Raw genomic sequence first — 72,089 nt, forward strand, 5'->3', positions numbered from 1 at the left:
CCCCCAAAATTCCATGTTTGGACATGTTCCCGATACATGGAGATTACCTGCTAACAAGGCAGCATTGGTAGCTAAAAAATTAATCCAGCAAAAATGAAAAATATTCTCCCCACCAAGTACTGATGCCTGGCTCAGTGAGATGGCTGCCCTTGCAGCTAGCAAATGACTGGTATTCCGCACTAGGCAATGGCCGGAAAAATCAAAGCAATTTGCACTGACTTCTTAAAGGTCTGTGATTAACGTAGACCCGAAGATAGATACGTTGCTTCCCCTCCCTTTATCCTAACCCCCTTCATTTACATTGTGTGTTATGAGGAGTCTGAGATTTTGGAATATTTCTTAAATTAGGAAAAATTAATAACAATTATAAATGAAAAAGGGAAACTTAAAAATGAACAACTGATACTTGTTCTGAAATGTCAAACCGCCCAGTTCTGACATTCTCAAACTTTTTTTCCCATTTCCCCCCCCCTGCATGAAATTGATCTGACTTTTTAAAAACTGGTTTATTCAAAATGGCATTTTTGGATGGAAAACTGTCTCAACAATTTTTTTCCACCCAGCTCCACGGCTGGGCCACGTTGACAAGACAACAACTCAGGGAGTGTCAAGGGACACTAAAGTGGCAGCAAATCCTATTTATGGCATAAAGAAGCCTTTGTGTAAATGAGAATCAGACCCCTTATGCATTGACTTCACCTCTCATCTTGATGTTTAGTGTATTTCGTATCTGAAAGGCCTATCAGTTTGTGTCTTGTTTCACCTAACAAGAAAAGTTAACTTGCTGCATTGATCAGTGGATCTGCCACATGCCTTGATTCAAGGAGACATGGCTTCTCTGCCACTGTTCTGATGGCTGACCCTGGGCAGATCAATTCCCCTTCCCAGGCCTCAGTTTCCCCATCTGTGAAATTAGCATTCATGGACATATAATCAGTATATTTAAATGTATGGAATAAAATTATTGTACACTGTGTAAGTACAACTAGTAAAGTGCTGGAGGTGTATTTTTCAGTCACCCTGGCTCCTCACACACACAGGACAAGACAAAAAGGGAGGTTTCCTGTGGGGTTGCATTCACATTCACACTGTTTTAACAAGCGACATGGGGTTAATTCCCCAGGAGGTCAATTTAGTGATCACAATCAGCAGTCTGGGAGGAGACCCGTCTAGCAGCAGGAGACTGTGTGAGGCTGCGCTCCCATATAAACCCTGTAAGAATCTACCCCAGGAAGTGCTGAGGTTCTGTGTAAGCCACACAAGCAAGAGCATCAAGCAAGAGCGGCTCAGGCCAGTAGCAAAAATGAGGTGTCTTTGTTGAGCGAAGGAGAGTGCGTGAGACAGTGAGGACAGCGGGTGCCCTTGAGGGAGAGGTCACCACTGGATGCTGAGGATTAAAGGTAAATTGGATCATTCCGATTGACCTCCTGATGTCTCCTCCAACCTTAATCTTCTACAATTCTGTGATTCCTGGGACAAGTGCTGGGGGGTTCAGTTAAGAAGGAAAAGTCGGCAGGAAGGAGAGTGGCCAGAGCAGTCACTCAGGCCCGCCCTGTAACTGTGCACTTACTGTTCTGTGTTACTGCCTGTTCCCTCCTCAACATGTCTCATCACAGCTCCTAATGCCGCTGAGCTGAGACCCCACATAGCACGACTGTGGGGGACGGCATCACAGCATCAATCTGCGGTTCATGGACTCCAGGGGGTCAGCAGACTACATCTAAGGGATCTGTGAAAGGTTGTTGTTACCACAGAAAGTGGTTTTTAGCCCATGTTCTGCAGATCCCTGAGGGATTTGCCAACTATGTCTAATATTTCCATGGGGGTCCCACACCTCCATTCAAAATGTTTAGAGGTTCACAAATAAAAAACAGTGCTCTAGGCCATAGAACTCCCCGAAAGTAATTCCTGTGTGACTTTGGGGCACCAGAGATCATTTCCCTGCTCCATTACGAATTCCTGTGTGACCTTAGCAACTCACTTATGGCCAAAGTTTCAAAGATGTTTAACTACCTAAAGCAGCATATACACAGCTAATTGGATTATCAAAATAATCTAAGTTGTTTAGGCACCTAAGTCCCATTGACTTCAATGCAACTCTAGTACCTAGCCTGCTCGGAGGCTTTTGAAAATCCAATAAGCAATTACCTGCATCTTTAGTGCCTACATGCATTTAAACATTTGACCCTCTGCGTAAAACAGGCATAATGTCATTTTCCTACTTCCCAGGAGATGCTGTGAGGCTAAGTATATTATAGAACATGAGATGCTTTGATTATGGGGTCCAAATGAGGACGTAAGAATAGCATACACATTGTTGCACTAGCTGAGTTAAAAATGTACAAGAGATACAAGCTTTCATAGTACTGGACAGGAGGCCAACAATTAATTGCCTGGCCAAACAATTCCCCATCTAGATGCTGTTGCATCAGTATCTGTTATGGGAGCTTATAGCTCCTCTGTAGAATCTGAGAGTGCCCACTGTTAAAGGCACACTATTAAAGAAACCAGATAAGATGGACTGTTCCGGTGTGGTAATGCCCATGTCTATGATTCTATGTCCCTTACCGAGTCTCAAAGGTTTCAGCCTTAGAAGACAGTAAATGACCTTCTCGGAGTCCCATTGGTACTTTTCTGTAATCGTATGGATTCTGCTTTATTGAGTTTAACAGGAGAGAGAGAAAAAAACTCCACGGTTTCTTGTTTCCTTCCCCCTACTAGATACATCTCATGGGGAAAGGAGAAGGGGAAAATCGAACGTCCATCACCAAGTTCATCCTCCTAGGATTTGGGAATGTCCCAGAACTGCAGGTTCTTCTCTTCTTCGTGTTTCTAGTGATCTATATTGTGACCGTGGCCGGGAATATCCTCATTGTTGTGCTAGTTGTGGCTGATCAGAACTTACACACCCCCATGTACTTCTTCCTGGGGAACTTGTCCTGCTTAGAGATCTGCTACAGCTCCACCATCCTGCCTAGGATGCTGGCCAGTCTCCTGACTGGGGACAGAACCATTTCTGTTGGGGGCTGTATTGTGCAATTATATTTATTTGGTTCTCTAGTAGGTGCAGAATGTTGTCTTCTAGCAGTGATGTCTTACGACCAGTATATAGCCATATGTAAACCCCTGCATTATTCAACCATTATGAAAGGCAGCTTCTGTCTCCAACTATCAGCTGTGTCATGGATATTGGCATCTATGCTAGTGCCCTACTTGTATGTTTGGTTTCACAATTAATATTCTGTGGCCCCAATGAAATTGACCATTTCTTTTGTGACTTCACCCCAATGATTAAGCTTTCTTGTAATGATACCAACCTGGTCACACTGGTGAGTTTCATACTCTGCTCCACAGATGTGCTTTTCCCATTTCTATTAACAGTAACATGCTATATTTCAATCATCATCACCATCCTGAGAATCCCGTCCACCACCAGGAGGAAAAAAGCATTTTCCACCTGCTCCTCTCACCTCATGGTGGTGACCATTTTCTATGGGACCCTGATCATTGTCTATATGCTCCCAGATATTGCTGCCCTGAGAGACCTGAACAAAGGCCTCTCTGTTTTCTGCACTGTCCTGACTCCCCTGGCCAACCCCCTCATCTACAGCCTGAGAAACAGAGAGGTCAAGGAAGCCATGAGGAAAGTCATCCAAACTATGCGGCACTCACAAAAATTTGGATGGATTGACTGAGAGGGGAGACAACCTGTGGGGTTTAGCCAGCAAGTGAGGTAGCATCGATGTTTCCTCTAGATCATGTTAATCATATGATCTGTGAGTAATTTGGAGATAATACTAACAACTACATGTTTCCTCCGCTTCTGTGTTCTGACTCTCCAAATTTTACAAGGCACTGATCTGGAATTCTTGTGGATGGGTTCAGCCCCTTAATATACTTTGGATTTTCTTGATGTTCTGGATTGCTAGATCCTGCACATCTTTGTATCTGGAAACATCATGATGGTCTTCATGAATATGTGTGTGTACGTGCGTGCGCATGATCTTGCAAAGATCAGTAGGAGTCTAGAACTCATGGCTAGAGCTGGGTGATTTCTTTTCAACACAGGATTTTTGTTCAAAAATGCATTTTTAGAACACAGAAAACATTAATAAATTCAGATTGAATTAATTTAGTAGTTTTCTCTGAACAAAATGGTATTTTCATTAACAAAATCCAAACATTTCTTTCTACCATTTCAGATAGAAACATTTCAACTATTCATTTAGAATGCTTCCTTTGGAAATTTATATTATTTTTTAAAAAGGTTCAAAAGGCAACTCCAGTGGGTACTGAGACTGAGATGGATGTAGGTTGCTTGAGCTCTGAAGTGGCCCTTGGAATCCCCAAACTTTGACCCCTAAAACCCACCACCCAACCCCAAGAAATATTGTTTCCATCTACTGAAATCCCCAAGATTCTCTGCACCTTCCTCTCCAAATCCGAAAGCAATGAAAACACAGAGAAGATCTGCCTACCTCACTTCTACAAACAAAACGTCACCTGAACCTGATGGAATGTAGCTGATGGCTGTTCTGCTACTGGTGGCCACAGATTCTCTTCCAATTAAATCTACAAACCCTGCAGACCACCATGACTGAGATTCAGAGTGTGCTACAAGCTCTATACAGACGGATGGGTGAAACAGAACCCAGAATTTCTGAAGTGGAAGAAGATTTCAAAGAGCTGTAATGTAATGTTTGGGGGCCCAGGCATTGTGAGGATCATCAATTTTCACCTGATCTGGTTGCCCCGCCTGGGTGTCAAGTGCGTATTTTTGGACTGTTTCAACTGATTCTCCTGTTTTACTGTATGGTACTGATGAGTGTGTTTCTCACTCCACTATTTTTTTCTGATTTTTTTATAACCATATAGAAGAAAAAAATACATATTCAATGCTTACAAGAAAATGCTGGCATTGCCTTGCTCCAGGGCAGACATCTGACAGTACTTGGAGCTTGTAAATTGAACAGGTTGGGAAGGCCTCTCCATTTTTAGCTGTTTTAATTCTAAAGTGAGGGGAGTTGTTACACTAATGGATACAAAATAGAATGTTAACATTCTGAGTATAACGTCTCACAGTAAGGGCCAAGTTACTGTCCTCAAGGCTGAAATTGGCAATTCTATATCATCATTGCCAAACTCTGTGTGCCGAACCAGGATGATCCCAATTTTTTTCATCATTTTTAATGAGTATAAATGACCAGGGGCCACCATCCAAATATTATAGCTGGAGACATTAATGAAACTCTTGACCCAGGCCACGAGAAACCTTCATCTCTACAAAAAAATGTGAATGCTCACCAGACACTTCATATATAACTGGCTGATTTAGGTTTACAGATGTTTAGAGATGGGGTAATTCAACAGCCAGACACTATATATATTGTCCTGCAGCTCATACAATTTAGTCAAGATTGGACTATTTCTTAGAATCTCAAGACTTGATCAATTCTGTCACTGATTGTATCATTATTAATTAATTATTACAATAGAATCATAGTATCTCAGGGTTGAAAGGTACCTCAGGAGGTCACCTGGTCCAACACCCTGCTCAAAGCAGGACAAATCCCCAGATAAATCATCCCAGCCAGGGCTTTGTCAAGTCTGACCTAAAAACCTCTAAGGAAGGAGATTCTGGAAAGTGTAGGGTACAATTTCCTGGTGCAAGTGCTGGAGGAACCAACTAGGGGCAGAGATCTTCTTGAACTGCTGCTCACAAACAGGGAAGATTTAGTAGGGGAAGCAAAAGTAGATGGGAACCTGGGAGGCAGTGACCATGAGATGGTCGAGTTCAGGATCCTGACACAAGGAAGAAAAGGGAGCAGCAGAATATGGACCTCGGACTTCAGAAAAGGAAACTTTGAGTCCCTCAGGGAACTGATGGGCAGGATCCCCTGGGAAAATAACCTGAGGGGGAAAGGAGTCCAGGAGAGCTGGCTGGATTTTAAAGAATCCTTTTTGAGGCTTGTTGTGGGGTGGTTACCCTGCTCCTGCCCTGAAAGGGCTTAAAACATCCCTGGGAGAGGGCTGTGGCAGGGAAAGCAGCTACTAGGCTGACTGCGGAAGCAGTCACAGCTGGGCTACTCCCCAATCAGGCCTCAGATGGCCCTATATAAGAAGCTGGGAGCCAGGAACTCAACAGTCTCTCTCTGTGTTCAGAGAGAGAAGGGCCTGGCTGCAGGGAGGTTAACCAGATATCTGGAGTGGAGCAGGGCTGGGGAAAGGCCAAGGGAGCCGGGGAGCTTGGGCCTAGGAAAGCTCGAGGCTGCAGGCCTGGTAAGGCTTATTAGGTACTGGATTACAGGGGCAGCCCATGGGTGGCCAGAAGCAGCAGGTCCCAACCCCTTTGTCTGAGATGAGTGGCTTACACTGCAGTCTTCCCCGGTGAACGGGGGCTAGACGGAGACTGGGCAGTAGCCAAGACTGAGGTGAAGTGGGGATAGTGGGTGGGGATTCCCCTGGGAGGGGGAGACCCATACTGTGGCGGTACTGCCAGGGAGCAGCAACCAGTTTAAGGGGTATGGGGTCCTGAGAGGGACATGGGGGCCAGCAGTGGTGGTGGGACACCAACCTGCAGAGGGTGCTCCAGAGGCTGGATGAGCTAATTCCCCGAGACAACCAGCAGGAGGTGCTGCAGCAGTGAGTCCCGCATGCTTACAAGGCTACAGGAACAAACTATCTGGATGTGTAGGAAGAATAGTAAATATGGCAGGCAACCAGCTTGGCTTAACAGTGAAATTCTTGCTGATCTTAAACACACACACAAAAAAAAAGCTTACAAGAAATGGAAGATTGGACAAATGACCAGGGAGGAGTATAAAACTATTGCTCAGGCATGCAGGAGTGAAATCAGGAAGGTCAAATCACATTTGGAGTTGCAGCTAGCAAGAGCTGTTAAGAGTAACAAGAAGGGTTTCTTCAGGTATGTTAGCAACAAGAAGAAAGTCAAAGAAAGTGTGGGCCCCTTACTCAATGAGGGAGGCAACCTAGTGATAGAGGACTTGGAAAAAGCTAATGCATTCAATGCTTTTTTTTATTCTGTCTTCACAAACAAGGTCAGCTCCCAGACTGCTGCACTGGGCAGCACAGCATGGGGAGGAGATGACCAGCTCTCTGTGGAGAAAGAAGTGGTTTGGGACTATTTAGAAAAACTGAAGAAGCACAAGTCCATGGGGCTGGATGTGTTGCATCCGAGGGTGCTAAAGGAGTTTGCGGATGTGATTGCAGAGCCTTTGGCCATTATCTTTAAAAACTCATGGTGAACAGGGGATGTCCTGGATGACTGGAAAAGGGCTAATGAAGTGCCCATCTTTAAAAAAGGGAAGGAGGAGGATCCGGGGAACTATAGGCCAGTTAGCCTCATCTCAGTCCCTGGAAAAATCATGGAGTAGGTCCTCAAGGAATCAATCCTGAAGCACTTAGAGGAGAAGAAAGTGATCAGGAACAGTCAACATGGATTCACCAAAGGGAAGTCATGCCTGACTAATCTAATTTCCTTCTATGATGAGATAACTGGCTTTGTGGATGAGGGGAAAGCAGTGGACATATTATTCCTTGACTTTAGCAAAGCTTTTAATATTAGGTAAAACTTTTTCTTTAGGAGGGTGGTGATGGAATCTCCTTCCTTAGAGGTTTTTAAGATGAGGCTTGACAAAGCCCTGGCTGGGATGATTTAGTTGGGGATTCATCCTGCTTTGAGCAAGGGTTGGACTAGATGACCTGCTGAGGTCCCTTCGAACCCTGATATTCTAGGATTCTATGATCTAGTTTGACCTGAAGAATGTTATCTAGAGAGCTCCACCCACTGATTCCTGCAGCCAGTCCTGTCATTTGGGTTTTACCTATAGTGTATCATTTAGCAAGTCACTCAGCAAGTTGTCAAGGAATGGAGAATCCACCACATCTCTTGGGAATCTGTGGGTGAGGCCTTTAGTCCTTTAAGAGCCCACTGGGTTTGTGGTTTACATTGCTGTGTAACCAAAGTTGGGTTAACAGAAGTTCCATGGTGCCTGAGTTCAAAGGGGTTTCATTGACCCAGCACTCTGGGATCCAATGATCTATGGAGGGTGCCTACTGGGGTCTCCTAAGGGGCTTTGAGGGCACCACACGCAGGGAATGGAAGCAAAAGTGGTGTTAAGAATGGGATTTACTGTGGACTTTGTTTGAATGAGCCCATATCTGTCTTTCTCCACTGGCATCACCATTATCCTTTTGTTCTTCAGGCGCTGCACCTTTACATTTCAAGGAGTCTGTCATTCTGTGAGTGGCAGCTGGCATTTTCTCTCCAGTTCTGAGACATACACCCTGTGCTCTCCTCTCCTAGACATTCTGGGTGGCACTTTCCAAACCTGCTAAAGGATTTTGGCACCATCTCCTAGGCAGATTAACATTTCTTCCCAAGTGCATGTTGGAGACTGAGATTTTCAAAGGGCACAAGGGATTTAGGTGCCCAACTCCCATAGAAATTCAATTTAACCTCTTTAGTGGTTGGGGCAGTAGCCTAGGGGAAACCTAGGTTCAAGTCCCTGCTCCACCAGACACTTACTATGTATTGGGCAAGTCACTTAAGCCCAGATCCACAAAAGGATTTAGACTCCTACCTGCCATGGGAGGCCCCTAAGCCTGACCTTTAGAAGCCACTGAGATCCTCAGAACCCCTGCTCATCTGCCATCTAACTCTGGAGGCACGTAAAAGCCCCTAGACACCTACATTTTCCCCACTAATGTCCCCAAGGTGCCTACGTTTCTGCCATGGTGCTTGTGCCTTTCTACCTGAGTCCCAATGGCTGACGCCCATCTCACAGGAAAGCCATAGCAGCTTGGCATTGTCCTGTCTTCCTTGTCTGGGGGTCATACCCAGACCATGCCCATGGCCACACAAGACAGCTGGGGAGGGAAAGGGAATTAAAGTGGGGTCTCCTATGTCACATGACACAGGGAAGCACCCTAGCCATTGGGAAAAGTGTGCACTTCCCCCTTCATTCTGCCCCACCTCCCAGAATTCCTTGCAAAATGGGCTTGGTGCCTAACTCCAGGAGAGGGGTCACAGCTGAGAACAACAAGCAGAGGGAGGTTCCTCCCTCTGACCCAGCCCCTGAGAGTGAAGGGACTTAGGCCCCACCCTCCTCCTCAGCATCTCCCATTGGCTCGCTTAGGCAGCTCCCTGCCTAGTGTGCTTCCTTTGTGGATCCCATTCCTAGGTACCCAAACTCTTACCATGCATTGTATAGGGCACCTTACCTGGGGCTGGAGATGCCACTGGGTGGTTAGGTATCTAAAACATTCGCCATTGCCCAAGTCCCTTGGTGGGACTGTGCCCGAGTCTCTTTGTGCCTCAGGTTCCCATTGGAGCAATGGGAATAATACCTCTCTGTGGCATTATGAGGATAAACATTTTGCAGAATGGGAGACGTTCTGATGCTACAGTCATGAGGTGCATGAAAGTACTTTAGAGTGCTAGATTAGTGAAACCGAAAATTTTATCCTTAATGTGGGGTTTTGAATGGCATTTCCTAGGGATTTCTAAAAAGAATATACATATCTCAATAGTTACATGTAACAGAAACAATTCCCCACATCTAACACCCAGGACTGTCCAATCCATGACACAACCCTCTGCCACTTGAACTAGAAGACGAAGTTAGTGCCTTACTGGTACCTGTTAAACTCTAGTACTTCGAAGTCTCGCCATGCTATACGCTAGCAGAAAACCTGAGCAGTCAGCTATTGTCACCTCTCTGCTTCTTTATTATACATTCAACATCATGGTGTTTGGGTTACCTGGGAGCTAGGTGGTTCTTTCCCCCCAGTAGTCTCCTCAGAGCTGCCTTCACCTCTTTGTTTTTCAGGCTGTAGATGAGGGGATTTAACATGGGGGTTAAGATGCTGTACTGGATGGACACCAGGCCATCCAGCACCACCGAGGAGGCCGAATTGGGTCTGAAATACCTAAATAAGCCCGTCCCATAGCATAACCCCACTACAATGAGGTGGGAGCTGCAGGTGGAGAAGGCTTTACGCCTGCCCTCTGCAGAGCGTATCCTCAGGATGGTGGTGAGGATATGAATGTAGGAGCCCAGGGTAAGGGAGAATGAGACCAGACCTATTGTCAGAGCAGAGGTGAGAAACACCAGATCGCTCGTGAAGGTCTCAGAGCAGGACAGAGCCACCAGGGAGGGGAGCTCACAACTGAAATGGTTGATTGCGTTAGGCCCACAGAAATGTAAGGCAAACAGAGGGAGCGTGTTGATGAGGGCATACAAAGATCCGATCAGCCATGCACCGGCCACCAACTGACTGCAGACGCGTTTGCTCATTGTCCTCATATAATGCAACGGGTTGCAGATGGCAGCGTATCGGTCATAAGCCATCGCTGAGAGAATGAAAACCTCACTACACCCTGACAGGAGGAGGAAGAACATCTGGGCAAAGCAGCTGTTGACAGAAATGGTTTTCTGCTCTGATAGGAGGGTCTCCAGCATCTTAGGCACTGTTACTGAGCAGAAGCAGATATCTGAGAAGGATAAATGGGAGAGGAGGAAATACATGGGGGTGCCCAGGTGGGGATCAGCCCTTATCACCAACACAATGGACACATTGCCCCCTAGAGTGGTCAGGTAAATAGCTAGGAACACCAGGAATAGGAAAGTCTGGAGATGCGGGTCACTGGAAAGTCCCAGGAAAATAAACTCGGTCACCGTTGTCTGGTTTGCCATGGACATTTATTCAGCCAAAAGTGTGACCTGTAAGAACAGAAAGAAATCATAGAATCATAGAACTGGAAGGGACCTCGAGAGGTCATCTAGTCCATTCCCCTGCACTCATGGCAGGACTAAATATTATCTAGTGTTTGTCTAACCTGCTCTTAAAAATCTCTAATGATGGAGATTCCACAATCTCCCTAGGCAATTTATTCCAGTGTTTAACCTCCCTGACAGTTAGGAAGTTTTTCCTAATGTCCAGCCTAAACCTTCCTTGCTGCAGTTTAAGCCCATTGCTTCTTGGCCTATCCTCAGAGGTTTAGAAGAAGAATTCTTCTCCTTCCTCCTTGTACGAACCTTTTATGTACTTGAAAACTGTTATCATGTCCCCTCTCAATCTTCTTTTTTCCAGACTAAACAAACCTGATTTTTTCAATCTTCTCTTATAGCTCATGTTTTCGAGATCTTTAATCATTTTTGTTGCTCTTCTTTGGACTTTCTCCAATTTGTCCACATCTTTCCTGAAATGTGGCATCCAGAACTGGACACAATACTCCAGCTGAGACCTAATCAGCACAGAATAGAGCGGGAGAATTACTTCTCGTGTCTTGCTTACAACACTCCTGCTAATACATCCCAGAATGATGTTTAGGTTTTTTTTTGCAACAGTGTTACACTGTTGACTCATATTTAGCTTGTGAATCATTGGGACGCACTCTTTAATACCAACACCTTCTTCTCCACTCTTATACCTCCCCAAGCCTGCAGCATTTTCCTGTGGCAACTTTGCCAAAGGGATTTAGATGTAGATCGGTACCTAGGGCCACATTTTGAAAGCTCCTACGTGAGTTCAGTGGGAATTAGGCAACTAGACACTTTTGAAAATCCCATTAAGTGGCTGGACACCTCTAAAAACGTGGCCCCCAGTTCCCACTGAAATCAGTGGCTCCTGTCCTGCAGGGCGGGGCCCAGCTCCGGGCGTTGCTATCTGACGCTCAGGGTCACAGCACTGCTCGCTAAACGTTTGGCCTGCCCACTGCTCTGCCATGAAGGTGGAGGGGCAGCTGGACCAAACCAGAGCAGTTCTGTGAAAAAACGATAAAAGGAGGAAAGAATTTCATGCAGCTTTACCTATCTGTGTCTTTAGACACATCTCTGTCTATATACTTTTGAAATTCTCGTTTCTGGTGCACTGAAGTCCCTGAATGGGGACATAGGCTATAGTGGACAACCTCTGTCTAGTCATAGAATATCAGCGTTGGAAGAGATCTCAGGAGGTCATCTAGTCCAGCCCCCTGCTCAAAGAAGGACCAATCCCCAACTAAATCATCCCAGACAGGGCTTTGTCAAGCCAGGTCTTAAAAACCTCTAAGGAGGGATATTCCACCACCTCCCTAGGTAACCCATTCCAGTGCATCATCACCATCCTAGTAAAAGTGTTTTTCCTACTATCAAACCTAGACCTCCCCCACTTCAACTTGAGACCATTGCTCCTTTTTTTGTCATCTGCCACCACTGAGATCAGCAGAGCTCCATCCTCTTTGGAACCCACCTTCAGGTAGTTGAAGGCTGCTATCAAATTTCCCCCACCCACACTCTTCTCTTCTGCAGACTAAACAATCCTAAAAGCAACACAGAGTCCTGTGGAAACGTATAGAGCTACACATCAAAACCAGAATGTTTTGCTGGTTTCAATGAATTACCCAAGTCAAAATAATTTTGGGGGAAAATGAAAAACAAAACAAGATTTTTGTTTAGAAATTTAAGCAAATTATACTAAAGGATAAAATTAAAACAGTCAAAAACTGAAATGATATGTATTGAAATTATCAAAGTAAAACATTCTAATGGACCTGAACAGCAGTTCAAGGGGATTTTCAGTCTGTGAACATTTATGAGATTTTGACTTTTCATCCTGATTTGGAATAGGAAAAATTTTGAAATCTCAAAAAATTTCACAGCATAGGAAAACTGTTTCCCACTCAGCTCTGCTTCACATGTAAGTCATGAGACCTCCTGGCTTCATCTAGAAACAGGGGTGCTCAGAATCCATGAAGAAAAGGTTTTGAAGTGGCTCAGGTTTGGCACTGACTTATCTAAATTCAAATCTAAGTCCCCCTTTCTACCCACTGGAAGAAAGTTCCTTGTTTGAAGATTCACTGGCAGTACATTTTTCTCCTTTTTGTCTTGTGAGTATGAAACTCAGGTCTATACAAGTTTGCAGCAGCGGCTTCCTATTGTCCCACAATTTGCCAAAGAAACTGACAGAAGAAAATCTGAGCTCTGATTTCTCCTCTTGCTGACATTGGTTTTATGATGGTGGCATCCCTACAACTAGTTTGAAATTTTCTGATGGAACGTTTCTCCATCAGAAAATGCTGTTTTGTCAAAATCTAAATGTTTTGTTGGAATGGGTCAATTTCCACATCGCTATGTTTCAGATAAGAAAGAAACAAGGTATGCAAAAAGTTGTGATTTTTTTATTTTGAAACGACTTTGCAGTTCTAATTATTTTAAGTCAAAACTAAAACCTCTGGATTTAATTGGATTGGAATGTTTTCACTGATCCAACATGAAAGGTTCTTTTTCAGAATTTCATTTCACGGGAAATTAAAAAAAAACTGTTTTCATCCTAAACAAATTTTGAAATGTTAAAATGTCCCATGGAGTGGGAATTCCTAGTTTCAACCTCTAATAGCCCCACTGGCTTTTATGGATGAATTTCTGATTCACACCAAGACAAGTGAGAGAACAGTCAGATCAAGACATTTGGATGCATTTAACAAAATAGACTTTATATTTTCAAAGATGAAAATCTGCAAGCAACGTCTGGGGAATATTTTACTGGTTGAAACCTTGATTATTTCACAGTCATGTAGCAATCCAGAATGTGGATAACTCTGTGTTTAGCTCCTGAAACACCCAGCAGGTTCCAGGATTCTGCTGTCAGGTACAGCTCTGAGTCCCTCGGATAATCTAATGATCCATTATGCCCTGAGTCTGCAGTGGGGTCTGGTACCACAGACCCTTGCAATCATGCAGAACTATATTCATTGGGACTCTGCCCAAGGGCAGGGGTCCCTGCTAGCAGATATGCTGAGAGGACTGGGGTCTGCAACTCCTGGAAACAAAGGAGCAGGTAGCACTGGAAGGCAGTGGGTGCTAAAGCAGGAGAATTCCCTGTTCAGCTCTCATGGGAAAGCAGACCCACAGTAAGGGGTTCAGGGTAGGCAGGCTGGGAGGAAGGGGCTCAGAAGAACTGAACGAGTCACTGTGCCATGGAATGAAGGGATCAGGGAACCTGTGACTGATGACAGAGAAAGGGAGGAGAAAAACAGCCTTGCTGATTATAAGAGGGAAAGGAGCTGTGGGAACCCTGAATAAACAGATAGAACAATGCACTAGCCCACATCCTCAGCTGGTGTGAATAGTTCTATTAATGATACCAGCTGGGGATCTGGTCCCATTGACTCCAGTGGAGCTATGGCAGATTCACATCGGCCGGGGATCTGAACCATTGACTGCTATGGCTGATTTACTCCCGCTGGGGATCTGGCCCTTTATTCTTCCCTCGTGTGCAAATTTTCCTCCATATCACTGGTTGATCTGATTTGTGTTTCAGTTTCTCGGTTCCAAACACCGACATTATTCAATTAGGGACAGATTTTTAAAATCCTACTAGATGCCTAAACACCTTTAAAAATCTGACCCTTGGCGTATTTCTGGTTGTTTTTTTCTCTGCCGCGAACATACTATCATCACTTACACTAGTGCAGAGGGAGTGCGGCTGAATCCCAATACATGCACTCTGAGGTGGGTTTAGTGCACTCATATGGCATCAAACCACACAGAATCAGGTATTGCCTCTTCAAAAGGAAAACGACAGTTGAAAAAGGTGTAAAACAGAATGAAACTCACCTGCAATCCATGTGCCTATTGCATATAAAGTGCAGCATATCCCTCCCTTGTGTCTGGGTCACAGATGCAAGAATAAATATATGAAATCTTCCATCTACTAATTAATCCACAAAAAAGGTAAAAGAATAATCCAGACCTCAGACAGGTGAGCCCCTTCTAACTGGGAGCAGACAACCGTGGCGAATGGAGCTTTAGTAGCTCTCTGATCTGTCACTAGCCCCACTAAGGAACTGAAGCTGTCTTCTTCATTGGATCTCGGATTTATGGCAGAAGGCAGGATGAAGTGTGTCTCTGATTCCTTTGGGAGCCAATCCCTGATGTTTCCCCATCTTAACAACCCAATTCTCGTTATGGGTCAGAAATTCATTAACATTTTTCTTCCCACACAGCTGACACCACTACATAAAGTTCAACAAGTCATCTGAGTTTACATGATTTTATTTATTGATGTATGTTTAAATGATGTGACTTTAGCTGCATTATAGGTCTGGCAATAGCAACACAGGTAGTAGGCTGGTTAACACTTCTCACTCCAACTCCTGTTTGCAATTGCTTAGACATTTGCCAAAATTCTCCACCTTGGCCTCTGCCTTGGCTCCATTTTTCAGCTGTTTCCAAGAAGGAGGGTGGTGACAAATGGGTGGAAATTCGCCATCTTTGAAAATTACCTGGGACCGACATTTGAACAGCTCTAATATTTAACAGGATTCAAGTAGGAAATTGAAATCTAAGATGGTCTAGAACTCAGAGGTGGACATAAACGTGTGTCTTGATTTGGCTGAGTTCTAAGCCATGGAAAATCACCGTTTATACTAGTTCAACCGATTTCATTCAACCTTAGTCACTTACTGTCCTTAACATTCCAGCTGGGGTTTATCAGAGGAAGCTAAGAGAGTAAAATATGCTCAACCCTTTGAAAACTCCCAAGCATGGTCCTAGGCCAGTGGTACCCAAACTGTGGCGCATGTGTGTAGGTATGTTAGGGGGTCGTGTTGGGGCCCAGGCCAGCCCCCATAGGGGGCGGGGAGGGAGCAGAACCCAGCCCCACTCCACCCCCAACTCTGCTCCAGCCCTACCCCCTGCCTTGGCCCCCAACCACAGCCCCACCCTGGCCCTGGTCCCGGTTGCCAGCCCTCACCATGGCCCAGCCACGGCTCCACTTCCAGCCCCATTCCCTTCCCCATCCCTGGCCCTGGCCCCAGACCTGCCCCCAGCTGCAGCCCCAGCCTCAGCCCCATTACACCTGTCCACGCTTTCCCCACCCCCCAGGAGCTATGGCCCTGGCTCCTGTTGGAGTGTTGACCCTGAAAAGTTTGGAGACCATTGTGGTAGGCCACACTGATCTTCCTGCATTGTTCTGAAGCAGACACACAGTACCCAGAAGATAAAACAGATCACCATCTGCACCCTTTCTTTCACCAGATTACTCTTTGGCCCAGAGGAAGATGCACTGGATTGGGAGCCAGGAGCATATTCTCACTCCCCTGAATGACTGGTATTAGGAAATCTGTGCACTCCAAACACCTTATTAGCAAGCAAGATCTCAGACCTCTGTCCCCGAGGAGTGTCAAGTATCATCCACTCCATTTCATAGGTGACATTTTACGGAAGTGAATGGAACTGCACTGATTTACAACATGTGGTGATCTGGTCCAGAGGACTCCAGAATAGACAGTGACTGGAATGGAGATCTGTAGTGGATAGGGATGAGGAGACCTTGCTAGAGCAGGCTGAAAATTTCCTGACAGACCCATGTTGCTGATTCAACAGATCTGACGTGCTCCCTGGGAACAGGTGGATTCTGTCCCAGCTTTCGATGTAACCAGGCCAGGAAGCAGACTGGCTAACATGCCCACCATGCAGCCAGCCTAGCAATTGGAAGGCCAGCTACCAAAGTCCCAGGCAGCCTGCTGGTTACTCAGCGTTACTGGCTCCACTGTAGCCCACTTGCTGGGCAGAATCCCTGAGCAGGTGACTCCCTAAGCAGCCGTAACTTCGACTCCTTGAGCAACCAATGCTTCTGCAGCTAGCTCACTGGACAGGCAGCTTCCTATCTCCCTGGGCAGCCCAGAAAGTCAAGCGGCCCCATGAGCCTATGAACAATTTTCAAGCTTTCATATTTTGTCCCCGGGCTGTCGATTTGGGATTAAAATTTGTTCCAACACCCACAGGAAGGAAATTCGGTTTTCCAGGCAGCTCTACGCCCTGCTCTTGTTCATTGCAGAAGCTGGAAAGTGTGTAGCTAATGGTGCACAGGCCTAACAGAAGAGAAGGGATAGTCTAGTGGCCTCAGGCCAAGGAAAATTGTCTTCTAGCCCTGGTTCTGCTACAGATTTCTGAAGCAATGTTTGGAGAGTCACTTCCATCAGGACTTTTGTGGGTGGCCACTAACTTGATAGGTCTGCAGCGCGATTTTCAGAAGTGTTGAGTGCTCACAACAGCAGCAAAGGTCACTGGGAGAGCCCAGCCCACCTCAGAAATCATGCCCAAGGAGTCTCAATTCAGTCACTAAGGCAGCCAAAACCAATAGGCACTTCTGCCAGTTGTGCCCTCAGCAGTGTGCTTATTAGACAAGTCACATTCTCTGAGGACTAGAGGTCACTGGAGATTTTTCAATGAAAGGTGTTTTTTTTCCCAGTGGAAAATTTAAATTTGTTGAAATGGAAATTCTGGAGGGAAAGTTTTGGTTTTGATGAATGTTTCATTGGTCTAGAATGGGAGCTGAACTGAAGAAGAGAGCCCACCCAAAGGGTAGACTGGGGTTAGAACACTAATCTGGTGAGTCTGGGGTCAGTCTACCAATTGTGCTGGTGGGAGCTGTTCCACTTTGTATAAATAATTCTATATTTAAAGCTCTACAGAGCTGGAGGCTATAGCTTGGTGCTTCAGAGGATGTGGGTGAGCTGAGTTCGAATCCCTGCTCTCCCTGTTTTGACCCAGGAAACCCAGAGCTGAGCCCCTGCTGGCTTTGGGGGAGAGGGTGGGGCCTTGCAGCAGAGCATGAGTGGGACCACAGCCTGGGTTAGGGGGGATTAGTCTCCCCTGGCCTATTATACTTGCTGCCCATGGCTCTAATGACCCGGCTATTCTGGGGTGGGTGGGTCTTGCTCTTGTTCTTTGTGAAAAAATTTAGTAGGCCTTAGATTCATCCTGAGGGAGAACAGGCTGAAAAATCTGTTTCCCACTCAGCGCTAGCGAGGAACCATTTTGTTCCACATATTTCTCTTCAGGGCCCTTTGGATATCCCTGTTCCTCAGGCTGTAGATAAAAGGGTTCAACATGGCAGGCAAAACACTGTAAAACAGGGAGAGAAGTTTACCACTGTCTGGAAATTCACTGGATCTGGGTCGTAAATAAAGGAGGATGCCAGAACCATAGAATAAAGCCACAACAATGAGGTGGGAGGAATAGATGGAGAAGGTTTTCCTCTTGCCCTCAGCTGATGGCATCATGAGGATGGTGGCGATAATCCGGATGTAGGACAACAGGATCAGGGCAAAGGGCACCATTCCAAAGAAAGTGACCATGATGTAAGTCAAGGTTTCATTCATGGAGGTGTCAGCATAGGCCAGCAGCAGCAGAGGGGCCGGGTCACAGAAGAAATGGTTGATCTCTTTGGAGCTACAGAAGGGTAAGATGAATACCAAACTGGTCTTCACTACCTGGGCCGGGATGCCGATAGTCCAGGAAGTGGCTGCCAGCAGAACACACACCTTCTTGTTCGTAATCATGGTATAACACAGGGGGTTGCATATTGCCACGTAGCGATCATACGCCATGATGTCCAGAAAGGAAGACTCTGTGCTCCCAAAGCAAAGGAAGAAGCCCATTTTCATGGCACAGCCGGCAAAGGACATGTGTTTGTCCCCTGAGATGAGGCTCACCAGCATTTTGGGGGACAGTGACCAAGGTGTAACCGACCTCTAAGGCAGACAAATTAGAGAGGAGAAAGTACATGGAGGTGTGAAGGGTGGGATCCACCAAAGTTACAAGGATAATGAGGAGGTTTCCCACCACAGTGACCAGATAAATGGCTTTCATAAACAGTTAGTTAAGGGTTAAGGTCTCTTTTACCTGTAAAGGGTTAACAAGCAGTAACCTGATGAACACCTGACCAGAGGACCAATCAAGGGACAAGATAGTTTCAAATCTCTGGGGAGGGAAGGCTTTGTCTGTGTTCTTTGTTTGAGTGTTTGTGCTCTCTTTGGATCTAAGAGAGGCCAGACATGTCTCCAAGTTCTCCTGGAGTATTTCCTACTATCCAGTATAGTGAGTATTAGAAAGGCAAATTAGTCTATAATTTTATTTCTGCATTTGCAATTGTGTGTTTGCTAAAGAAATATCTTTATTTCTGTTTGCTGTTACTTTGATTATTCTGAGAAAGGACGGGGGGGGGAACCTCTCCACGCTTATAAGTTAGACCCTCTATTTTTGCATCCTGGTAATACAGAGATAGTGTACTTTTCTTTCTTTCTTTAAAAAAATCTTTTCTTTTTTAGAACTTGATTGATTTCTTCCCTTGTTTGGATTTTCAGGGGAAGGGGAGGGGGAAAAAGTGAATCTCTCTTTGTTTGATTCAAGGAGTTTGAATCAAGGTATTTTTCCCAAGGACTAAGGGAAAGGGATGGGGGAAAAGTGAATCCCTCTTTGTTTTGATTCAAGGAATTTGAATCCAAGTATCTCTCCTAAGCACTAGGAGAGGGGAGGGGGGAAATGGGCTGTTTCCCTTTGTGTTGAGATTCAAGTTTGAATCTGTGTTCCCCAGGGAAAGTTTTGGGGGAACAGGGATTGTGTCAGACACTTAAACTTGACTGGTGGCAGCAAGAACCAGATCTAAACTAGGATTTTAGTTTAGAGGAGTCCATGCAGGTCCCCATCTTGTGAACGCTAAAGTTCAAAGTGGGGAATAAACCTATGACAATGGCTAACAGTGCCACAAAGAGTAAAACCTGCCTCTCTGGAGAGGCAGAAAATACCAGGAGAAGAAACTCAGTTACCACAGTTTGATTCAAGATAATCATTTTTTCATAAGTGTTCAACTGGAAGACAAACAGAGACAGGTATTACATGGTGTATCCACCATCTATAGGTCTCCTATCAACTAAAATTGGATACCTTTCTTCAAAGGTCTGTGTCTCTAGGGAAGCCCAGCAACCACATAGGCCTGCAAATGGGGTTCTATTCCCTTCTACAGAAAATGTCAAAAATGGTGGTTTTCATTTGGAATGAAACCCAATTTCAAAAGATTGAAATCTTTCATGAAACAGAACCACTTTTCTCCCTCAACTCAACTCATAACTAGAGCTGGCCAAAGTATTTATTCTGAATCACAGTCATTACGAGTGGGCTTGAATGAAGAAGAAATAAAGGACTATGCATCAGACTCCACCCCTTTGGTCAATGATACCTTAGTCACCAATGAGCACCATTGATTTCAAAAGAGAGAATCTGTTACCTTTTCTCTCAGACTGGGGTTTTCAAAGAAACCTAAGAGATTTATGCTTCCTAATTTCAATTAGATTTATGTACTTGAAAATTCCAGTCTCACTGCTGATTTCAATACGACCATTCAAGCAGTGAGGTACTAACTCAACATGTATAAGAATGTTGATCTGTGCGATCAAGATTACTTGAGACAAAAATCCCATTCACTTGGATCATGATTTTCTTGAGTCTAATGCTGGAAAGTCATAAATATTTCACACGGAATGTATTCACACTCCATTCCTCAGGTTCTGATTTCATCATCAGATTCATGTGGATTAACCTGTAGTCCATGTGTGAGAACTGAAATCAATGTTTTCTCCCTTTCCCCTATGTTTTAGCTGACTTCTCTATTTAGATTAAAAATTCTTTGGAACAGAGACTTTCTTTTATTCTATGTTTATCTAGTACCTAGCCCTATAGGGACTCGCAAAATGAACATGGTAACTACTACTAACAAGAATGTTACTCTGCATGGGCATAAAGGAACATCTGCATGAATCTTGTTTCAGAAGCAGGTTATAGCTTCAGTTAGATGCTTTGATTGATGGAAATCATCATGAAACAAATGACCAGTTAATAAAGGTTGTCACAGTTCAGGGCCAGCAGCACCTCTGACCTCTCTCAGCGTCTCCCTGAGTGCAACCTGTTCTGGTGACAGGTCTCTTACCTTCACCTCTCTGGGGTGGAATCCTACAGTTCTCCCACTATCAGACAAGGGTACAGCCCATTGGGTACCAGCTGTGTTTGCCCCACAGACCCAGCTAGATTTGGCTGCCCTGCAAGGCTTCCCTTTGGGATCTGGGACTAGTGGTGAATCCAGTGACCACAAAACAGACTTTTCTAAACAAAGTATCGTTTAGTCTCAACAGCAGGAATCAAAGCATAACAATTAAACAACAGAAGGCCTACATGTACCTGTCTTACTTAAAGTTTATCCAAACACCCATGCTTCTAGGACAGGGATTCAGTCTGCTTTCTCCTTCTTCCTCTGTTTGTCTCTGCCAAGCTCCAAGCCTCTGGTTTTCATCGACTGCAAAGTTGTTTGATTCAGTTTTCCCGCTTGAATCTCTCCCCCCACCCCCATATCAAGCTGGAGGTTCAGACTCAGTCACAGGTAAACATCAAAGGAATTGACACCTAAATTGTCGTGATAAGTATTGGTGAATGGTGCGATCTGAAAATTACACCTTTCTTCCTGCCTATCTGTGGTCCACTTGTGAGAGAGTTAACCTCTTTGTAACAATATAGCAACCAACATCAATACAAACAAACGAACAGATGAATGGAGAATATTGTAAAAATAATATAGACAACTTCCATGTCCCTCACAATGATAATAATTTTATTTACCACTAAAAACTTTGGCAAATATCAACAATGGAAATTTTTACCTTTATATATAAAAGAAATGAAAAAAAATACCAAGCTTTTATTGAATTGATAGTAAGAGATTAACAATTCCAGCAATCAAACACATAGAATTTGCCCATTTTTTTAATGTAATGATTAATGATTAACTAGACAGCTAAACAGTCATTATGTCTTAGGGAATTTTCTTTTTCATGCTTTTTCTCCTCATTTTTTGTACTGAAAATAAAAACCAAACAAATATTATAATTTTCATCCTTTTAAATCATTTTACATTAATTATCCAGAACATGGCAGCCTATAATTGGAATACTGCAATACTTCTGGCTACTGCTATTAACAAAGTATTTAACCCTAACTCCTAGTACTGTATAGTTAGCTTCCCATGCCTCCTTTTCACCTTTGCCATGTTATTGATGTTTATATGTATCATGACCACAGCAGTCTCTGGAATCTCTCTAGTCTGTTGACTAGAGCTGGGTGAAAGTTTTCCAACATAACAGTTTTCCATCAAAAAAGGATGATTCAAGTTAATAAAAAAGAGAATGTACAAATGTTGTTGTATTTTGACTGAAACATATAAAATGTTTAATATAATATAATATAATCATTGAAATGATAAAGTCAAAATAAAGGGCTTCAAACTTTAAAAAATGAAACATATTGACCTGATTGAAATAAAATGTTTTGGTAAGTTTGTTTCAGTATTTCCAAATTGAGGGGATTTTTGGCATGTTGGTTTCATGGGAAATTTCAGAAAAATGAGCAGCAAAGAGTCCTGTGGCACCTTATAGACTAACAGACGTATTGGAGCATGAGCTTTCGTGGGTGAATACCCACTTCGTCGGATGCATGAGTTTTTCTTCCAGTTCTGGATGAATGAAAGTTTCAAAATGTAGAATTTCCTGTGGAATAGAAATTCCAAGATTTGACCTGCTCTGCTGTCAATTTAATAACAGTCTGCACGCAGAGCCATCCTCCATTTCAAATTAAACAAGCCATGTCAGCAATAGGTAGCATTTTCTGTACGTTTATCTGGAGCCAGATCAAAAACATTCCCAAGGAATTGTGGGTTACAATACATATGTTTATCCAAGGGTCCAGGCCCCCTTCTTGGTTATTCACAGCACAAGAAGTAATAGTGCTAGCATTGTAGCATATAGAGGGCTCAATCACCAATCACTTCCCTGTTGTGCTGGGTGTTTCACACACATGTAGTAAAGAGACAACAGCTGCCCAATGAATTTATGGGCAGGATGAAACAGGTGGACAAGAAAAGAAAAGAAAAGTTCAGTAACGATGGGTAAAGATAGGAAGAGGTCTGCATCTCCCTCACCCTTTTCCTTTGAAACCTCTCCCAGATACACCAGGTCTTTCACCAGCTAACACACACTAGCTTTATGGGAAAACATAAAATATTCCCAGCCTGTCAATATTTCCTATTCCTTTCTTCCAACTCCTGGATGGACCCACTACTACATGGCCACACCACACACCCCTCATCAGATCCCTACCCCAATAATTCCACTTCTTTCCAAGCCCCCTTTATTCCCTTCTCTCACTAGCACCTTTGCACCCTTGCCCAGGCTGCCAGGCTGAGATTTTCAAAGCTGCCTGACAGTTTGGGCACCTCATTCCCATTACACTTCACTGGAATGGTACCCAAAGCCATGAGCTGCCTTCCCTGAACCAGTTCTGCACAAACATCTCTCTCCTCCTTCATTTCAGTCTTCAGAACAATGCCTTATTCTAGAATCCCTCTAGTAATACTTCCAGTCAAAGAAAGAAAGAAAGAAAGAAACTAGGATGCCTGTGCTACTAGCCAAGCAATGCTCATTGCCCAGTTGTGTGTGTTCTGTCCCACTCCATCCATCCATTGCCTGTTGTTATCTCCCCAGCATGTTGATTTGCCATGATCACCTGAGTCAACAGGCTCTTAGGAGCAAGACCATGTATTTATGTCCATTATAAGGCACCGTGCACCCCACCTAGCTCTCAATACATGCTTAAAGAATAATGTGAGACAATATCATTATTAGTTCTCTAATAATATCAAGCAAGTCTCTCCCCTGCCTTGAGAACAAAGGGCCATTTCTTCAGTAGCTCATCAGGCAGATATAAGTATGAACAAAATGACGTGTCTAGGGATACGAGACCCTACGTATGGTCTCACTGATCTCCACAAACAACTGCAGCCTCCCCAGAGCATTGTCCACCTTGAACACCAGTGTGAATAGCAAGGATTCATGAAGGTTAACATAACCAGCTAATGTTTCAGCACTCAAGTGAGTAACTCTTCCTCTAGCAGTTAGTCACAGAGTTCTCCTGCCCTCCTGCGCAATGATCACACATTGCCCAAAAGAATAAGGGTTGCAGGATTGGGTCCTTAAGGGAATGTCTATATCATAGATGGGAGCTAGCTTGGTTCCAGCTAGGGCACTAAAACTAGCAGTGTGGAAATTGCAGAGATGCAGGGGATGAGCTGTGTTTGAGAGCCAGATCTGCTGCCTGAGATGCAATGTCTACACTGCTAGTTTTCGCTCACCTGTGACTAGTCCAAGTCTGTGTGCTCAGGCTGGGGGACTCATATCCACCTGCAGTGTAGATCTAGCCCTAAGGGTCTTCTTCAATCCACCGGGTTGTTCACTGAGTTTTGCTTGCAAAAGTGGCCTCCTCCTGAAGCCCTTACTCACACAGCTAGTAGATACGCATGCAAGTGCTCATAGCAAAGCCAGCATGGTCACTAGACTGAGTTATGGTTACTCATGTAAAGGTGGCAGGATCAGGCCCAAAGAGTGAAGAATTGGGACCAGGTCAATTACACAGAATGAATTTGAAGCCAAATCCTGGTTATGAAGCCAGCAGTAGCTGTGTGTGCTCAGCACCTCTCAGGAATGGGCAAACAAAGTTTGTGTTGCATCTATGCATAAACTACTCCCTGAATTTATGTATCATAGAATCATAGAATCCAAGATCAGAAGGGACCATTATGATCATCTAGTCTGACCTCCTGCTAGATGCAGGCCACATAAGCCGATCCACCCACTCCTTAAGCAAGCGACCCCTGCCCCATGCTTCGGAGGAAGGCGAAAAACCTCCAGGGCCACTGCCAATCTTCCCTGGAGGAAAATTCCTTCCTGACCCCAAATATGGCGGTCAGCTGAACCCCGAGCATGCGGGCAAGACTCTCCAGCCATACCCTCTGGAAAAAGGTTATATCATATCATTGACCCATTGTACTATTTACCAGTGTGGCACTTAATTGACCTATTGACTAAGCCCGTTATCCTATCATACCATCTCCTCCATAAACTTATCTAGCTTAATCTTAAAGTCATGGAGGTCCTTCGCCCCCACTGTTTCCCTCGGTAGGCTGTTCCAGTATTGCACTCCCCTGATGGTTAGAAACCTTCGTCGAATTTCAAGCCTGAATTTCCTGACTGACAATTTATATCCGTTTGTCCTCGTGTCCACATTAGCACTGAGCTGAAATAATTCCTCTCCTTCCCTGGTATTTATCCCTCTGATATATTTAAAGAGTGCAATCATATCTCCTCTTATCCTTCTTTTGGTTAAGGAAAACAAACCGAGCTCCTCAAGTCTCCTTTCATACGACAGGCCTTCCATTCCTCGGATCATTCTAGTGGCCCTTCTTTGTACCCGTTCCAGTTTGAATTCATCCTTCTTAAACATGGGAGACCAAAACTGCACACAATACTCCAAATGAGGTCTCACCAACGCCTTATATAACGGGACTAGCACCTCCTTATCCCTACTAGAAATACCTCGCCTAATGCATCCCAAGACCGCATTAGCTTTTTTAACGGCCACATCACATTGCCTACTCATAGTCATCCTACGATCAACCAGGACTCCTAGGTCCTTCTCCTCCTCCGTTACTTCCAACTGGTGCGTCCCCAGCTTATAACTAAAATTCTTGTTAGTCATTCCTAAATGCATAACCTTACACTTCTCACTATTGAATTTCATCCTGTTACTAATACTCCAGTTTACAAGGTCATCCAAATCTCCCTGGAGGATATCCCGATCCTTTTCCGAATTGACAATACCTCCCAACTTGTTGTCATCCGCAAACTTTATCAGCCCACTCCTACTCTTGGTTCCCAGGTCAGCAATAAATAGATTGAATAAAATCGGACCCAAAACCAAACCTTGAGGAACTCCACTGGTAACCCCCCTCCAACCTGACAGTTCCCCCTTCAATACTACCCTCTGAAGTCTCCCCTTTAACCAGTTCCTTATCCACCTCTGGATTTTCATTTCGATCCCCATCTTTTCCAATTTAACCAGTAATTCTTCATGCGGTACCGTATCAAACGCCTTACTGAAATCCAGATATATTAGATCCACCGCATTTCCCTTGTCTAAAAAATCTGTTACTTTCTCAAAGAAGGAGATCAGGTTGGTTTGGCACGATCTACCTTTCATAAATCCATGCTGTAATCTATCCCAGTTGCCATCGGCCTCATGCTCCGGAACCACTCTCTCTTTTAAGATTTTTTCCATGACTTTGCATACTACAGATGTTAAACTAACAGGCCTGTAGTTACCCGGGTCACTTTTTTTCCCCTTCTTGAATATAGGAACTACATTAGCTAATCTCCAGTCAAACGGTACAACCCCCGAATTTAGAGACTTATTAAAAATTATCGCTAACGGGCTAGCAATATCATTTGCCAATTCCCTTAATATTCTAGGATGAAGATTATCCGGGCCCCCCGATTTACTTCCGTTAAGTTGTTCAAGTTTGGCTTCTACCTCAGATACCGTAATGTCTACCCCCATATCTTCATTCCCATCGGTCCCTCTATCACTATTCCTTAGCCCTTCATTAGCCTCATTAAAGACCGAGGCAAAATATTCGTTCAGATATTGTGCCATTCCAAGATTATCCCTAATCTCCACTCCGTTTAAAGTTTTAAGCGGTCCCACTTCTTCTTTCTTGGTTTTCTTCCTATTTATATGGCTAAAAAACCGTTTGCTATTGGTTTTAATCCCCTTCGCTAGGTCCATCTCCTCCCGTCGCTTTGCCTTTCTCACTGCTTCCCTACACCCTCTGACCTCAATAAGATAGGTTTCTTTGCTGATCGCTCCCATTTTCCACTCCTGGTACGCTTTCTGTTTTTTCTTAATGACCCCTCTAAGACGCTTGCTCATCCAGCTCGGTCTAAAACTGCTACCTACGAGCCGTTTTCCCCTTCTCGGGATACATGCCTCTGACAACTCCTGCAACTTCAACCTGAAGTAACCCCAGGCGTCATCTGCCTTTAGATCCCTAAATATCTTAGTCCAGTCCACTTCCCTAACTAGTCGCCTTAATTTAGTAAAGTTAGCCCTTTTGAAATCGTAAACCCTAGTCTCAGATGCACTATTGATTATCCTCCCATTTATTTTGAAACGAATTAGCTCATGATCACTCGAGCCAAGGTTGTCCCCTACAACAATTTCCTCAACAAGGTCCTCGTTACTCACCAAAATCAAATCTAAAATGGCATTCCCCCTCGTCGGTTCAGCAACCACTTGATGAAGGAATTCATTAGCTATCACATCTAGGAAAAGCTGAGCCCTATTATTATTACTAGCATTTGTTTCCCAATCTATATCCGGGAAGTTAAAGTCCCCCATGATCAAGCAGTTCCTATTAGTATTTACCTCCTTAAAAACATTAAAGAGCTATCTATCTGTCTCCAAGCTAGATCCCGGCGGTCTATAGCACACCCCAATCACTATCCCGGGTGAGGCTCTGGTAGTTTTTTTCCCCAATGTGACCGTTGCCCAGACAGACGCCGTATTATCTATTGCATTGCTAGTTATCTCATTACATGTCACCTCATTATTGATATACAATGCTACTCCCCCACCTTTACCTTTGCATCGGTCTTTCCTAAACAGCACATACCCTTCCATACCTGTACTCCAGTCATGGCTACCGTTCCACCATGTTTCGGTTATTCCTACGATATCCGGTTTCAATTCTCGGACCAGGAGCTCCAGTTCCTCCATTTTGTTACCTAAGCTTCTTGCATTGGTGAACAAACATCCTAATTTTTCCTGTTGGGCTCCTCTCACTCTTTTCACCCAACTCGGTAGGGACACAGTACTTCCAGTATGACTTGTAGATCTAGTATCCGTCCCCCCCCCCTTCCTTACACCTAACCGTCCCCCTCTGGCTATATCTGTTGTTATCTTGTTGTTCTCACTCCCAATGTATAAATTTGGCGTGGAGAGCACCAGGACCTCTCCCAATCGTCTCCCCCCAGTGTCTAGTTTAAAGCTCTTTGAATCAGATGAGCCAGCCTCCCTCCTAGAAGTCTACTTCCTTCCCTACTTAGGTGGAGCCCATCCCGTGAGAACAGTTGTCTGTCCCCAAAAGCCTCCCAGTGCCCATATATCCCAAAGCCCTCCTTGTAACACCACTCCCTCAGCCAACTATTAATCGTCACGATCCTGTCACCCCTTTGGCGCCCTTCCCTAGGGACAGGTAGGATCCCACTGAAGATCACCTGAGCCTCAATTTCCTTGAGCGTCTTACCCAACCTAGCATAGTCTCCCTTGATCCTTTCTAGCGAGAATCTAGCAGTGTCATTCGTTCCCACATGAAGGATGACCAAAGGGTTCTTACCTGCTCCTCTTAGGATCCTTTTCAACCTCAGGTCCACATCCCGTATTTTAGCGCCCGGTAGACAGCACACCCTTCTGTTCTCCGGATCGGCCCTGGTCACAGGCCTGTCCAACCTTCTCAGTATGGAATCCCCAATCACGTAGACCTGCCTTCGCCTGGGGACAGTGCAGTCCTCTAACCTATCCCCCGTTCCCCCTGGTTGCAAGCTCCTTCCATTCCTATCATCCCTTGTGGTTCCCCTTAAGCCATCCTGTATCCTCCCTGGGCCCAAACTTGGTGCTACTTCCATAGACTCCTCCCCTTTTTCTATGGGACTGGCCGCTCGTCTCTTTTTCCTTGGCCTCCCACCGTCAGCGATCATCTGCTTTACCCCTTCCTCATTCTCCAAACCTTCAAACCTGTTCCTTAGCTCAATTTCCCCCTCACTGGCTCTCCTTTTCCTTGGCCTGCTTCTCACGGTCACATGCTTCCACCGCCCATCTTCCTCATCTGGTGGTCCCCCCTCAGTGGCCTCAGCCCCTGCTCCCCCCTGTGCCCCTGGGCATTCCCCTTCAGTTACTGCTTGCCATTGCTCCATCAGCTGCTCGAACCCCCTTCTATTCTCTATCAGGGTTTCTACCTGCAGCTCTAGACCCTGGATCTTTTCCTCCAGCAGCTCTATTAGGCGGCACTTCATACATAAATAGTACTGTTCTGGGTCCCCCGCTAGGACCAGGTACATACCGCAGCTGCTGCATGCTCTCATCCTCGGTGTGTCCTCTGCTGCTTGGCTCATGGCTGCTGGCTGCTGCTGTCTCGGCCTCGCTTGGGAACTCCAATGGGAACTCCCACTCAAACTCCCCTGTTAGCCGCCCTGTTGGCTGGCTCCTGGGCCGCTGCGATCAGCTGTGCCGCTGCCTGGCTGGGCGGCCGCTTTTATAGGCGCCTAGCTCCACCCCCTAATCAGGGCTCAGCAGTCTGCCCTGACAGAGAGAGACACAAGCACCCCAAAGACAGACGCAAACACAAAATACCTGGCTCCTCCAATGGGAACTCCCACTCAAACTCCCCTGTTAGCTGCCCTGTTGGCCGGCTCCTCGGCCGCTGCGATCAGCTGTGCCGCTGCCTGGCTGGGCGGCCGCTTTTATAGGCGCCTAGCTCCGCCCCCTAATCAGGGCTCAGCAGTCTGCCCCGACAGAGAGAGACACAAGCACCCCAAAGACAGATGCAAACACAAAATACCTGGCTCCTCCAATGGGAACTCCCACTCAAACTCCCCTGTTAGCCGCCCTGTTGGCCGGCTCCTGGGCCGCTGCGATCACGAATTTAAACTGGAGCTCTCCATTGGGCCAGTTTGTCACCCACAAAGGGCCATATTAAATAGTTTGAAAACTGTGTGATTCATGCAAGACTTTTGTATCTAAGTGGTCAAGTTCCCATGGGCTGTGAGTGCCAGCACATGGGAAACAGTGCGTTCTCAGTCTTTTAAAAACTTCCAGTCCAGACTGGCTGCCTTTCAAACATAAGTTATTGGGATCAGTACAGGGGTAACCGGGTGAAATTATCCATCCAGGCTAGCTGATCTAATGGGTCTTTCTGGCCATCAAATCTATTAATCTATTAAAAAAACAGGAACAACTAAAATCTTTGGCGATTATTTCCAAAAGTTGTTTCTGGATTTGGGCCTAAATTCCAGCATTGCTGACCACCCCCAGATCATACTAAAGCCAACGGGAGCTGAAGCTTCTCAGAAGTTCCAAAAATAATTCAAGCCCGATGGTCAAAATCGTGTAGCCTGTCCACTAATTTGGGGTGCCTCCATTTTTGGTGCCCAGTTTGTGAGAATGGAGACCTGGGTTTTCCGATTTGCTGAGCACTCTGAGCTTTCATGGATTTCTGTTGGGGTTGTGGGTGCACAGCAATTTTGGAAAGAAAGACCATATTGGTTGATGTTAAATTGAGGCACCCAAAGTTAGTGGCTATTTAACAAAATTTGGCTTGCAAAGACCCATCACCTGCAGGGTCCAACTTTTGGTAGAATCAGACCTTTAGCACAATGTCCTTGTGTTGTTACTTAGGACCCTAGTACTTTCTTCATCCTTACTTTTGTCATGTGAGTTGTACCATTGGATCCAATCATAGAACCATAGGACCACAACTGAAATCCAGGACCTCTATGGTGGCATTTTCAGAAATGCTCCCAGTTCCACGTGCAGGGCCAGGTAGGCAGGCAGAGCTTCAGAGTCTCAATGCGTGGATGAGACAATGGTGTAGAGAGGAGGGGTTCACGTTCATTAGGAACTGGGGAAACTTCTGGGATGGGAGGAGCCTATACAGGAGAGATGGGCTCCACCTAAACCAAAGTGGAACCAGACTGCTGGCGCTAAACATTAAAAAGGTTGTAGAGCAGTTTTTAAAGTAGGAGATGGGGGAAAGCCGACTGCTGCAGAGGAGCGTGTGGATCGGACACAGACTTCTCTTAGGGGAGAGTCTGATGATAGAGAATCTCCAGGTTATAGTCAGGAGCAGAGGACTGAAAAGTATAATGTAAGGGCCGGATCAGATGATAAACAGTCACATAAAAAAGAATCTGGCACATCAGAAAAAGGCAGGCTAATAAACAGGGACAAGTTTTTAAAGTGCTTGTACACAAATGCCAGAAGTCTAAATAATAAGATGGGTGAACTAGAGTGCCTTGTGATAAAGGAGGATATAGATATAATAGGCATCACAGAAACCTGGTGGACTGAGAGCAACCAATGGGACACAATCATTCCGGGGTACAAAATATATCGGAAGGACAGAACAGGTCGTGCAGGGGGAGGAGTGGCACTATATGTGAAAGAAAGTGTAGATTCAAATGAAGTAAAAATCGTAAGCGAATCCACATGTTCCATAGAGTCTCTATGGATAGAAATTTCATGCTCTAGTAAAAATATAACATTAGGGATCTATTATCGACCACCTGACCAGGACAGTAATAGTGATGATGAAATGCTAAGGGAAATTAGAGAGGCTATCAAAATTAAGAACACAATAATAGTGGGGGATTTCAATTATCCCCATATTGACTGAGAACATTTCACTTCAGACGAAATGCAAAGATAAAATTTCTCGATACTTTAAATGACTGCTTCATGGAGCAGCTGGTACGGGAACCCACAAGGGGAGAGGCAACTCTAGATTTAATCCTGAGTGGAGCGCAGGAGCTGGTCCAAGAGGTAACTATAGCGGGACCACTTGGAAATAGTGACCATAATACAATAACATTCAACATCCCTGTGGTGGGAAGAACACCTCAACTGCCCAACACTGTGGCATTTAATTTCAAAAGGGGGAACTATACAAAAATGAGGGGGTTAGTTAGACAAAAGTTAAAAGGTATAGTGACTAAAGTGAAATCCCTGCAAGTTGCATGGGCCCTTTTTAAAGACACCATAATAGAGGCCCAACTTCAATGTATACCCCAAATTAAGAAACACAGTAAAATAACTAAAAAAGAGCCACCGTGGCTTAACAACCATGTAAAAGAATCAGTGAGAGATAAAAAGACGTCCTTTAAAAAGTGGAAGTGAAATCCTAGTGAGGCAAATAGAAAGGAACACAAACACTGCCAACTTAAGTGCAAGAGTATAATAAGAAAAGCCAAAGAGGAGTTTGAAGAACGGCTAGCCAAAAACTGCAAAGGTAATAACAAAATGTTTTTTAAATACATCAGAAGCAGGAAGCCTGCTAAACAACCAGTGGGGCCCCTTGACGATCAAAATACAAAAGGAGCGCTTAAAGACGATAAAGTCATTGCGGAGAAACTAAATGGATTCTTTGCTTCAGTCTTCACGGCTGAGGATGTTAGGGAGATTCCCAAACCTGAGCCGGCTTTTGTAGGTGACAAATCTGAGGAACTGTCACAGATTGAAGTGTCACTAGAGGAGGTTTTGGAATTAATTGATAAACTCAACATTAACAAGTCACCCGGACCAGATGGCATTCACCTAAGAGTTCTGAGTGAACTCAAATGTGAAGTTGCGGAACTATTAACTAAGGATTGTAACCTGTCCTTTAAATCGGCTTCGGTACCCAATGACTGGAAGTTAGCTAATGTAACGCCAATATTTAAAAAGGGCTCTGTGATCTGGAGAAAGGGGTAAAGAGTGAGGTGGCCAAGTTTGCAGATGATACTAAACTTCTCAAGATAGTTAAGACCAAAGTAGATTGTGAAGAACTTCAAAAAGATCTCACAAAACTAAGTGATTGGGCAACAAAATGGCAAATGAAATTTAATGTGGATAAATGTAAAGTAATGCACATTGGAAAAAATAACCCCAACTATACATACAACATGATGGGGGCTAATTTAGCTACAACGAGTCAGGAAAAAGATCTTGTAGTCATCGTGGATAGTTCTCTGAAGATGTCCACGCAGTCTGAAGAGGCGGTCAAAAAAGCAAACAGGATGTTAGGAATCATTAAAAAGGGGATAGAGAATAAGACTGAGAATATATTACTGCCCTTATATAAATCCATGGTACGCCCACATCTCGAATACTGTGTACAGATGTGGTCTCCTCACCTCAAAAAAGACATTCTAGCACTAGAAAAGGTTCAGAAAAGGGCAACTAAAATGATTAGGGGTTTAGAGAGGGTCCCATACGAGGAAAGATTAAAGAGGCTAGGACTCTTCAGCTTGGAAAAGAGAAGACTAAGGGGGGACATGATAGAGGTATATAAAATCATGAGTGATGTTGAGAAAGTGGATAAGGAAAAGTTATTTACTTATTCCCATAATAAAAGAACTAGGGGTCACCAAATGAAATTAATAGGCAGCAGGTTTAAAACAAATAAAAGGAAGGTCTTCTTCACGCAGCACACAGTCAACTTGTGGAACTCCTTACCTGAGGAGGTTGTGAAGGCTAGGACTATAACAATGTTTAAAAAGGGACTGGATAAATTCATGGTGGCAAAGTCGATAAATGGCTTTAGCCAGGATGGGTAAGAATGGTACCCCTAACCTCTGTTCGTCAGAGGATGGAGATGGATGGCAGGAGAGAGATCACTTGATCATTGCCTGTTAGATTCACTCCCTCTGGGGCACCTGGCATTGGCCACTGTCGGTAGACAGATACTGGGCTAGATGGACCTTTGTCTGACCTGGTACGGCCTTTCTTATGTTCTTATGTTCACAACCCCTTCCAAGATGCAGGATTTGTTGTGTCTAAACCATCCAAGACAGATGGCTATCCAACCTCCTTTTGAAAACCTTCAGTGAAGGAGCTTCCACAACTTCCAGAGGCATCTGTTCTATTGTCCTATGAATAGTGATCTGCAAAATCCATAGATTAATAGATTTCAAAGGCAGGAGGGACCACTGTGGTCATCTGGTCTGAACTCCCACATAACACATGGCAGAGAATCCACCCAGTGTTTCCTGCTTCTAGCCCAGCAAATTAGAATTGAATTTGAATGCATCATTCAGAAAGGCATCTGTTCTTTGTATAGGTTGGGATTTTGAAAATTCATGAGGGACTGGGTGCCTAACTAATTTAGATTCCAAGACTCCAAGTAAGATATGAAGTATGCAGCACTTCTCTCGTCGAGTCCTTGCTCAGGAAAATAGTTCTATTGTATATGGTTCTGTAACCAGGACTGAATTAAGGTAGGATCCAGGGAGCAGCCCTTAGGCTGGAAGGTTGCCCCTGGACCCACAGAACTACAGAGGTTGCCTACTTCCAGAGAGTATTGGAATCTGCTGTGGGGACAACTTTGGTAGACCACTGAGCCAGTGGTATCATAAGCACTTTGCTGAGTTGATGGCCCTATGTCTGGATTGAATCCAGGCCTTACTCCACCTCATACCATCAGTGAATTTGCTTTCTGAGGCCTGTTCTTTATGGCCCCAATTCAGCAAAGTATCTAAACATGTGCCTAGTTTTTAAGGATGTTTGTTGTCCCATGGAACTCTGGGAATTCTCTTGTGCTTAAAGTTAAGCATGTCCTCAAGTACTTTGTGGAATTGGGGTATAAACTTCTCAGATGCCGAGGGAACTTTTACCTTGAACACTTAGGCACTACAGGATGAGGCAACAGCCATGCAGGGGTTTTGTGGATCATGGTGGAGCCTAAAACTGGGCCTTAAGTGCTGAAAGCTGGGGTTTAGGTGCCTAAATACCTTTGTGGCTCTGTGCCCCAGGCCTCACTTACTACAGTGTTGTCACTCAGTGAGCACTGTGGTGGGTTCCTTAGATTGTCAGCCATGAGCGGTGGAGCTCTGCCACCCTCAGTGCTGCCACAGCCACACCTACTGGACCCTAGTTCCTGGGTTTGGTGGCAATGTTTTTGTTTTATTATGCCTCATTCAGGTTCTGGAGCATCTGAGGAGGCACATACCATGTCCTCATCCGCCCCAGAACCTGCATAGGGAACATCAAAAGCATCTTCTAACAGACGCTTTGGCTTTTCCCTGGGAGGGTTGGGTCCCAGGAGGGGAGGCACTGCATGGCTTCTGCCAGCCCAGGGCTCCTGGTGGGAGGTGGGTGCGCAGAGTTTCGGCCAGCCGAGGACTCCTCCGGCTGAGGCGGGGAAGGCTCAGGACTTCGGCCAACCTGGGGCTCCTCCAGCCAAGATGGGGGTTACTCAGGGCTTTGGCCAGCCAGGGGCCCGTGCAGCTGGGGGAGATGAGGTGCTTGTGGCTCCGGCCATGGAGGGCAGGTCCTTTTGTTCTGCCTTTTGCAGTGTCCTAGTCCATGACAGGGCCTCTGTGCACTATGGCAACAGTATTATTTCCGACCCAAGCAGCTAGTCATAGTTCGGGACCCTGGGGGAGTTCCCAGCTGGAAGCAGAAGCTAATGGAGGATGGTGTTCACTCAGATGCAGTCTTGTTTATTTACAAGGGATGTACCAAGTCCTGCTTCTCCAAACACACGAGGAGCTAGGAACAAAAGGAGCAGTTCCTCAGCTCATGGCCCCAAGCCTCTGTATCCAACAGATCCACAAGCTCTCCTCAGATTTTGTCAGAGTTTCACTGTGTTCACAGGCTAGTGCTTGGCTTTGTTGCCTCTGCCTCTCTCTCTGTTCTTGTCTGGCCTCATTTTCTGTGTGTTCTCTCACAGACCCGGTCACAATACCCATAGAATCTTGAATGCCCACGTGGTGCTACTTTCTGGGCAGAGCTTGTTGGCCTCTTGTCTTTTACAACTACCTTAAATGAAGGGCCCATTGACACATCCATTTGAATGAGGTTTTACTCAACCTGTAACAAGTTTTCACCCAGCTCATACCAATATAGTAAGAGTAACCATACTTGCTGTATTGCTGGATGTATCTTTTTGACAGACATAAAATGAAGCCCTCTCATTAATATGCTCAGTAATGGACTAAATACAAACATATCAAGGATTCTTTTTTTAATGCTGGTCCCCCAAGGCATGTACTTAATTTAAAAAAAAATGCTTATAATGCAGAACATTTTAATGATTCCCTTTTGAAGAGATTTCACAAGATCACTCAGGGGAGGTTCCTGTCTCCTATAAAGAGAATAGGAAAAGGGTAACATCATTTCTGGGGCTGCTTTTCCAGAGTGATACAGGTTCTGGCCAGTGGGCTGGTCTCCTTCCAACCAAACTCTGGACCACTTGAAAAAAGACTTGATGAACTGAAGACAAAGATGAATTGACACAATCCCATCAGCTGCTATCTGCTCCATGACCCAAATAAGGATAATAATCCTACATTCCTGGTGAAGGAGAAAGGTAACATTTATGGTATATAAAACTACAATAATTTCCTTCTCCATTCAGGCTTCCATGGTGCACTGTAAATGCATAGTGAGACAGAGGGCAAAATGTTCAAAAGTGCCTAAGTCCCTTCATCAGGGTTTTACTAAGTGAATAAGGTGCTTTTGAAAATGGGACTTAGGAGCTTTAAAACATTTTAACCAGAACCCCTTACCACTCTATAGGTGACGGGATGGATTACATGATGATTCCCTGTTCTGTTCATTCCCTCCGAAGCACCTGGCATTGGCCACCATCAGAAGACAGGATACTGGGCTAGGTGGACCTTTTGGTCTGACCCAGTATGGTCTTTCTTATGTTCTTAGCCATATATACCAAAAAAAAATCAATTGGATAAGGCCAAGATTTTCAGACTTGACTCGTATTTTTGTAAGCTTTTTTTCAGTGTCCAATAGAAGACGTTTTAAAGGGGCTTGATTTTCAGAAAGTGCTGAGCACCCACCTTCTGAAAATCACTAGTCACTTGCTACTTGGCATAAATTATTCAGTGAAGAACAGCAACATTTGCTGAAGAATTTTTGTGATCAAAGAGCATCCAACTAGCTCTGTTTGTAACGGCTGTAGTTGCATTTGCTGTACATCATTGAGAAGTCTTTTTCAAGTTTTCTGCTCTGTGTGGCTCTTTCAGGGAGCAGTTTAGCTAAGAACTGTAGTGTGGTCCTGTGCATAGTCTTTAAAGAAGCATGGATGCGAGTGATAGAAAAAAAAAACTGCTGGACTATTATTTGTCAAATAAATATTTGCCAGGATTTTAAGGGGCCCAATCTGAGACACTTTTAAAGGGCCTGATTTCCAGAAAGAGGTGAGAAATATTTTACATCTAAACAGTGAGACCTAGTCTATTGTAGCTTTTTATCTAAGCATGTGAGAGGCAGAAAGAAGCAGAAAAAGAGAGAGTCAGGGGTTAGCATAGCCTTGAGATAAAAACAAGAGACAGAGCTACTTTTGGGCACAGGACCCAATGGAAAGGCAGACTTGGATTGCTGAATGAGGAAAGTGCCCTCTGCACATTCTTTGTAAATAAACAGGATTCCCTACAAACATCTCTGACTTCTATCACAGATCTCTGCTACCTGTGCCAGCCAAGGGACAATGGTATTTAAATTTATTTCCCCATGTTAACTGCTGAAGACTCCCTGTCCCACTCGTGCTAAAGATTTCCCTCTGTTGGGGTGTGACCATATGCCCAATGAAGACCATTCACATTGTAAACTGTCCAGGGAAAGGACTTGGTTCATCGCTGTGTCTTGTACTTAATAAATAACAAAATTGAGGCACAGAGAGGTTAAGAGACATACTCAAGGTCACCAGCAAGTCAGAGGCAAAAGCCAAAATCGAGACTTTTGATAGGAGAGGTCTATCCTGGCACACAGTCGCATGCTTTTACCTTGACATAGTGCTGCCTCTCATCAGTTATTATCCACTGTGTCCCGAATGCTCAGGGTTCACAGCAAAGTTTGGGCCTGGAGTTGGTCCACAATTTGCTGAATGACCAATTTTCCTCTCAGTTTGCTGATTCAACAAAATGTAAATGTTTCATGGGAACATACCAATTTTGGCACATTTTTTATGACAAATAAGTGAGGTATTTTATTTCTGTAACTTCAAAGCATGTAGATTCGACTATCATCTCAAGTTTAATAGACTAGAATAGAACCGAGTAGAAATGAAAAGTAAAAAGGAAGTGCTTTATCGTTATCCCAACAAAGCACGTCAACATTTTGATAAGGTTCTTTAACTGTTTCTGAAATGAAATTTGTCAGAATTTTGCTGGAAGTGTTGCTGTTTCATTATGATCTGGGATGAAAGGCAATTTCAGAATGTCAGGATTGCCCATGGAATGGACATTCTGAGTTTTGGCCAGGTCACATCATTGAAAGACGAGAAATAAATGAAGCACAGCTTCAAGATACTTCTTCTTATTCACAATGGGGGTGGAGGGCCAGTACTTTTGCTCTATCTTGCTAAACTCCTTTGCTCTTCTAGACCTAGGCTAGAACCCAGGAGTCCTGATGCTAAGATACCCCTTCTCTAGTCCACTAGACCCCAGGCCTTTCTCAGAGCTAGAATAGAACCCAGGAGTCCTGGCCTCCATTGTTCTAACCACTAGACCTCACTCCCCTCCTTCACTGCTGTAAACACTAGACAGCACTACTTCCCACAAGGACATATAGCTTCAGGTTTTATGGATAGTTTTTTTCATTGTCTCGTAATTATCTGCTGACTCTCTTTCCTTCAGACCCTCCCTATGAAGGAGACAGGCAGTGGAAACCTCACCACCATTTCCCACATCCTCCTCCTGGGATTTGGGGACCTCAAGGAACTGTGGATCCTTCTCTTTACTGGCTTCCTAGCTCTCTATATCATATCCATGGCTGCCAACCTCATCCTGGTAGTGCTAGTGGTGCTGGATCCGCATCTCCAGACCCCTATGTATTTCTTCCTCTCCAGCCTCTCCTGCCTGGAGATGATCTCCACCTCCAACATCTCCCCTGTGATTCTTGCTGGTCTCCAGGCAGGCAATGCGACAATATCTCTGGGCGGCTGCTTTGCACAGCTCTATCTGTTCGACTCCCTGGCCACCGTGGAGTGCTTCCTGCTGGCAGCCATGTCTTATGACCGGTATTTGGCCATGTGCCGCCCACTTCACTACCCTTCCCTCATGGACGGCAAGGTCTGCGGGCAGCTGGTGGTTGGGTCCTGGGTGGGTGGGTTCCTATTCATGGGGATTTTGTCACTGTCACTTATAGCCTTGAGCTTCTGTGGGCCGTGCAAGATAGACCACTACTTCTGTGATTTCCAACCCCTCCTGGAGCTCTCCTGCACCAACACCTCCATTGTCCACACAGTCACGTTCTTCCTGTCCTTCATCCCAGCCTCCCCATTATTTCTGACAGTCACTTCTTACATTTGCATCACCTGGGCTGTGCTGAGGATCCCCTCTGCCTCAGGGAGGCGCAAAGCCTTCTCCATCTGCTCCTCTCACCTCACTGTGGTTATGCTGTTCTACGGGACTTTGGTGGCTGTGTACATGTTCCCCAGGGGCAGCACGGAGCTGAACCCCAGAAAGGAGCTCTCCCTGCTCTACACAGTGCTCACCCCACTCCTCAATCCCCTCGTCTACAGCCTGAGGAACCAGGAGGTGAGCAAGGCCTGCGGGAGAGTTGCCAAAATGGTCTCATCGGGAGGCTTATACCACCAGCCAGTCTCCAGCTTATGGCCCACCCAATAGCTGCTACTGCATGAGAGAGGCTTGGGGACACCACTACTGGGAATTCTAACAGCTGCATTATCCTCATTCCACTGCTCCCTGATCATCATCATCTGGGCCCTACTGACCCTGTAGGACTGTAATAGTCTCTGATGGTCTTTACTGCTCTCTCTTGGAGTCTTTTGGCCTGCTGGTCTCCCTCCACCCCTGCTGCTCTCTGTTGGTTACAGTTGGGTTCTACCAGTCCCTGCTGGTCCCACGGCTCATCCCTGGGTTTTACCAGCCATTGCTGGTCTGTGCTGGCCCCTGCTTTTCTCTATTGTCCACAGCTGTGATCTTCCAGCCCCTGCTGGGCTTGAACTGCTTCTACCAGCCTATGTTTGTAGCACCGGAGCCCCTAAGTTCACTAGATCCATTGCTCCCTTCCAAAATCTGGTTGCCAACTGGAAGCAGTTGAATTTTTTCCACTTGGATGGGGAGAGGGTGAACAGAGGTGCATTCCCATTCATAGTGCATCCAAGTGGGAAGCTACTGTAATCCACTGCTCATGCATCCATTATGAGGTGCTTCATATCCCAAAAGGGGCATGTTTAGGTGTGCAGGAGGTATAGCTTGGACTCCCCCAGTCCTGCATATTCACAAGCAGTGGAAGGGAGGGCCCGTACAGGACAAGCTGATCTTCTCCTGTAGATGTAGAAATTGCTGCTGTCCCTGATTATTTTCCCAATGCCTTTAGAAGGATTTGTCCTTCACAAACACATGTCAAAATTCGAGCTGGTTGAAAAATTTCTGATGGCATTTCACTGAAATCCGCAGGAGTGTCAATTCTGATAAACATGTATAAAAATGTTTTGCAATTTGTTTTATTTTCTATTCTACTCTAAATTCACCTCTGTGTTCCATTGACCTGAAACAAAGTTATTTCGAATATTTCATTTGGCAGGAAATGTCAACATTTGATGGTTTGTTCCAATGCGAAACAAAAGCAGTTTTCAAAATCACCAGACTTGATGTCAAATGGAAATGCCAGGCCTAGGCGATGACTTTTATTTTTCCTTCAGGGTGCTCTACCCCCACTCTGCCCTGAGGCTCTGCCCCCACTCCACCCCTTCACCTAAGACCCCTGCCCGCCCATCGCTCGCTGCTCTCCACCCTCCCCCAGGTCTCCCCTCAAGCCACCAAACAGCTGTTTGGCAGTGGCATCGATCAGCCCTTTGCTGGCACCACCAATTAGTTGTGATTTATTTTTCCATCTGTACTCCAGCCCTGGAATACTCATGGAGTCGACACCTATGATTCCAGGTCCTGCACAAACTAGTCAGAATGCTTTAAATTGTCATCTGATTTTGGTTACCTTCTTTTTTCGGGTGCCAAAACTGTTGCACTGAAGCTGTGCATGTTCACCATCTTTCAAAACCGGGCCTAACATTTTCTAGTTAGGGGCCTAAATTTAAATCTCTAAATATGGGGCCTGATTTTCAGAGGGCCACTTCATTCAATGGGAGTGGTAGGTGCTCAGCACTTCTGAAAACCAGTCTATACTTGGCCAACCAGCATTTAGTGCTAGGCACTCAAGTTAGATACTTCCTCACCAGGAGCCAAAACGTAGCCCTATGTGAAGCCCCACAATGTAAACATAGGATCAAGTTTGGGGCCTCCAGAATTGAAGGTTCAAGCCCCAAATATATGAACTCAGGTGTTGATGCAATACATTCTCCAGCAGACTCCCAGGCAGCTGCTGCTTTGAAGAATGATCAGCCAGTGGCAGACAGACTCAAAACTGAACAGGCATGATAGTGCTCTGAGTCATAGATACAGTCTTAGGGCAAGCTACTTGTCTTCTCTTTCATGGCCTGGCCTAGCCTTGCCCAGCTTGTTATCTTTAATTTGCTGTTGAGATGTTGACTCCCACTTCTGACTGGCACAGGATGTCCGCCTTCATCGCCTGCTTGTTACATCTTTAAACGAGACCTGTTGTGCTGTATCTCGTGTTGCCACTCACGCTTAGGAGAAGCTCCTGGTAAACAGCCAGAAACTACCTCATTATCATCTTTCAAAATGCTCCTTGAAGCTCTCCTTTCCCGTGATGCCTATACAAAATGTGACTATGGTTAGGGCACTGGTTTGCTGGGATCACTGCCTCTCATGCTGACCAATACTGCCTCATAGTTGCCTTGCATTCTCCCATCTATCTGTATCCATCTATTCTCTCCTGTCTCATATTTAGATTGTAAACTCTCCGGGACAGGGATCGTTCTTTTGTTTTGTGTTTGTACAGTGCCTAACACCAGGGAGTCCTGGTCCATGAATGGGGCTCCTAGTTGCTACTGTAATACAAATATATAATAATAATACTTGATCAGGATTGTGTGACACAAAGAAAGGAGGACCTCTTGTGACTCTGAGTAGAGGGGGAATTCACACTTGGCGTGGCCAGATGGAATAGCGTGTAAGGCCAACCTGAGGGGATCATTTATGGTGGACTGGTGACATTATGGAAACTGATGTGAAAACAAGAGAGAGACCGGCCTTTGGGAAACAAATGTGTTGGTGTAATAGTTGTGATTTAGTGACCAGGAACCTCCAAAGGCTAGAACACCCTCAAAGAGACTTAGGCGCCTAACTCCCATTGGTACTTTTTGGCACCAGTGGTGACTACATTTCTGGGGGCCCAAACTGAGATGATTTAGAGGCCAGATTTTCAAAGGTGTTGAGTACCCGCAACTCCAGTTCAAGCCAAGGGGCGCTGCAGGTGCCCATCACCTATCAAAATCAGGCCCATGGTGTATCAAGTTGGGCATGCAGCACACCTTCCTATCTACAGTCATATAAGGCCCCCTATTGCCATAAGATTGGAGCACATCCCAATCTTTAATATATTTATCCTCACCATGCCCCTGTGAGATACTGAAGTGATGTGTACAGATGGGCAACTGAGACATGCGGAAACAAACGGCCAGTTTTCAAAGGTGATTTTGGTGACTAAACATGCATAGATGCCCAGAGGGATTTCCAAAAGAGGTCCGGGCCCAGATTCTCAAATGGGATTTAAGTGCCTAAATTAATGTCAATGGGAGTTAAATGGTGGGAGCTTTAGAAACCCACTAGGCATTTATCTCTTATCTGCATCTTTGGGCACCCAAATACCGTTATTAATCTGGTCTGAAATGACTTGCCCAAGGTCCCACCACTGCCAGTGAAGGGCCCCATGCTGATCTCTGTATCCATACACCCTCCGAATTTGGCAGGTTCAAGATCCTAAGCCAGCTCTGATCGTTACAGCGGATAACAAAGTGGTGTGCTACCTGGAAAAGGAAAGCTGCTCTGTTAGCTCCAGGCACATACTGGTGGAGCCAGGATTATAACCCTGATTTTTCATCTCCAAAACACACCAGGAGCCTGCCACCTGCATTAAAAGACACTGCTAGGAACGGACACCGCTAGTAAGCCCCTTGGCCTGCGTGAACATTCACCACTAGGTGGCGGTACCTTCTCTTACAACAGGGGTTGGCAACCCTTCAGAAGTGCTATGCCGAGTCCTCATTTATTCACTCTGATTTAAGGTTTCATGTGCCAGTAATACATTTTAATGTTTTTAGAGGTCTCTTTCTATAAGTCTATAATATATAACTCAGTGGTCCCCAACCTTTTTATGGCCAGTAGCACATTCATGTTTCCAGAAGTGTGGGGCGGGCACCAACAATTTTTCAAGGCTTATTTTGTATTTGTACATTAAATAATACAAAAAACATATTTACTATTACATAATATATGAATCCATAAGATAAAAAGAGTAATTTTACATGTAAAAGGTATTAATTAAATTATTTAGCAATTACTTTCACCTTACCATGTGAATTTGCTCTTTTTTATCTACCAGTAAGAAAAATTAAGGAGTTTTTACAAAATAAATATCATAACCAGTTTTCATCTTATTTATTTAAAAAAAGTAAAACATTGTTGAACTGCTGGTCCAAATATATTTATTATTCTTACTTTAACATAGAATGAAGCCTGCAGCCCTGGAGTTCTCTGTCCCTGGCGGGCGCGGGGCCCCAGCTTCTCTCCCATGCTGGGCACTAGGCGGGCCCCGAGCCTGCCGGGGACCAAGAACACTGGCGTCTGCAGCCTGCAGCCCTGGAGTTTGCTGTCCCAAGCAGGGGCGGGGCCACGGCTTCACGCCAGAGAGAAGCCACAGCCCCGCGCCTGCCGGGCACAGAGAACACCGGTGCCCACAGCCTGCAGCCCTGGAAAAGCCGGAGAGAAGCTGCGGCCCGGCACCTGCCAGAGACAAGGAACACCGGCGCCTGCAGCCCCGGCGTTCCCTGTCCCTGGCAGGCATGGGGCCACGGCTTCTCTCCCCTGCTGGGCACTAGGCGGGAACACATAAATGCAGGGCCGCCCAGAGGATTCCGGGGGCCCGGGGTCTTCGGCGGCGGGGGGCCCTTCCGTTCCGGGACCCGCCGCCGAAGTGGCCTGAAGACCCGCGGCGGGAGCCCCCCGCCACCAAATTACCGCTGAAGCGGGACCCGCCGCTGAAGTGCAGCCCGGTCTTCGGTGGTAATTCGGCGGGGGAGGGTCCCCGCCGCGGGTCTTCGGGGCACTTCGGCAGGTCTTCGGGGCACTTTCGGAACGGAAGGAGCCCCCCGCCGCCGAAGACCTGGCTGCGCTTCGGCGGCGGGTCCCGCTTCCCCCCTGCCCCGGCCCCAGCCTCTTACCCCCGGCTCCCTCCTCACCCGGAGTCTCAGCGCCTCGCCGGAACAGCCGCAGCGTGTGGCCAGCGGGGCCTGAGCTCCGTCCCGCTCAGAGCCGCATGGTGAGGGGGCGGGGCTGGGAGCTCCACACCGAGCGGAGGGAGCTGAGCTCAGCCTGGAGCTCCCAGCCCTGTCCCCTGACCACACGGTTCTGAGCGGGGCGGGGCTCAGGGGCCCCGGCGGAGACTCGGCGCTTGATGAGCTGAGGCTCCAGGAGAGGGACAGAGGCGGAAGCCTCCGCTGTTCTCTTGGGGGCCCCTGCGGAGCCCGGTGCAAATTGCCCCTTTTGCCCCCCCTCTGGGCGGCCCTGCATAAATGCCCTGGTAGCCGCCATGGCGCCCGCGGGCACTGCGTTGGGGACCACTGATATAACTAAACTATTGTTCCATGTAAAGTAAATAAGGTTTTTAAAAGGTTTAAGAAGCTTCATTTAAAATTAAATTAAAATGCAGAGGCCCCCGGACCAATGGCCAGGACCCGGGTGTGTGAGTGCCACTGAAAATCAGCTTGCGTGACGCCCTTGGCATGCATGCCATAGGTTGCCTACCCCTGTCTTACAACATACACACTGCCAGTGCACCTGAAACTGCCTCCTAGAATTCACACTGGGCTGACTCAAAATCTCCCATCTAAACACCCTGGGATTGTAGGCTGTTTGAAATGTGGAATAAGTAAATAACTTTCCTTATCTACTTCCTCCACATCACTCATGATTTTATATACCTCTATCATATCCCCCCTTAGTCTCCTCTTTTCCAAGCTGAAAAATCCTAGCCTCTTTAATCTCTCCTCATATGGGACCAGTTCCAAACCCCTAATCATTTTAGTTGCCCTTCTCTGAACCTTTTCTAGTGCCAGTATAACCTTTGGCTGGTCAGCATGTACTCTGGAAGGATTGCAAGTAAAGAGAGCATTTACAGGTGATTAATTCTGAAGCACCCTTAATGGCGTCCACTTAACATGTTTACATCAGTAATACAAGTTTATACATACATACAGACAAAGAAATAATACATACAAACAAATGGGATGAACACACTCAGTAGATCATAAGCTTTGTAATGATACCTTACAAGAGACCTTTTGCATAAAGCATATTCCAGTTACATCATATTCACACTTATAAACATTTTTATAAAGCATATGGACTGCAACATCATACTCTCTCTGGCCCAGTCTGGTCAGGACTCCTCTCAGGATCAGAATGAAGAAGGTCTGGGGTCCCAGGAGACGGTGGGGGTGGCAGCCATGATGGTGAAGCTCACTACTTCCCCTCCTCTCATCTTTTGATTAGCCAGCATTCACATCTGTCCATCCAAAGTTTCTTTTGGAGGACCCCAAAAGGTAGTGGTGGAGGGACCAGCACATCTTCTGCTTATTTGTCCAACAGTTAGGCCTAATTTTTGACACAACAATTTGGGTTAATAGTTTCCCAGTCCCACACTTCTCTTGTTTACTAGGCATGAGCTTAACACAGGCCTTGAATTATAGCGGGAGACAGAATTGTTTTGACTAATTCAGTCCTTCTCTCTCCCTTTGCACCCCAGTTCATGACCTCAGGAGGTCATCTAGTCCAAACCCCTGCTCAAAACAGGACCAATTCCAACTAAATCATCCCAGCCAGGGCTTTGTCAAGCCTGACCTCAAAAACCTCTAAGGAAGGAGATTCCACCACCTCCCTAGGTAACCCATTCCAGTGCTTCACCACTCTCTGGATGAAAAAGTTTTTCCTAATATCCAACCTAAACCTCCCCCACTGCAACTTGAGACCATGACTCCTTGTTCTGTCATCAGGTACCACTGAGAACAGTCTAGATCCATCCTCTTTGGAACCCTCTTTCAGGTAGTTGAAAGCAGCTATCAAATCCCCCCTCATCCTTCTCTTCTGCAGACTAAACAATCCCAGTTCCCTCAGCCTCTCCTCGTAAGTCATAAGAAGTAACATAAGAAAATACTCAGATTCCTCCACTGGGAAACTGACCTTTGAGGCTCTGGCATCTGTTACTATGGAGCAAAGGGGTGACCCTGGTGTCCAAAGAAGGGGAACATTATTAGTATTAGAGGTTCAAGAGCCAAGCAGTGCTAGGTGCTGTACAAAAGAAGATAGTTCCTCTTGTGTCTCGCATTGGATCTTTATTGATGGCTGTCTAGAAGATTTGGACTCCTGAGTCCCATTAAAATTGATAGAACATGTAAATCCCCTGGACAGATTTTCAAACCTCAGCCCAAGCTCTATGGAGGACTGTTGGGATTGCAGTTCGTGCATCTTGACCTCAGTTTCCCCATTTGTACGAATGGGGATAAAAATCTTTCCTTCCTCTATTTGAATTGTAAATTCTTCAGGGCAGGGTTGTCTTTCACTGTGTCTGTGCAGTGCCTGCCATGATGGGGACCCTAATCTCAGTTGGGGTCTATGCAGGATTGGGTATAAGAGTTCCCCAGTCTTTGTTGAGGATTTTAGGTGGTCCTATAATTAGGGCCCTACCAAATTCACAGCCATGAAAAACACATCATGGACCATGAAATCTGGTCTTTTGTGTGCTTTTACCCTATTCTATATAATACTACTTTATGTATAGTATAGGGTAAATGCACACAAAAGACCAGATTTCACAGGGGAGACCAGCGTTTCTGAAATTGGGGGTCCTGACCCAAAAGGGAATTGCAGGGGGAGTCACTAAGGGTCTCTGCATTCAGAGCTGGGAAGCCAGAGAGCGGCAGCTGTTGGCTAGGTGCCCAGCTGTGAAGGCAGTGCCCTGCCAGCAGCAACACAGAAGTAAGGATGGCAATACCATACCGTGCTATCCTTACTTCTGCACTATTGCTGGCTGTGGCTCTGCCTTTAGAGCTGGGCTCCCAGCCAGCAGCCGCTGCTCTCCAACTGCCCAGCTCCGAAGGCAGTGCCGCCGCCAGCAGCAGTGCAGAAATAAGGGTCGTGTTAGAAGAAAAATGGGCAGATTGACCCAGAGGCAGATTTGAGTACAGGCTTCTTTATTGTGATACTTGTTCCCCTGGACCAAATTTTCCAGTAAGCACTGAATTAGTTACAGCACACTCTTTCTGTTTAGGTTAGTATGGTGACAAACTTCCTCCTCTGCCTTGATGGGTCCTGCACTTATTGGCAAATTTGCTCACCTCAGAGATTCATGGCAACCCTCTGTTTGGCCACTTTTGTTAGTGGCTCAAACCTGCCATTCACTCAGCTAACCTCATCACTGGCCAGCTTGGGGAAACAGAAGGAGCACAATCTTTTGTGCTGATCCACCTATGGGGTCAGGGGACAGGCCAGGGACCTTACCCTTTGGTGGGATCCACAGTGCAGGACAACTCCTCCTGTATCCAATAGGGAGTTGGGAGGATGGGGGAAACCCAGGCCCACCCTCTACTCCAGGTTCCAGCCCAGGGCCCTGTGAATCACAGCTGTCTACAGTGTTTCTTGTAACAGTTGTGTGACAGCTACAGCTCCTTGGGCTACTTCCCTGTGGTCTCCTCCCAACACCTTTATCCTCACCACCGGACCTTCTTCCTGATGCCAGATACCATTTGTATTCCTCAGTCCTCCAGCAACAAACCCTCTCACTCTCAGCTCCTTGCAAGCCCCTCACTGACTGAGCTGAGGTCCTTTTTAAACCAGATGCCTTGATTAGCCAGCCTGTCTTATTTGATTCTAGCAGCTTCTTAATTGACTCAAGGTGTCCGAATTAGCTTCACTGCCTTAATTGGTTCCAGCAAGTTCCTGGTGCTCGTCCACGTCCCAGTTCTCAAAAGGATCACTGTCCTGTAGTTATCTGGCCCGACCCTGTCACAGTATGTACACGCCTAACCATCCATTATAACATCCTCAAGACCTTTATTAAGTAATAGAAACACCCACGGATTAGTGAACCCACCTCTATCTATTACTCATAGCATTACACATTACTTTTACCTTGAAGATATATTTATTTTTAACAATTTATTGCCATAAATCTTCATTATTAGCAGTTCTCATGGTAGTGAGGAAGGGGTCCTAAGTTCTCAGGGGAGGGTGGGGGAAAGGGCCCTAAGCCAGGGCTGGTTTAAATAGCTGGGAAAGGGAGAGAGGGGACGATAACATTCCTTTTACCTTCATTTACGCAAAGAGCATTTCCCCTGAAGCTTCTGCAGTTGCATCCTTATCCATCTTTATAAGCAACAGAGAAGGGAAGAATCTGGCAATTTATATTTTAGACAAAGAAATACTAAAGAATTTGCAACTTATGTACTAGACACAAAAATATTAGACACAAAAATATTGCCTACATATGCCTTTGTCGCCTAATACCATGTCAGCACATTAGCAGCTTATTGTTATACTTAACCCTAAAATATCCCAACAGGTAGCAGTACCACAACCCTCCCACAATAACCTTGTGACCCCCCCCACAACTCCTTTTTGGGTCAGGATCCCTACAATCACAATGCTGTGAAATTTCAGATTTAAATAGCTGAAATCATGAAATATGCAATTTTTAAAATCCCATGACCGTGGAATTGACCAAAATTGACCATGGATTTGGTAGGGCCCTACCTATAATACAAATAATGGTTTCATTGGAGCTAGGAAAGTTTACTCCAGCTGAGGATCTGGTCCTGTAACAATATTTTCCATGGGTAGGATATTCAAAGCCCCCTAAAGCAGACAGATGCCCCAATCTCATTAATATTACTGGGAGCTGGGTAGCCAAATCCCTAAATGACTTTGAAAATCAGAATCTGCAAACACAAGGGGACAAAGCTAAGATAGTGGGTGCAACATTGTCCTGAAATGAGTCCATTATTGTGCAGCCTTTGTGTTTTCTAATGCACAATTGTGTGATGGATTTTCCTAGGTTTTCAAGTAGGAAGATTTCAGAAGGAAAAACACAAAAAGAAACAGCTTCAGTCTCCAGAATGTTGAAACCTTGCTAGCAATTGGCACAAGAGGAAGAATAGAGGTTACATTTTAAGGGATTATTTTTCATTATTTGCTTTAAAATAGGTTGATGTTCATAGTTCTTTTTAAACCTATCTCAGCACACACAGTTCTCATGCTGATTATCTACTGCATCAACTTTCTCCTACTCAAGCATATTGCCTGATATATATCTTCTTCTGTGTTTTAACATAATAAACACTAATAACACAAACCTGCTCACAATGTTTGGTCTAATAATACTTATGTGAATGAAAATGAGCATTGCACAGTCAGTACAAATAAATAGAAGAAAAATAATCTGTGTTCTTTGTTAAACCTGGTGTAAACAATTGTGTTACCTGCAAGATACTCAGGAGATACACCAGAGTTGTCCCATGAATACTAACAAAACAGTACATTGTTATTCCATAGATAAACCTGAGTTAATCAACAGATACTACAGAAGTACTACATTGCTATTACTCCATAGATACTACAGTATTACAACAAAAGTTACCACATAGATACGGTCAGCAGAATGTGACTTTTATTTTTGTAATTTGAATGGATAATATTGATATTTATTTTTAAGCATTTTTTCAATTTTTATTGATTTAAATTTTCACTATTGTGGGAAATTATGTAGGGGTCAAATAATTTTTTAATGACAGTAGACTCTGAGATTCAAAAATGTAAAGCTTTATAACTGTTAAAACACACATTGTCAACATCACATGTAAATATATACAAAGTAAATATCTTTAAATCAAACTCTAATAACTGCTAAAGCGGCATTTTTTTTTACTTTGCCAAACTGTAAATTTCACTTATTATCGATGTAAATATTCTTTTTGTTGGTTTCTGTGTGTACAGTGAAATTTACCTTTACCAACACTTACAGATAAAAATCTAATCTTCCCACGCCTACGCATAGATGATAGAGATTTGCTACAAAGTTATTCCACAGACTATGTAGGTTTATTAGATAAAATCTGCATAATAGCTATATAATTTCGTCATAGATACTACATACTTACAATAGCATTACTCAATAGATAATACAGATTTACAACACTATTATCCAACAGATATTATAGGTATTACATAAAATGTGAAGAGTTACTCCATAGATACAACAGAGTTGCTCCATGTGCTGTACAATTACAATACATATTTCCCCATAGATATTACAGAGATACAACTAAATTGCTCCAAAGATGCTGCAATGTTACCACTATATTGCTCCATATATAACAATGAATACTGCATGGATACTACAACATTACTACTTAGATACTAGAGTTGCTACAAACGTACTCCATATGCACTACAGAATTACTCCATAGATACTATAGTTATTAATTGTAATATATCACTTTTGAGATGGTGCGACCAGAACTGCACACCATGGATTTATATAGTGCCATTATGGTATATTCTGTTTTATTATATATCCCCTACCTAATGGTTACTAACATTTTGTTAGCTTTTTTGACTGCCTCCTTATATTGAGCGGATGTTTTCAGAGAACTATCTCTGCTGACTCCAAGATCGCTTTCTTGAGTGGTAACAGCTAATTTAGACCCCATCATTTGGTATTTATTGCTGGGATTATGTTTTTCAATGTTCATAACTTTGCATTTATGAACGCTGAATTTCATCTGCCATTTTGTTGCCCAGTCATCCAGTTTTGTGGGATCCCTTTGTGAAGCTTCACAAACTGCTTTAGACTTAACTATTATGACTAATTTTGTATTGTCTGCAAACTTTGCCACTTCACTATTTGTCCCTTTTTTGCAGATCATTTATGAATATATTGAACAACACTGGTCCCAGTACAGACGCCGGGTGACACCACTATTTCTGTCTCTTCATTTTGAAAACTGACTATTTATTCTATTCTTTGTTTCCTATCTTTTTACCCAGTTACTGATCTGTGACAGATTTTCATTACCATTCTGCCCAGGACCACAGTTGACCAGGCTGTGGCCACAGGCTCTTTTGGGGAGGAGATGAGGAGGCACACACCAAGGATCTAAATTTTAAAGCTTTATTGATAAAACATTAAATAACAGGAGATTGTGCTGGTACCGTTCCCATGTCACTCAGGGGAAGAAAGAAAGTGTTAATTCCCCCAGGTCCTAACCCACTTTCATACTCACACACACATGTGTAACATCAGAAGACGGGGGGAAGGTGGACGGGAGTGCTGTCCTGGGCCTAGGCTGTCCAAGAATCTGTTGTGCTCTCTAAGTTGCTCCAGCTCTCAGGAGGGTTTTAAGTCCTGGGCTGCTTTGGGGGTGTTTTCGTCAAGAGCCCTCTGTTCCTGGTGCTCTTTGTACCAGTCCAAACAGGCTTGCTATGGTCTTGTTCCCTTTCCCAAAACATCCTAGCTTCAGGGACGCCTGACTCGGTGCCCCCTTTTGTTATCTCGCCTGTGTTTTCAGACTGGCAGCCCTGGGCTTTGTTTTCCTCTCCTCTGGCTTTGCTGTTCTGCAGGTGCAGGTCAGTGTAGTCGGTTTCCTACAGCCTCTCAGGCAACTTTCAAGCCCCAGTCTTTCTCATTTGTCTGCCAAGTCTCAGCTGTGAGCAGTGTCCTTGGGTGGAGACCAGCATCTTATCTTCGGACTGAGCTTGCTAGCTGCAGGGTTGAGTTAACCCATTCTCTGCTCTCTTTCTCCTCTCCTTTTGGCCTTTCTTACCTACAAAGGAAACTTCCACTCTCCACTCACACACCTTTGACCCTCCCCAAAATACTTTGCAATGCTTGCCACAGAGTCAGTCACATACAATATTGATATGCCTTCCCCAGAGGACTCCCTACTGGGAGGGGGGCATTGGGGTGTGACACCTTCCTTCTCGTCCCATGATACCTTACTTTGCTTAAGAGCTCTTGGTGAGTGACTTCATCATGGGCTTCCTGAAAATCTAAGTACACAATGTCCACTGGATCCCCCTTGCCACATGCTTGTTGACCCCCTCAGTTTCTTCTTCTTCTTCTTCTTCTTCTTCTATTTCCCTCTCCACAGCCCGTATCTGCCCAGCAGCCTCTTCATGGCACTGATGATCTCCTTGTTCCTGAGTGTGTAGATAATGGGGTTCAGCAGGGGGAAGACCACGGTGTGGAACACGGCCACCACTTTGTCCAGGGGGAAGCTGCGGAAGGGCCGGCAGTAGATGTAGGTGGCCGGGCTGAACATGATGATGATGATTATGATGTGGGTGATGCAGGTGGAGGCTGCTTTGCTCATCCCCTTTGAGGAGCCACCTGCCCACAGCCGGACCAGCAGGGCCCCATAGGAGATGAGCAAGAGGAGGAAGCACAGCAAAGTGACCAGGCCACTGTTGAAGAACATGAAGAACTCCAGCACATAGACATCGGTGCAGGCCAGCTTGATCACCTGGGTGATGTCACAAAAGAAACTGTCCAGCTCATTGGGGCCACAGAAGGGGAGCTGGACAATGAGGATGACCTGGAAAAATGAGTGCATGAACCCCAGGGCCCAGGCAGCCCCTACCAGGGCCCAGCAGACCCCTCTGCTCACCACAGTGGTGTAGCGCAGAGGCTGACAGATGGCCACATACCTATCAAAGGCCATGCTCATGAGCAGGTTGATTTCAGCCCCTCCTAGGAGGTGGAGAAAGAAGAGCTGGGCCAGGCATCCCCCGTAGGAGATAGTCTTGTGGTGGGACAAGAAGTGGCTTAGTACCTTCGGGGGGATGACAAAGCAGTAGCAGATGTCCAGAAAGGCCAGGTTGGCCAGGAAGAAATACATGGGGGAGCCCAGGTGGGGGTCACCCCAGATGCTGAGGATGATGAGGATGTTGGCTGGGAGGATGATGATGTAGAAAAGCAAGAAGAGGACAAAGAGGAAAAGCTGCACCTCCCGGGTCTGGGACAGCCCCAGCAGCAGGAACTCTGTCACCTCTGTGTGGTTCCCCTGCTCCATCCCATCAGCATGAGGTCCTGAAATAGAATTCAGGGTGAATGTTATTGTAAAATTTACTATGCACATTATGGTAGTGGAGAGGTGCAACTTATACCATGGCCCCCATTGTACCAGCTGCTGCGAAGATCCCAACTGAGATCAGAGCCCCCATCATACCAAGTGCTTCACAGACACTCAGCGAGAGGCAATCGCTGACCAAGATGTAAGATACAGGGCTATAACTAGGGCTGATTAGAATTTTTTCCATCAAAATGTTTAGCTGGTGATGAAGTGAACATTTTTGTGAGAAGTATTAGCTTCCCTTGTAATTAAACAAAAATTTTATTCCTTGGAAAAACTCAAACCTGTCACTTTGAAATTTTGGGGATTTTCAATGCAAAGTCAAAAATTCCCCTCCCCCCCTTGACAATTCTGACCTGAAAGGCTTTTTCTTTTCATCTTAATCTTTGGGGATTTTTTGGCAGGGGAATGATGGTGGCATGCGTGTCATCAAAATAATTTGGATGCGGTTTAGTGAGGAGGTATTAGTCAGATAATCAAATCAAAAAAATGACAGAGCCATAGAAGCAGAGAGATAAGGGGGACAGGGCACGTGGGGAAACAGGAGGGCTAGTAAAGAAGAAGCATGTGGGAATTGTTACTGTGAGTGGTAATGTCTTGATAGTCCTTCCGTCCTTTTTTTATTCACTTATTCTTTTATCTCATCCCCATTTATGTATGTATTCCTCCAATTTCTTATGCATGCATTTGATTAGTTCTCACTTCATTTACAAATTAATTGAAATTATTAATGTAATTTAATCAGCGCAATGGGGGCACTGATTAACACATCCATTTCTTCATTTATTTATATGTTCATTCATCGTTTGTTATTCGTGTATTTGTTCAATACACCATTTATGTTTTTATTTATACATTGTATTCTTCCACTATTTGTTCATTCATTCATGTCTTCATTCTTTTCTTTATGTGTTATACGTGCATTTATTATTTCCTTCCATTGTTTAGTCATTTATTTATACATTAATTTAATCATCTAGCCACTTTTTTATTTATTTATACATTCTATTCTTAATTTAAACTTTAATTTATTTAGACATTAATTTATTCATTAGTTTTATCATTCATTCATTCTTTTATTCTTTCACTTAGTTATACATTCGATTGACATATTATATATACATTATATATATATTCCTTCATGTATTGGTATTCATTTATTTATTTCATGCATTAATGTATTCTTTTTAAAAAATTACTTATATTTTCATTGACTAATCAGTTTAATCATGTATCAAATCCCTTTGTTTATTTATTTATGCATTCCCACCTCGACTTATTTATTTACTCATTTATCAATCCAGTCATGGATTCCGTCTTTCCTCTAATCCTTCATTTATATGTACATTCTGTTATTCATTTATTTATTTACATAATCATATATTTATTCCTTTATGTATTTATCTGAACATTCACTGATTGCTTCATTGATTTATTTATACAAGTATTTATCACTTAATTATTAATTATCTTTACCCAATTACATATCCCTTCATGTTCATGTGTAGACATTTATTAATTCATTATAACACATATTTGCTCTTTGATTTACTAATTAATGTATGAATTTATTTACATTTTAATTATTTATTTCTACATTCCTTCCTTCCTTCCTTCCTCCCTTACTCATTTATTAATTCTTAGGTCCCGGTTGTGCAGACACCTTACAACCCCCTGTCAATCACTGGGATGACTCAGCAACATAAAGTTCAGCACACACATTGCAGCACCGTGTGTGTGTGTGTGTGTGTTACTTATTTCCTACTCTAGCTATTTAGTAATGCAGATAATCCTGTGTTTATCCTTCCTTTTACTCATTCATTCCCCGGTTATTCATTCTCCTGCATTGATAGTCTTAATAAATACGCACCATGGCCAGGTGTGAACAGTGACATTAGAAATGCTCCTACATCTCCCCACTGTATTCCCTGAAAATCCCAAACTCTGATCTCTCCGGGAATGTCTGGGATAGCCAGGGGCTGCAGCTTGGGATTGATAGGGATTGGCAGAGCTGTGTGTGTGGAAAATCCAGGGCTGGGATAACAGGGATTGAGGGGATCTGGCAAAGCTGGGGATGGGGGAAATCCAGGACTGGAAAGAAAGAAAGAAAGAAAGAAAGACTTCACTCCCAGAGCCAGAGAAAGAACCGAGGAGGCCTGACTCCTAGCCCCATCTCCCGATCACGCAACGACTACTTTGTGGGGCTGTCACGTTTCATCACCAGTTTTCCTGTATTAAGAAGCACAACTCAGTGTAGTGTGCCAATGAAAATGATGACATACATATATATATATATTAATATTAATACCCCATTGCTTACTGTCTTACTGATCTCCTGTTTACTGATCATTCTTTTTTCGTGTTCTTCACTACTATTATTAATGTCATCACTCTTCATAATGGTTCTGCCTCTCATGACTTTTAATTATTCAGCTGGTTTATTAACAGAACCATTTGTTTTACGTTATCTTAAAATTAACATAATCATTAAGGTTATCATTTATATCATTAATCACACTACACATGCAATTGTTCTCTTCTCAGGTGTTAATTTTTCTATTCATCTCCACACTTATTGTTCTATTAAGGAATACTGCATCTTATTAAGATTAATAGACCAGTAAGTGTGGAGATTGCCTTGTGAACATGTCCCTTCTCCTTGATCATCTCAGCAACTGCCTCTCCATCCAGGCACGATTATAGAGGCCATGTCCCTTGCCAGTTCAAGTTCACACAATAGCCCAACATAATCTACAGCAACTACGTATATGGCAGTGTGATATCAAAAAGCCTTTGGGGCTGGATTAAAGATTACACACTATAAACCAGTGTCTAGGGTCTCAGCTGCAGGAGCATGTTCCATTTTCTAAACTATAGCAATTTCCTTGTCTTTGTGGTTGAGAATGAAAACTTGAAAATGGTACCAAGACTAAGACAAAAGCCAAGTGTAACCAGTAGAGAAAATCTGTCTGAGTCTTGCATGAGCCAATCACTCGTGGAGAGGAGGGAGCTGTTCTGTGTTAATCAATACAACACCTGCCCGAGTCTGCAGAGAGCCTGAACCAGTCACAAAGATAGCTCCATAAGGTTGAGGCACAGTATGCTGTTTCAAGACTTCTCTTGCCATCAGTAGACAGATGGGGCAATTCTGTGTGATACAACTCATTTTTTATAGATCTGTCTCTCCTAATGCAAATGGAGCAGTTCTTAGAAGGTGCTCCTGGGGAAACAGAAAGATACATCCTAGATGGGAAGCCCAACACTGTAATCAAGGCGGAGGGAAATCGGAACCAAATGGGTGGATGTGGTGGAGAAAAATAAAGCTAGTAGCAGTTGGAGCGAATAGCAGAAGGGGCAACCCAATACAACACCCTACAACCAGGGGCAACCCAAGGCCCCACCTACACCGCAAGGAAAACCCCAGACACCTTATCGTCCCACCACACCATTCTCCAGCAACCCACCTTGCCCCAGTGACCAGTCAGCTGGGTGATGTTTTAAATATAATGAGCTGGGGCATGTGAAGGTCATCTTCCCCAAGAACCCCAACAGATTGCAGTTCATTGCACCAAAATCACACTAAAGGCCCTCAGGACCAGATGCCTCCCAGATACCATCAGAGTGAAGGGAAACTGTGAGTGTGGGCGAGCAGAGGGACATTGGAACACAGGTGTCAGCTATCCACCAATCCTTAGTGGACCCCAAATTCATCAACCCAGGAGCCCAAGTGATGATTCAATCCTTTAAGTCAAACTATTTAAACTTGCCTACAGCCAAGTTCCTGTCCAGTACATTATCCCATTCCCATTCCCATGCTGCTGGGGGAAGACTTGGCCAGCCATGTGAAGCTGGCCAAGAGGGTGGGAATGGTCACCTGCAGCCAGGCTAAGCAAGCCTCCACACCTATCCCTGTTCCTGAACCTTCTACAAGGGCCCCATCTGTGTTACCAGAGACCCAGACTCAGGTGGTGGAACTGGATCTCATGCCAATGACTGCAACAGCAATAGTGGATCCAGTCCCCCCAAACAGAACCAGCCCCAGAACCGGAACTGATGGAGCAACCAGCACCAGAACCATTGCCAACACTTGCAATCCCATCTGAAACTCCGGAAGCAGTAACTTTAAGCAACATCAGGGCTAAAAGTGTGTGCCAGGCATTAACAGACATTTTTGCCAGGGTAGGATGGCCCTCCGACATCCTTAGAGATTCGGAAACTAATTTCCTGGCAGGGACCACGAAAAGCCTTTGAGAAGCTCATGGGGTAAACCACATGGTTTCTACCCCTTACCACCATCAAACAAATGTCCTGGTGAAGAAGTTTAATGAGACTTTGGGGACCATGATATGTAAAGTCATATATGAGCACTCCAATGATTGGGACCTAGTGTTACAGCAGTTGCTCTTTGCCTACAGGGCTGTACCACATCCTAGTCTGGGTTTTTCACCATTTGAGCTTGTGTATGTCTGTGAGGTTAAGGGGCCATTACAGCTGGTGAAGCAGCAATGGGAGTGGTTTACACCTTCTCCAGGAACTAACATTCTGGACTTTGTAAACAACCTACAAAACACCCTCCAAGACTCTTTAGCCTTGCTAAAGAAAACCTAAAAGATGCTCAAAAAGAACAAAAGTCCTGGTATGATAAACATGCCAGAGAGCGTTCCTTCAAAGTAGGGGACCAGGTCATGGTCTTGAAGGAGCTTGAGGCTCATAAGATGGAAGCATCATGGGAAGGGCCATTTATGGTACAAGAGCACCTAGGAGCTGTTAACTATTTCATAGTGTATCCCACCTCAAACCTAAAGCCTAAAGTGTACCATGTTAATTCTCTAAATCCCTTTTATTCCAGAGAATTCAAGGTTTTTCAGTTTACAGCCTAGGGAGGAGATGACGCTGAGTAGCCCGAAGGTGTCTACTATGAAAGATAAGTGACGGTGGCATGGAAGAGGTGAACATCTCTATGACCCTAGGACATATGCAGAGTCAGCAAATCAAGGAGCTGTGCATTAGCTTCACACCGAGGTTCTCAGCCACCACTGGATGGACTGTACAGGCATACCACTCCATTGACACAGGCAATGCTGTCACAGTGCAATTCACCCCTCTGAGCATGCATGGGCATCTCCAGTGGTTCTAGTTCCCAAATCAGATGGAGAAATATGCTTTTGCGTGGACTACCATAAGCTAAATGCTGTAACTCACCCAGACAACTATCCAATGTTACGCACAGATGAGCTATTGGAGAAACTGGGACATGCACAGTTCATCTCTACCTTAGACTTAACCAGGGGGTACTGGCAAGTACCACTAGATGAATCCGCCAAGGAAAGGTCAGTGTTTATCACCATAAGGGGCTGTATGAATGTAATGTGCCCCCTTTCGAGCTGTGAAATGCACCCACCACCTTCCAGAAATTTGTAGATAGTCTCCTTGTGGAATTGGGAAAATCTGCAGTCATCTACCTTGACAATGTGGCCATATTTTTGGATTAATGTGCAGAACACCTGGAGCATCTACGAAAAGTCTTTGAGTGCATAAGGGAGGCAGGAATAACTGTTAAGGCTAAAAAGTGTCAAAAGTCCTTTAACCAGCTTAAAACGACACTCATGTCTGACCCTGACATGACAAAGGACTTTGACAAACCTTTCCTAGTTACCACAGATGCATCCGAGTGTGTTGTGGGATCAGTTTTAATGCAGGAAGGACCGGATCAAGAATTCCTACTTGTTGAGTTTCTCAGCAAAAAACAGTCTGAGAGGGAAAGCCACTTGTCAGTCACAGAAAAGGAATGTTACACCATTGTGTATGCTCTGGAGAAACTACGCCCATACAATTGGGGACAGTGTTTCCACCTGCAGACGGACCATGCTGCACTAAAGTGGCTTCATACTGTCAAGGAAAAAAAACCAAAAAACTTCTACAGTGGAGTTTAGCACTCCAAAATTTTGATTTTGAAATACAACACATTTCGGGAGCTTCTAACAAAGTGGCTGATGCACTCTCCCATGAGAGTTTCTTAGAATCAACTGGTTAAAATTGTCCTTAAAATGTGGAAAATATTGTTACTTTTTATATAATCAGTAGTATGTCTAGAGGTGCATGTGTCTTATTAGCTCTGTTTTCTTCTAGAGCGCCCGGAAGAAATCACAGTCAGTGTGGGACAGGCTGTCCAGCAGCGTCTGTGTTTTGGGGGGCGTGTCATAAATATAGAGAGAAGGGTAGCATAAAATCCCTCCTTAGCAGCTGTACTAGATCACTTTACCTGTAAGGGGTTAATCAGTTCAAATAAACTAGTTGGCACCTGACCAGAAGGACCAATGAGGAAAGAAGATAGTTTCAAATCTGGGGGGGAAGGTTTTGTTTGTGCTCTCTCTTTGTTGTTCCCTCTCCGGACGGAGGGAGAGACCAAGCAAGAAACTGATTGTGTGTTTTAAATATTTTTATTTATCCTGCAAAGTTACCTTCCATCCTGATTTTGCAGGGGTGCTTCTTTTACTTTTATTTCTAAATAAAGTTCTTCTTTTAAGAACCTGATTGATTTTCAGTCTCCTGAAGACAAAGGGTCTGGTCTGTGCTCACATTGCTAACCAATTGGTTGGCATATTATTCTCAAACCTCCCCGGGAAAAGGGGTGAAGGGGCTTGGGGGGATATTTTGGGGGAATAGGGGATTCCAAGTGACCCTTCCCTGAATTTTTGTGTAAATCACTTGGTGGTGGCAGCAATACCGTCCAAGGACAAGGAAAGAAATGTGTGCCTTGGGGAAGTTTTTAACCTAAGCTGGTTAAAAGCTTATATTCTACCAACTTAGGTTAAAAACTTTCATGTGGGTCCCCACATCTGTACCCCAGAGTTCAGAGTGGGAGGGAACCCTGACAGAGGTTCTAAGTAACGAGTATCAGAAATACTGGAACAAGCATGAAACTAGGCATCATGGAACAGATACTCAGGTCACGTGAGTTGGATAGCTCCATAGCACTATCGAATTTACACCATCTGGGGATCTGGCCTCATTGACTCTAACTGTACCATGACAGATCTACACGAGTTGGGGATTTCGATTTGACCTCTGTGATAAATGAAGGGCGGGGGAGCTCCCTTTTATGAACCCAGCCAACCAGTTAGCTATAAAATCCCTCTTAGTAGCTGTTCTCTACTTGCTTTACCTGTAAAGGGTTAAAAGTTTCACTGTGATGCATAGGTAAAAGGAAGTGAGTTGGCACCTAGCCAAAAGAGCCAATGGGACGGCTAGAACTTTTAAAAATTGAAATAAGACTCCCCTTTTGTCTGTCTGTTGTTGTTCTCAGGGAGAAGCAGACATGGCTGCAACTATGCTGTAAGAAACTTGGGGCCAGGTATGAAAAATCATCGGTATCATACCTAGAAACCACTCATTTGAAACTCCCAGATATGTAAGTAGATCAGGAAATGTCTAGGAAGACGTGATCAGGTTTATCTCCTTTTATTTCTTTATGGCTTGTGGACTCTGCTGTGCTAACCCCAAATGCTTTTATTTTGTGTGTAACATTTAAGCTGGACGTCAAGACAGTTATTCTTGATGCTTAAGCCTTTTTTTTTTACATCTAACAATAGCCTGAGTTTCCAGATGTATTTTCTTTCTTTTTTGTTTTTAATAACATTTACCTTTTTTAAGAACAGGATTGGATTTTTGTGTCCTAAAATGTTTGTGCACGTGTTGTTTAATTAGCTGGTGCCAACAGTTGATTTCCTTTGTTTTTTTCTTTCTCAGCTCTTCCCCAGACAGGGGGTGAAAGGGCTTGAGGATACCCTACAGGAAGGAATTCCCAAGTGCGCCCTCCTGGGTCCTCAAAGGGGTTTTGCACTTGGGTGGTGGTAGCATCTACACATCCAAGGTCAAAGAGAAGTTGTAACCTTGGGAGTTTAATACCAGCCTGGAGTGGCCAGTATTAATTTTTAGAATCCTTGTGGGCCCCACCTTCTGCACTCAAAGTGCCAAAGGGGGAATCAGCCTTGACAACCCCATTGACTCCAATGGAGCTACAACTGATTTGCACCAGATGGGGATCTGACCCTTCATATGTGTTCAGTCTCTCTGACATATCTACAACTACCGGTAGTATGAATTAAACAGCTGGAAGATATCATGTGGCATCGCACCTGCAGCCTCATGAGCCTTTTATTTTATTGTTGACTGCAGGAAAAAAACATATAATGGCTGAGAAAGAAAGAAAGAAAGAAAAAAAGAAAGAAAGAAAGAAAGTTGGTCCATTCATCCCAGTAGAAGTTGAAAATCAGATACAGAAAATCTTAGCAACACAGAATTCCTCTAACATTCTGTTCCCAGTGGGAATGAATGTCTTTGTAGACGTTAAAAGTTATACTCTTGCAATCAATCCCTTTGGGCAAATTACTAAATTTGGAACTTTTGTCTCATCTTCAGTTCAGATTCAGAGGCAAAGAATATGGATTAGAAACTGTTTAATGGACCAGATCCCGAGCTGGTGTAAATCAGACATAGCTCCATCAGAGTTAATGAGGCCAGTTGTCCAGCTGGTCAAAACTGACATAGCTCCAAGGCAGTCTTGGGGTCAGATCCTCAGCTAATGTAAATCAGAGTAGCGCCAATGAAATCAAAAGGGCAAATATCCACATGGAGTAAACAGCCCTAACTACTTGGAACTCAATGGAACTGTATCAATTTACACCAGTTTAGGAGGTTGCACTGAGATTTTAGTGTTTGCCTCTGGGTACCTCTTAGTGACCAACATCAAACAGCCAGGGCAGCCTGAGCTGTGGGTTCCTCTGGTAGCTGCATCCCAAGAGCTGCTGATGTAACACAGGGGAAAAACATCTCTGCTCTCTCAGAGTTGATTATGTGGCGTTAATGAAGAAACCAGCTCTGGAGGAACTGGATTCCATGTCTGTGCTACAAATATATAGTTCATTCTGCAGTTTCCTTTACACACAGTTTGGGCCTCAATCCTGCCTTGTTTTTAGCCACAGATCCATCCATAGTTGCTGCCATTGTGTGCAAGCAATGGCAGATGCTGTTTCCCTAGGGTCAGCTAGGGCAGGTGTCAGGGTGATTTGCTCCAGAGGTGAGATCAGAGCTGGGCTCACAGCCCTGGAGACGGAATTCAGCTATTTAGCCCCAGGGCAGATACATCCTGGGCTGTGACCCTGTCTTGAAGCCTGCGGAAGCCAGGATACATTTCAGAGCTGGGATTGGCTTTCTGCCTCAATCCTATTTAGTCCTTCACCTCTCCCCAAGCCTGCCTGAAGAAGGGAGCAGGGAGGGTCTATCTCTGGAGTGGATCCCTGCCTGCAAGGAACTGCAGAGAGACCCAGCAACTCAGGAAATATGATGAAGAGGCAGGGAAATGGATGTTGGATAATACAGAGATGGGGACATTATTGACAGATCTATAGATAGACAATGACTGAAGAATCCTGGCAGTGGACTGTCAAATGTACCACAGACGGGGAAACATTCCACAAAGACCAGCTCTGTAAGTTTGCTATTTCAGTTACATATTACTGGGTATTATTATGTTGCAGAAATTAAATTCTAAAACTACAAATTACAATGGAAACTCTTAAAGTCATTTAATCAAACATTTAGAGCTCCTCTTTTTTTTCTGACAGGTTGCAGAGTAGCAGCTGTGTTAGTCTGTATCTGCAAAAAGAACAGGAGTACTTGTGGCACCTTAGAGACTAACTATGCTCAAATAAATTTGTTAGTCTCAAAGCTGCCACAAATACTCCTCATTCTTTTTTTTCTGCAGCAGAAAAAAAATCAATTTTTGTAGAAATTGTGAAACCAAACATTCATTGTTTGTGTTAACTGAGAACCAAACAATTGCTGGTAAAAACTGTGTAAAACTGGCAATTTTTCACTGAAGTAATTGATTTTTTTTTCTTCCCAATACATATGTTATTTTTAAGGATAGGAGAGACTTCCTGTGAAAATGTCTTCAGTTCAAATCCCAGTTTTCTTTGGAAATAATTTAAACCAAAAATATCTGAATACCCCAGATTGGAAATTTAGAATTAAGTCAGGGTGGGAACATTAATACTGTCCAATAACACCACTCTTCTGAACCCATTCACTCTATTGCAATCCCATTTATGGCTGTTTCAAAGGGATACTTGCAGGATAGTAAAACTGAGTAAACAGCATAAGCTGATACCCATAGGATATGCTTTATACATGCAGGGGCCTTTAAACTGAAGCACAGAGAGCTGAAGCCCCCAGCCAAAGCTTGTCTCTACCCAAGGACATAGAGGAGGGCAGTGGCACTAGATCCCAGCTCTCCTGCTCTACCACCATATCCTCTGTCTCACACTGATACCTGCTAGACAGAAATGCTCTTAACAGGTGGACAGAGCAAACACACAGTAAGACACAGTCTATGCCACAGAGAGTTTATAATCGAAGAAGACAAGGTAGAGAAAGGGAGGGAGGGGAAACAGAGGCTCAGGGAGGGGAAGTGACTGGCCCAAGGTCACACAGCAGGTCAGTGGCAGAATCAAGAATAGAAACCAAAGCTCCTGACAGCCACAGCCAGTGGCTGACAGGAGCTTTGGTTTCTATTCTTGATTCTGCCACTGACCCGCACAGCACAGACATAATTCAGAGGGAAATGACACAACATAGAATTAGCTGAGCGATGCTATTAGTCACTCAACACCCAGAGATGAAATGCAGCTGGGATTTCGGGCCATCAATCAGTTTTGGAAAGAGGCAGCAGGCCGTCCGTGTGGTGTTGCAGTGGAATCCTTACAAATGCGCTGTCATATTGGATGCTTTGTGTGCCCATGCCATATTTCCCTGGAAAGTGGAAATCAGGTAGCACTTGCTTTTTAGTATTTTAGCTTCATAACTAAGTTTGCAGCCTGCTGTCTGGAGCAGTAGGGGAGTTATCTTGACTGGATAATTGGGGTTGGATGTGCTTTGCTCCATCTTTCATACTGTATTTTATCAAGCCACATCCTGAGCCAGATCTTCAGATGGTGCAAACTGATGCAGTTCCATTGACTTTAAGGGACCTGTGCCAATTTACACTTTTATTGAGAGATATTAATGAGGGGAATCAGGGCCATTCCCTCTGTAGCTCTAATCCTGACCATTGTCTTTCTCCTTCCTTCTGCAGACATCACACAATGAACTGAGAAAGAAACTGTCCAATTGAACCTCCCTGACCGAGTTCCTTCTCCTGGGATTCTCTGATGTTCGGGAGATGCAGGTTTTGCACTTTATGGTATTTTTAGTGATTTACCTGTCAGCCCTGATGGGGAATCTTCTCATCATCACAGCCGTAGCCCTTGACACCCATCTTCACACCCCCATGTACTTCTTCCTGGTGAATCTGTACATGCTAGACTTTGGATCCATCTTCGTCACCATCCCCAAGTCCATGGCCAATTCCCTCATGAACACCAGGGTGATAAGTGCTGTTCATCGTTGACACTCACATCATGAGATATTGCAGCGTGGAATCAGTGGCACTCCCTTTCTCACTGTAATCCCCACCACTATTTTAGTGCTTCTCTCCACAGCCATCATACAATGAACTGAGAAAGAAAATGTCCAACCGAACCACCCTGACCGAGTTCCTTCTCCTGGGATTCTCTGACATTCGGGAGCTGCAGATTTTGCACTTTGTGTTATTTCTAGTGATTTACCTGGTAGGACTGATGGGGAATCTTCTCATCATCACAGCCATAGCCCTTGATCACCATCTTCACACCCCCATGTACTTCTTCCTGATGAATCTGTCCATTATAGACCTCGGCTCCATCTCTGTCACCATCCCCAAATCCATGATCAATTCGCTCATGAACACCAGATTGATTTCTTATCCTGGATGTGTCGCCCAAGTCTTTCTTTTCGTAATCTTCATTGCAGCTGATCTTGCCTTACTCACCATCATGGCATACGACCGATATGTCGCCATCTGCCAACCACTGCACTATGAGAGAGTGATGAACAGGAGAGCTTGTGTCCAAATGGCAGCCAGTGCCTGGATTACTGGTATTGTGTACTCTGCAATGCACACCGGGAACACCTTCAAGTTACCCTTCTGCCAGTCCAATGTCATCAACCAGTTCTTCTGTGAAATCCCCCAGCTACTCAAGATCACCTGCTCTGACTTGTACCTCAGTGAAATTGGGCTTCTTGCCTTTAGTGTGTTTTTAAGTTTAAACTGCTTTGTTTTTATTATTGTGTCTTATGTTCACATCTTCAAAGCAGTGCTGAGAATCCTCTCTGAGCAGGGCCGGCGTAAAGCCTTCTCCACCTGCCTTCCTCACCTCACTGTGGTCTCTTTGTTGCTTTTCACAGCCATCTTTGCCTACCAGAAACCCACCTCCAGCTCAGCATCAAGTCTGGACCTTGTGGTGGGTGTTCTCTATTCCCTGGTGCCTCCAGTGATGAATCCGATCATCTACAGCATGAGGAACAAGGAGATCAAAGCTGCTTTGAAGAAACTGAATGTGTGGAGGTAATTCACCAACAAAAAAAATGTCCGTCATTGATCTTTGACTGTGATTTCATTCTGGGCTTCTTTATAGTAATAATCAATTGATGACAAAGTTGTTCCCTTCAGAAAATAAGGTACAATCTGTTTATGATGTCATAAAATCTGCACTAACTCCATGGAAGTTAAATTAGTAAATTTAGGATTACACCATGTAAATAATATCAGAATCTATATGTCTATCCATAAATCTACGTAGACGTGTATCTATTTGTCTTAGGGATTTATACTGCAACCATCACCATATTATCTGAGCGTGTGGCTCAGAATATCTATAGCTATTGCTAAATCACTAGTGGACTTTGTGATCTCTCTTCCTCTTTTTGTGCGATAAAAATAGTGCTTGGGTATGAGAGGTTTGGCTTTTGTGTTTGATTGATCGTTTCTTTTTCATGTTGCTGATTCATTGGTTGACTTGTTTCTTTGTTCCAAGTAGTTTTTGGGTAGGAATTTGCAGGGTGGAACATGTTGGATGAAATGGGATGAGTGTGATAAATGAGAGGGTGAGAGGTAACTCCCTTTTGTGAACACCCAACCAGCCAGTAAGCTATAGAATCACTCTTGGTAGCTGTTCTCGAGTTGTTTTACCTGTAAAGGGTTAAAAAGTCTGACTAAATGCATAGGTAAAGGGAAGTGATTTGGGCACCTGACCAAAAGAGCCAATGGGAGGGGTTAGAACTTTTTAAAATTGGGAAAAAAATCTTTCCCTTTGTCTGTTTGTTCTTGTTCTCTGGAGACAGGAGACACATAGCAGCACTGTTATAAGAAGCTTTAAGCCAGTTATGGAAAATCATCAGATCATACCTAGAACTACTTATTTGAATCCCATATATGTAAGTAAATCAGGGAATGTCTAGGAAGATGTGATTAGGATTATTTCTTTTATTTCTTATTGGCTTGTGGACTCTGCTAACCTCAAATGCTTTTGTTTTACTTGTAACCTTTAAGCTGAACCTCAAGAGAGCTATCTTGATGCTTAATTGTTTTTTTTAAGATCTAGCAAAAAGCCTAAATTTCAGATGTATTTTTTCTTTTTGTTTTTAATAAAATTAACCCTTTTTTAAGAACAGGTTTGGATTTTTTGTGTCCTAAAAGGTTTGTGCATATGTTGTTTAATAAGTTGGTGGCAATAGCTGATTTCCTTTGTTTTTGTTCTCAGCTCTTCCCCAGAGGGGGGTGGTTAAAGGGCTTACTGGTACCCCACAGGAAGGAATTCCCAAGTGCTCCTTCTTGGTTTCTCAAAACATATGTGTGTGTGCGGGGGGCGGGGGTGTTGCACTTGGGTGGTGGCAGCATCTACCCATCCAAAGTCAGAGAAAAGTTTAATGCCCACCTGGAGTGGCCAGTATTAATTTTTAGAATCCTTGCAGGCCCCCACCTTCTGCACTTGAAGTGGGGAATCAGCCTTGACAGGGGATATAAGTTCATTTTGTCACTTATTCAAGGTGTCAATGTCATAATCTCTTTGAAGGGGTTTCTGAGAGACATGAAGTTTTTCTTTCCCAAATGATGAATTGAAAAAAAGTTTTTTTTCAGGTGTCTGAATATCTGAGTTTCTCTTCAAATGATTATTTTAATGCTGATGGGATTTTCTTGTCTTATTTATGATGTGATAGGGCATATAGAGCCTTGTATAGTTATATGTAGTATTATTTTTTATTTTTTTAAAAAATAATTACCTGCTATGGTGGAAAGGTATTTTGGAAGAGAAAGCTATTGGAATGTTTCAAAAAGACAAACTGAGTTTGAGTAATAAACCCAACTTTTTATCCCGCCAAACTACTGCAGTGATGGATCTAGAACTGCTCATATTTTCTTTTATGTTATGCTTTGTTCCTATAGTGATAAATAAAACATACTTGGTATGGTGAAGGCTGGCTAGTCACTCAACTTACTATGGGTCACTACTCCTGTGAGAAGACCTGCAGGTACCAAACATGGTTGGAGAACTCATTTGTTCGTGCACAAGTTGCTATATCCTGGGACCCAGTTGGAGGGTGGGAGAATCACATGATTCCACCTTAAGAGAGAGACAGATTCCACCCTAAGAGAGAGACAGGTTCAGCTAATATTATATTCATAACAACTGAGATATAGCCATTTGCTTCAAAGGTGGATTTGGCCAATGGTCTCTCGTCCACACAAGGATCTAAATGTATCTAGATCACAGAAGTTGGCTGTTGTCATTATTATTATTATTATTATTAACCATGTTTGTGCATGGTTGTGTATACTACATATAGAATAGATAAAAGAAGAGCAGTTAGATAGATAGATAGATAGATTATGAATAATCAATACCAATTTATTTTGCCTCTTTTTCTGTCTATGACTCTTGATTTCCAAATCATGATTTCCCTGAGAGTACTTATTATTCATTGTTATTTCTGTGAACATTTCTTACTCCATAGCTTTTTAACAAGAACTTCATCATCTGCATTGTCTGTGAGCAGGGGGTTGGACTAGATGACCTCCTGAGGTCTCTTGCAACCCATATCTTCTATGATTATATGAAAACCCACCACAATATTTGATTGGCAACAATTGCCCATTTTGATGGATTCATTGTCTCCATGGAAAGAACAGGAAGTGACTGGCACTGGGAGATAGAATTACCCTCACCCGCTTCTGAGGTGGTCCCTTCAGATCAGGGATGGTTCCTGGTCTCTTCTGAGGCTATTCACATGGTTTGACTGTTTCCAGTTTGGATGGTTGGCATGTCTGTTGAGTGCTCATGACATGTCCAAGGAGTTGAGGCACAACACCAATCATTTTACTTGTATTTCTAATTCTTCCTTTTTATTCCCCATACCTCTTGCATTAAGGAACATACATCTAAGACCTTGTCTCACCACACAGTTTTGTCAACAAAAGTCAGGTTTCATTGACAAAAAAGTGGAGGTGTACACACTACAATTATCCCTTGGCTGACTACTTTGCTGACAAAATAAAATGACCTCAACAAAAGGTGTAGAGCTTTTGGCGGTAAAAGTTATATTGACAAAGTGTCATTATAGATATAGATATTATGGATATGTTACTGTTAATGGCCTCCAGGATGTGTCCCACAATGCCCATCTTGAGCGTTCCGGTCAGCAGTTTGAACTCTGCTTCCCTGCACCCAGGTAAACAGTCATCTGCCCATCCCCCATTTAAGGCCAGGGAATTTTTGAATCTCCAATTCCTGTTTTCTCAATGTGGAGAGCTCACATCGCATCTTCCCAGCTGACCATGGCGGCTCTGCACAGCAAATGCTCTCTCGCTTGGAACTCACCTGAGTTGTTGGATCTGCTGGAATTGTTGGCTGAGGAGGCTGTCCAGTCCCAGCTCCGTTCCAGCCGTAGGAACTTCAGTACCTACAGTTATATTTTTTGTGGCTTGTTGGAGAAGGGTTACAAACAGGACACACAGCAGAACTGAGCTAAGATAGGCATACCATAAGGCAAGGGAGGCACACCATTGCTCTGGTGCTGCGCCAAAGAGCTGCCGCTTCTACAAGGATCTGGACAGTATCCTCAGCAACAACGTCACCTCCACTGCCAAGAGCTCTCTGAATACTTTGGTGGGACTGGTGGCGACAGACAGGGGACGCGACCCCGAGGACAAAGCTGTGGATGAGGAGGTCGAGTTGGAAGATGGTGCAGAGCACATGTCAGTGTCATCTAGTGGCAAGGTGAGTCAGGAGCTCTTTTTCATTGTGGAGAGGTCTAGCCAGTCCTAGAAGTCTATCACTGGCGCGCATGATGCAGGCAAGGAGTAAGTGATCTTTTTGAGTTGATGCTGCTTGGTGATATGAGGTAGAGCTGTCCTTCGCTCTGTATATTGTAGAAGTGGGCAAAGGGATAGACATTTATAAGGCTAGCTTTGTTTGCATGTATTCCACATTTCCTTGTGAAGCTAAGCCATGCAGTGAAATAGTGTGTTAATGCACACAGAGATTTCATGAGAATCCTCTGGAGAGATCTCTAGGAAACTTTCCTGGAGGTACTCGCCAATCCTCTGCTGAAGGTTCCTTGGCAGAGCTGCTCTGTTCCTTCCCCCACTGCAGGAAACTTACTAAATGAGGGAAGCAACCTAGTGACCGAGGATGTGGAAAAAGCTAATGTACTCAATGATTTTTTTGCCTCTGTCTCCAGCTCCCAGACTGCTGCAATGGGCAGCACAGCATGGGGAGGAAGTGACCAACCCTCTGTGGAGAAAGAAGTGGTTCATGACTATTTAGAAATGCTGGACAAGCACAAGTCCATGGGGCCGGATGCATTGCATATGAGGGTACTAAAGGAGTTGGTGGATGTGATTTCAGAGCCATTGGTCATTATCTTTGAAAACTCATGGCAACTGGGGGAGGTCCCGGATGACTGGAAAAACGCTAATGTAGTGCCCATCTTTAAAAAAGGGAAGAAGGAGGATCTGGGGAACTACAGGCCAGTCAGCCTCACCTCAGTCCCTGGAAAAGTCATAGAGCAGGTCCACAAGGAAACAATTCTGAAGCACTTGGAGGAAAGGAAAGTGATCAGGAACAGTCAATATGGATTCACCAAGGGCAAGTTATACCTGACTATCCTAATTGCCTTCTGTGAGGAAATAACTGGCTCCGTAGATGAGGAGAAAGCAGTGGATGTGTTATTCCTTGACTTTAGCAAAACGTTTGATACGGTCTCCAACAGTATTCTTGCCGCCAAGTTAAAGAAGTATGGGTAGGATGAATGGACTATAAGGTGGATAGAAAGCTGGCTAGATTGTCGAGCTCAACTGATAGTGATCAATGGCTCCATGTCTAGCTGGTAGCCAGTTTCAAGCAGAGTGCCCCAAGGGTCGGTCCTGGGGCCAGTTTTGTTCAATATCTTCATTAATGATCTGGAGGATGGCGTGGACTGCACCATCAGCAAGTTTGCAGATGCCACTAAACTTGGAGGAGTGGTAGATATGCTATAGGGTAGGGATAGGATACAGAGGGACCTAGATTAGAGGATTGGGCCAAAATAAATCTGATGACGTTCAACAAGGGGAGTTCTGCGCTTAGGATGGAAGAATCCCATGCACTGCTACAGACTAGGGACCGAATGGCTAGGCAGCAGTTCTGCAGAAAAGGACCTAGGGGTTACAGTGTATGGGAAACTGGATATGAGTCGACAGTGTGCCCTTGTTGCCAAGAAGGCTAATGCCATTTTGGGCTGTATAAGTAGGGGCATTGCAAGCAGATCAAGGAGTGTGATCATTCCCTCTATTTGACATTGGTGAGACCTCATCTGGAGTACTGTGTCCAGTTTTGGGCCCCACACTATAAGAAGGTTGTGGAAAAATTGGAAAGAGTCCAGAAGAGGACAACAAAAATGATTAGGGGCTGGAACACATGATTTATGAGTAGAGGCTGAGGGAACTGGGATTGTTTAGTCTGCAGAAGAGAAGAATGATTGGAGATTTGATAGCTGCTTTCAACTACCTGAAAGGGGGTTCCAAATAGGTTGGATCTAGACTGTTCTCAGTGGTAGCAGATGACAGAACAAGGAGTAATGGTCTCAAGTTGCATTGGGGGAGGTTTAGGTTGGATATTAGGAAACACTTTTTCAGTAGGAGGGTGGTGAAGCACTGGAAGGGGTTACCTAGGAGGTGGTGGAATCTCCTTCCTTAGAGGTTTTTAAGGACAGGCTTGACAAAGCCCTGGCTGGAATAATTTAGTTGGGAATTGGTCCTCCTTTCAGAAGGGGGTTGGACTAGATTATCTTCTGAGGTCCCTTTCAAACCAGATACTCAATGATTCTGTGATTCTATGCACCCTCAGCAGTACCCAGGGTAGTAAGTGGAGGCAAGGTATGAGGCCCTGAGATATAAACCTTGGTATCAGAGGCCCGGTATGAGGCCTAAGACCTGAACTAAAATAATTGTCAAGACTTTGCTAACATTAAGCAAAGTTAAGGTATGAGCCAGAGGCAGATCCTGTTCACAGAAGCTGGCAAGAAAAGGGCTGATGTTGCATAAACATATACCTACAATGTATTGGTTACTAGAGATATAAAAGTATGGTACCAGAACACTCTGATACTTGCACATTCCACACTGATAACAGGGAACAGGCTGACCCATCCTAAAGTCAGAGTCAAAAGGATAATATGATGGATAGAGTTGTTTTGTTTGAAGCAACATGTACAAGGTGAGAGGCGGCACCTTATTGCATAGAGGAGTTGTACCTTGCTACATAGAAGGGTTGCACCTCAATATGTCGGGAGTGATGTGTAACTTGTTTGTATCTGTGTATAAGAATGCATCCCTGGGGCGGTATCTTTGTCTGGCCTAGGGGGCAGTGGAAAGTCCCGCCACTGACTGAGCTGGTCCATTGTCAGGGAGCACATATGTGCTAGTTAGCAGAACCTTGGATATCTAACCTGGGGAGCTAGAGACTGTGTTTCTCTTCAACAATAAACCTGGACCGGGTGCCTTCGTACCTCATCGGAATCTTTGGTTATTGGGGGTTCTCTCGGGGTCTGCTCTGCGATCTGCAGAGCTGGGGCAGCACACAGAGGGAACACACACATGCAGCAGACTGATATCAACACTGAACAGAGCAGAGCACCACACCAGTGGCCATCTGATGACACCCAGAAGTCACCTACTAGAGGACAGGCCCAACAAGGAAAACAACAGAACACCACTGGCCATCACATACAACCCGCAGCTATCACCTCTCCAGCGCATCATCATCGATCTACAACCTATCCTGGAAAACGATCCCCCACTCTCATGGGCCTTGGGAGGCAGGCCAGTCCTCCCTTACAGACAGCCCCCCCACCTG

At 44.5% G+C, this 72,089-nt stretch overlaps 3 protein-coding genes and 3 pseudogenes across 3 annotated transcripts; 3 read left to right on the forward strand and 3 right to left on the reverse strand.

Moving 5' to 3' along the window:
• The first annotated feature begins 2,907 nt into the window (after nucleotides 1–2,907).
• Nucleotides 2,908–3,695, forward strand: LOC123347346 (annotated as a pseudogene).
• Nucleotides 3,696–9,779: 6,084 nt separating this feature from the next.
• Nucleotides 9,780–10,724, reverse strand: LOC123347347 (olfactory receptor 5A1-like). The gene has a single exon (XM_044984762.1). It carries the CDS (start codon nucleotides 10,722–10,724, stop codon nucleotides 9,780–9,782), a length of 945 nt encoding a protein of 314 aa, XP_044840697.1.
• Nucleotides 10,725–17,812: 7,088 nt separating this feature from the next.
• LOC123347348 lies at nucleotides 17,813–30,211 on the reverse strand (annotated as a pseudogene).
• A 7,926-nt stretch (nucleotides 30,212–38,137) lies between these two features.
• Nucleotides 38,138–39,121, forward strand: LOC123347349 (olfactory receptor 6N1-like). Its single transcript, XM_044984763.1, has one exon. The coding sequence runs from the start codon at nucleotides 38,138–38,140 to the stop codon at nucleotides 39,119–39,121; it is 984 nt and encodes a 327-aa protein (XP_044840698.1).
• Nucleotides 39,122–51,780: 12,659 nt separating this feature from the next.
• Nucleotides 51,781–52,719, reverse strand: LOC123348041 (olfactory receptor 4N2-like). The gene has a single exon (XM_044985286.1). The coding sequence runs from the start codon at nucleotides 52,717–52,719 to the stop codon at nucleotides 51,781–51,783; it is 939 nt and encodes a 312-aa protein (XP_044841221.1).
• An 11,627-nt stretch (nucleotides 52,720–64,346) lies between these two features.
• Nucleotides 64,347–65,297, forward strand: LOC123347350 (annotated as a pseudogene).
• The last annotated feature ends 6,792 nt before the right edge of the window (nucleotides 65,298–72,089 follow it).

Source organism: Mauremys mutica, chromosome 13, assembly GCF_020497125.1.
Source record: "Mauremys mutica isolate MM-2020 ecotype Southern chromosome 13, ASM2049712v1, whole genome shotgun sequence".
Taxonomy (NCBI): domain Eukaryota; kingdom Metazoa; phylum Chordata; order Testudines; family Geoemydidae; genus Mauremys; species Mauremys mutica.

Bases quoted from the DNA above. Each gene is read 5' to 3' on its own strand.
- LOC123347347 (XM_044984762.1), bottom strand. From the start codon at position 10,724: ATGTCCATGGCAAACCAGACAACGGTGACCGAGTTTATTTTCCTGGGA.
- LOC123347349 (XM_044984763.1), top strand. From the start codon at position 38,138: ATGAAGGAGACAGGCAGTGGAAACCTCACCACCATTTCCCACATCCTC.
- LOC123348041 (XM_044985286.1), bottom strand. From the start codon at position 52,719: ATGGAGCAGGGGAACCACACAGAGGTGACAGAGTTCCTGCTGCTGGGG.